At 45.2% G+C, this 71,810-nt stretch overlaps 4 protein-coding genes and 1 long non-coding RNA gene across 5 annotated transcripts in view; 2 read left to right on the top strand and 3 right to left on the bottom strand.

Moving 5' to 3' along the window:
• Positions 1-38,302: 38,302 nt before the first annotated feature.
• On the top strand, positions 38,303-39,714 carry LOC127334410 (tuliposide A-converting enzyme 2, chloroplastic). Its single transcript, XM_051360857.2, has one exon. It carries the CDS (start codon positions 38,688-38,690, stop codon positions 39,621-39,623), a length of 936 nt encoding a protein of 311 aa, XP_051216817.1. The 5' UTR covers positions 38,303-38,687; the 3' UTR covers positions 39,624-39,714.
• A 12,709-nt stretch (positions 39,715-52,423) lies between these two features.
• LOC127329043 (uncharacterized) lies at positions 52,424-54,590 on the top strand. Its single transcript, XM_051355589.1, has 9 exons — positions 52,424-52,489; positions 52,577-52,765; positions 52,898-53,252; positions 53,329-53,435; positions 53,636-53,836; positions 53,920-54,048; positions 54,124-54,236; positions 54,319-54,394; positions 54,474-54,590. Exons 1-9 carry the CDS (start codon positions 52,424-52,426, stop codon positions 54,588-54,590), a joined length of 1,353 nt encoding a protein of 450 aa, XP_051211549.1.
• A 4,065-nt stretch (positions 54,591-58,655) lies between these two features.
• LOC127329045 (uncharacterized) lies at positions 58,656-59,335 on the bottom strand. Its single transcript, XR_011746552.1, has 3 exons — positions 59,306-59,335; positions 59,111-59,194; positions 58,656-59,024 (listed from the first exon to the last, which is right to left on the bottom strand). It is a non-coding gene; the product is annotated as an uncharacterized lncRNA (long non-coding RNA).
• A 5,134-nt stretch (positions 59,336-64,469) lies between these two features.
• On the bottom strand, positions 64,470-65,664 carry LOC127334411 (tuliposide A-converting enzyme 1, chloroplastic). Its single transcript, XM_051360858.2, has one exon. The coding sequence runs from the start codon at positions 65,546-65,548 to the stop codon at positions 64,607-64,609; it is 942 nt and encodes a 313-aa protein (XP_051216818.1). The 5' UTR covers positions 65,549-65,664; the 3' UTR covers positions 64,470-64,606.
• Positions 65,665-70,828: 5,164 nt separating this feature from the next.
• LOC127334412 (uncharacterized) overlaps positions 70,829-71,810 on the bottom strand; it is a 15,878-nt gene continuing 14,896 nt past the window's right edge. The window contains exons 11-13 of the mRNA XM_051360860.2: positions 71,792-71,810; positions 71,537-71,618; positions 70,829-71,448 (exon numbers count right to left, since the gene is read on the bottom strand). The exon at positions 71,792-71,810 is cut by the window's right edge and continues 369 nt beyond it. Coding sequence (XP_051216820.1) covers positions 71,157-71,448; positions 71,537-71,618; positions 71,792-71,810 — 393 coding nt within the window. The 3' untranslated portion in view covers positions 70,829-71,156. The remainder of the gene's footprint in view (positions 71,449-71,536; positions 71,619-71,791) is intronic.

Genomic DNA, 71,810 nt, shown 5'->3' with positions numbered 1-71,810 from the left:
GCGTTTTTCGGAACCAAACCGCAAGGCTATGCTGTCAGAAATTGATCGACTAAGAGAAGTTGGTTTTATCAAGGAGCTGCACGCAGAGGCCACATGGGTAGCAAATCCAGTGCTGGTGCCGAACAAAAACACTAAGGTCCTTCGCATGTGCGTCGACTTTACGTGTCTCAATAAACATTGTCCAAATGATCACTTTCCCCTCCCGAGGATCGATCAAATTATCGACTCCACGGCTGGGTGTGAACGTCTTTCCTTCCTGGACGCATATTCTGGTTATAACCAGATCAGATTAAAAGAAGAAGATGAAGTAAAAACAGCGTTCATCACACCTTACAGCGTGTTTTGCTACAGAACAATGCCCTTTGGTCTAAAAAATGCGGGAGCAACATATCAGAGGATGATGCAGAAGTGTTTGGCGACGCAGATTGGAAAAAACGTGCAAGTATACATAGACGATGTCGTCATAACATCAAAAAAGGGGGCGACACTGATCGAGGATCTCAAGGAAACCTTTGACAACCTCGACAAATTCTGCCTCAAGCTGAATCCGACGAAGTGCTCCTTCGGCGTCCCAGCAGGAGAACTTCTTGGGTTTCTAGTTTCAGCAAGAGGGATTGAAGCAAACCCCGACAAAATACAAGCTATCGTAACAATGAGGAAGCCAACAAAGTTAAAAGAAATACAGCAACTAACTGGGCGAGTCGCAGCTTTGAGCAGATTCGTCGCCAGGCTGGGAGAAAAAGCGTTACCGTTCTACGCTTTGATAAAGCAAGGGGAGAAATTCCAGTGGAACGAAGAAGCCGATAAAGCTTTCGAGGATCTGAAACGCACAATCTCGACACCACCAATCTTGGTGGCGCCGAAGGAAAAGGAACCTCTCCTGCTGTACATTGCAGCCACACCCCAAGTGGTTAGCACGGTGCTAGTTGTCGAAAGAGAAGAAGAAGGAAAACTCCATGGAGTGCAAAGGCTGGTATATTTCATTAGTGAAGTTTTATCGCCTTCCAAACAGCGGTACCCGCAGTACCAGAAACTAGCATATGGAGTAATTGCAACGGCAAGAAAGTTGCGCCACTATTTTTCGGCACACCCGATAATAGTAGTCAATGAAGCACCTCTTTCAAATATACTGAACAATCCAGAAGCTACAGGGCGTGTCTCCCTTTGGGGAATAGAACTTTCCCCTCGGGACATCACGTATGAAAAAAGAAAGGCAATCAAGTCACAAGTTTTGCCAGATTTCATTGCAGAGTGGATGGAGCTGCAAAACACGGGACCTCCAGATTTGTCGAGAACTTGGACCATGAACTTTGATGGATCCAAGAGAGTAGAAGGAGCTGGCGCAGGAGTAATACTTATATCACCTGAAGGCGACAAGTTAAAGTACGTCCTACGGATGACGTTCCCTAACGCATCCAACAATGAAGCAGAATATGAAGCCCTCATACATGGGATGAAGATGGCGAAAGCTTGTGGTGCAACTCGACTAAAAATCTTTGGCGACTCACAATTGGTGGCTCAGCAAGTTATGAACCAATGTGATGCAGTCAATGATAGCATGATAGCATATAAGGAGGTGTACAATGAGCTCGAGAAGCTGTTTGATGGATGCGAGGTAAATCACATCAGTAGGTTGAGCAATGATGAAGCCGACGTTCTCGCAAACATCGGATCGCAGTGCCTTCCAATCCCGCCAGGTGTATTTTGGGAAGAAATAGCGGAAAGATCCACGAAGCCGAAAAAGGTGCAGAAAAAAGCAAAGGATGAAAAAACTTCGGCGCCCCTCAAGGAAGCCATGGAGGACGAAGAGGACCAAGAGCTTGTGATGATGGTGGAAGTTCCTTGGATGCAAGCGTACATATCGTATATCCTCAGGAAAGAAATACCCGACGATCCAGTTGAGGCAAGGCGAGTTATTCGACGATCCAAAGCTTTCACACTGGTCAAAGGGGAGTTATACAAGCGAAGTATTTCAGGCGCCTTGCAAAGGTGCGTCACACCTGAGGAAGGAAGAATAATCCTAAAGGATGTACACGAAGGAATATGTGGCCACCACGCGAGTAGTCGAGCTATTGCAGCCAAGGTTTTTCGGGCAGGATTTTATTGGTTGACAGCAATTGAGGATGCCAAGGAAATAGTACGAACCTGCGACGCGTGCCAAAGATTTGCCGCAAAACCTCACTCCCCGGCGGCAGAACTGATGCCAATACCATTGTCATGGCCCTTTGCCCAACGGGGACTTGATATGGTGGGCAAGTTGCACAAAGCTTCGCCAGGAGGATATGAGTACTTGCTGGTCGCTGTCGACAAATTCACCAAGTGGGTAGAAGCGAAGCCAATAAATTCACCAGATGCAGCATCGGCAATAAAGTTTGTGAAAGGCCTCGTTTTTCGGTTTGGAGTGCCTCATAGCATTGTCACAGATAACGGTACAAACTTTACGTCCAAGGAATTCAAGGAGTACTGCGCAGAAGTAGGCATTAAATTGCACTTTGCGTCAGTTGGGCACCCGCAAACTAACGGTCAAGTCGAGAAAGCCAATGGTATCATCTGCAACGGCCTCAAAAAGCGCCTGCTAGGACCGCTTGAAAAAGCTCGACATACCTGGCCAGAGGAATTGCCAAGTGTTTTGTGGAGCATCCGAACAACACCAAATACGGCGACACAAGAAACTCCGTTTTTTCTCGTCCACGGAGCCGAAGCAGTATTACCAATTGAAATAGAGCATGATTCTCCAAGAGTAACAGAGTATGACGAAGAAACATCACGAAAAGCTCGGGAGGATGATATGGACGCACTCGATGAAGCTCGAGACGAAGTACTTTCACGAGTCACCAAATACCAGCAGGACCTCAAAAACTACCACAGTCGACGGTTAAGGCCAAGATCTTTCCAGGTCGGAGATTTGGTCTTACGGTTAAATCAAAAAAGTACTGAAAAGCTCGAATCACCATGGCTAGGCCCTTACGTCGTCACGGAAGTCATCGATGGAGGAGCATACAGGATCAAGGACAAGAAGACCGGGGCTCCCGAGAAAAACCCCTGGAACGTGGCGCAGCTCAGGCGGTTCTACGCCTAGAGTCGAGATATAGTCCTCCTTGGTAAAAATACAATGTACTGAAACGCCCGCGAGTTTTCAGACGCACTCTTTTCCTTTTCGGGGCACCGAGTGGGGCCGGAAAGGTTTTTAATGAGGCGGTCTCGCGGTGCTGCAATATAATAAAGATAGTGGAGATATACTTCTTATTCCTCAATACGCTCGGGGGCTCAACGCCTTCAAGTTACAAAATACATACAATATAGATAAACTAGACTTACCGAAATATTTCGCCTTGGTACAATAATACCTCGCCAAATATAAACATCGGAAGCTAACAATTATAAATATAGTATACTCGTCAAAATATTATTGTTTTGGTCTGAAAACCTCACAAGAAAAATATAAAACTTCGACACCAAGACACTCGGGGGCTTGTAACCCATCGATGGAAAAATAAATATATCTTCTTACGACAAGAGGAAATATTTTTGAGATAGCAAAACAATATAAACTCCAGCCAGAGGCTCGGGGGCTCCAACAATATAGGCCACTTTACAATATAAACAAATTTCTTCGGAACAAAAAGAGATCAAAACAATACAGACATAATATCTCGCAATATAGTACAGCTCAATCAGGGCCTAAGATACTATCTATGGATAAACCTCTGGTTGTTTTGTGTTCAGCATAGGTCCCCTTGACGAAGAATTCTGAATCCATCCGAAGAAGTTCGTCCATCATCGACTCGCCCACAGGAGTCACCATGTCATTGATTGTGTCAATATCATTTTTTCGCCGTGATTTTTTGGCCAAGCAATCAGCAACAATCTTCGTCAGGTCCAACTTGGGATGGCAAATGTTTATCATAATCATGGTGAACCTTGCTCCAGCAGTCAATTGAGCTCGCACAAAATTATGAATGCGAGGGGCATCTCTAAATTTCTCCAGTAGTCCAGGAAGAGTTTTTGGAGTTTCATCTCGAGGAAATAAAGTCTTGTAAACCAGGGTCAAGGTTCTCGTGCAAAAATTGAGAAATTCGCGCACCTGGCAAGCGCGATCTTGGAACCTAACAATTTGCTGGGTCCGTTCAGGGGTGACCCAAAACAGACAGCCATGGTTAAGAGAAAGATTGACGAGGAGATTTGTTCTGACACTCACTCTTTCATCTTCAGCGGCAGCGTCAAGAACAGAGCCTATTAAGCGACAAGGCAAGAAATTTAAGGGGAGGCACAGTAAAACAAGAAAGAAGCAGTATGAGGTTGGAAAAACATACCTAGCATATCCGTGCTAGCTTCAGATATTAGCTCGAGCATGCTATTTTCTCGAGCAGTGGCCTTTTCAGCTTCCGACACAGCAGCATCCTTGGCAGCTATGGCCTCTTTGGCTTGTTGGAGAGCAATTTTCTCTCTTTCAGATGCTTTTCGAGATTGTTCCATCATTGCCAGAGTTTGCTTTTTCATGGATTGAAGTTGTTGTCGAAGTTCTTGCAAATCTTGCGACAAATGTCTGCTCGCAGAACCTTCGATGAGGTTATTATCGACTAGCGTTTTCTTCGAGAAGGAAGAAGCAGGCGAAGTATCGGCAGAACAAGGGTCGGCGGAGTAATTATTGAATATTAACTGGAAAAGAAAGTCTTAGGATCAATGATAGTGCAAGATAGAATTTCATTGATCTTCAGGAAATTTACATGGATATTACAGAAGAAGGTTCTCCAAAAGGACTACCAAGATAATTATCGCCAAAGCTAATATGGCGACAATAACAAAAGAAACAGAGAAATCAAAAGAAGAGGCATTCAACTAGACCTCCAGCCTTGATGAGCTAGGAGTTGCAGATGGCTTGATCCCAAGATAGGCCAGGATTTTCTTCGTGTTGGGCTTCGCTGCCTTGATCAATGACCGCCATTTTGTTTGCTCTATCTGCTCGGTGTCGCTAACTTTCATCCAGTCAACAGTTTGTTGGCTGTCAGCGACCAAGGCAACAGTGCTCTCGACAGCAATCTTCATATTCTCCTGGCGCATCTTCAGTCCAAGATCCTCCGGTGGATTGAAGTCCTTGGCAAGGGCAAGGAAAGTCTTGGGCTCCTCTTTCTTCGGGAAGAAGTAGGGGAACAGCCTTGATAATCCTGCGTCAGCATGCTCCATGCCTTCGCGAACCTCGGTCCCATGAAATTCCAGGAAAGAGAGTGCGTCAAGGAGAGGATCATTGTCGGGATCATCAAGCTCAAACTCTTGGTTTGTTTTACCTGCCGCAGAAAATATATGATTGGTCGACAGCAAGCAAGGAAAAGCAAGCCTAAGAAAGATAGAAGGGATCGACAAAGTTACCAATGAAGCGTCGATTCTGTGTGTTCAAGCGCTTGATGATTGCCTGTTCACAAGTAGCCTGGGCAGCCTTGTGCTCATTCAAAGCAGTTTCGGCGTCATCAAGTCTTTTTTGCAGATCCTCGACACCAGCAGCTTTTGCCTTGGCTTTCTCAGCCTCTGCTTTAGCTTGGCTAGCGTCAAGTTCAGCTTTCTTGCGAGCCGTTTCACTTTGCTCCAGTTTTTGAGCAAGAGTGTCTGTAACACCCCAACTTTTTGCAAGATTGTTTAATTATCCATAGTGCAAAAATTAGGGGGAACAAAAACTTTTTTCTATAGACTAATTAAGATGAATTTCCCTGATCTGTTTGTTATGATGAATTGCTTTGATCTGCTGGTAGATGAATTGTCTTGATTTGATTGTTGAGTTTTGTCTTGAGCTATCCCAAAGAAAAACACCTCTAGTGGTAAAACAAGCAACTCACCTGATAAAACACATGTGTGGCCTGGAAAATTCTTTTACCAATGCATAAACCCTATGCTTGGTGTTTTCCCATAAAGTACCTCAACACACAATCTCTAGTCTCCAGAAAAAAATAAGTGGAGCTATGGTCACTCTTGTATTACCATAACCTCCTCTCTTTAAAAATAATTGAAAAATTTACCTAAACCACAAAACCTCTTTTGTTTGGTACAATGACTCAAAATCTGAAATTCAGAGGATCTTGCCAAAAACCTTTCCTTTTTAAAATTTTCTTTGATCACCTTTGATCATGATATCACAAAATAGTTTCTAAATTTATTTTGCACAAAGTATTTACCAAATGGCTTACCCTGACTTATGTGACTTTAAAATCTTGTAAAAGCTTTTATGCTTAGTTTTGGTTTCCTAAAATAACATGGAATGATCCATATTTTTTTTATTTCCTCTATGGATCATCCTACTCCTCTAAAAATCCTTCCTCTTCCCAAGTATTTCAAGTAACCCTATGTATCTAGTTTTAAATCAAATCAAGGCCATAGACACCAAATAAAATGGTATTTGAATTTGTGATCAAATACTCATGCATGGCATTGCCTTTGCCATTAATACATCTCACATATCCATCGATCAAGATCACACCTCCATATAGTCTTGACCTTGAATTTTTTTTACCTTGTGTCTAATAAATCAATCTCCATTAGTATAGATATCCCTTCAAGAAAAATTACAAATTGGCCTAACCATTTTGTGTCTTGTTGACCTCCACTCTTAAGATCCTCATCCTTAAGAAAGTTGACAAGTGAATCCCCTTCTAACTCTAGGACCCTAATTTCTTTCCTCTCTACACCTTGGCCTACATGTCATACTTCAAATTGCATATCACCACCACCACATCTCTTTTTCCCTCACCCCTTTATTTTTTTTCCTTGACCTTTGGCTTGAACACATCCATGCCAATACATGGCACCCTCTCTCTCTCCTTACCCTTCTTGCCACCTTTCTCTCTCTCTCTTTGAGCAAACCCTAGGAAGGGAGAACACTACCCCCTCTCCTTCTCTTCTCTCTTCTTCCTTCCCAAACATGGCCGGGCCTTGGTGCCTATGCACCACCCCAACCCCTGCACCTCTTGGACCCTCCCTGGCCTTCCATCACTCCCATCCCCAAGCCCAGCAATAGCAAGCCCAAAAACCCAAACCCTAGCAGCCCCAAAAACTGACCAGGGAAGGAAAACGGAGAGAGCAGCGTCTCTGGGAGCCTCCCGCTCGACCCCTTCCATCCCGCGCGCCTCTCCCCTCCCTGCTGACGTCTACCACCTGATGTCACCCCGCCCCCACCCTCCTACGTCACCCCTGACGCCATCCCCGGCCACCCATTGGCCATCTCCACCGCCGGCTCCCCCTCCCGTTGCCTCCCCTGCCTATAAAAGGCCTCTCCAGCCCCTCCCTCTCCTCACACTCCACTCTTCCATCTCCTAGAATACACGCGGAGAACGCCACGAAGCCTCCCTGGCCGCTGCTCGACGGAGGAGAACGCCGCCCGTCCATGGTCGCCATCGGGTGGCGAGCAAGGATGCGCCAGCACCATCACTCTCCGCCCCTCTTTTTCCTCTCCACTGCCCTCCCATGGCTCTCCTGCATCTAACGCGCCCTTTTTCCCCGCCCAGAACCTCCAGCAACTGCCGGTAGACGCCGCCGTCGTCGCCTTGCCGGGAAGTGCTGCGAGGAAAACGCCGCCGGGGAAGACACTGCGGAAGAGGAGGAGCGCTGCTGGGCCGTCCCTGTGCCGCCTCGACCCACCGCCACCCGCTGGAGCTTCGCCGCCGTCCGCTGCTCGCCGCCGGTGAGTCCTCAGGCCACCTCCGTTTTCTCCCAGGGCTCTCCGCGCGTAGACGAGGAAGAACGACGACCCCGGGTCGTCCCGATCGTGGTCGTGGGGCTGCATGGCCACTTGGCCACGACAGCCCATGTGGCCTGGCCCACCCCGGGCCCTCTTCCTCCCCTTTCTTTTTCCCCCACCGCCAGCTAGAAATCCTTCCCTGGGCTGGCCCAAAACTCCACCCCCGCACGGCCCAGGCTTTCCCGCCCCTTTTAAAAATTTGAAATTTCTGTTTTTAGTTCAAAAACCAGTAGCACTAAAATGCTAATAACTTCAGTTATAAAAACTCAAATCAAATGGAACCAATTGCATTAGATCAGAAATTCAATTACCTTTCAAATGCCACTGGCCTCATATTTTTAGGATTTTTGTACGAATTTTAGTGCATTAAACATGATCACTGCATTCTGTTTAGTGTTTGTAATTTTAAAAATTGTAGGATTAATATTTTTGGATGAATCCAATTGTGTTGACCTTGTTTTGTTACTGGCCATCTAGGAAAAATACTGTTAGTCTCTGTTAATGAAATTTTGTCTCTGTTTGCAAGTGTATGTGTGTCACATGCAATGATGATTTGAAATCTCTTTGAGTTATTCAAACCCTTGTCATCACTTTGTTTTAAAAGTAGCCAACCTATGTTTTATTCTTGCCAAACAAAACCTCCCAAGATTAAACCAAGCTCTATTGTTTTGCTTAAGTTTTCAAAATGGTGTGGCATATTGTTTACTTCCTAGTATTGGGTAGTATTTGTGCAAACAAAATAAAAGAGATAAATATTTTCTACCTCTTCAAAAATGTTTGAAAATAAAAGATGAATGTTTTGAGGCCAAAAGCTTTGCACTTGTCTTCTTGATAGTGTTATCTACCAGGGGATGTTTAATTCATGCCTTGGTGATGACCATAGAGGCAATTGCTCATTTGTGAAGCTTTCATGCTTTTATCAAGTAAAATAAATGGGTTTTCTTTTATAAAGTTGTTTTGAAATATCTATAAGTCCTTAACATGATAGCCCTTAGTTGAGTGGTTAGTTTCTGATTGTTGCTTGTTTGTTTTATTAGTGCAATGTGTTGATTGTGTTCCTTTTATATTTTCCGGCGATAGATGCGAACAATTCCGGAGAAGAAGAAGTGGTTCGGATAAGGATTTTATTTATATTGATGGGATTCTTATATTGATGGAGTTGAAGAAGTCCAGGGACAAATAAGCCAAGGCAAGCCATCTTTTGATCTCTGATATGATATCTCTTTGGATGTCATCTTGTGCTATCAATAGCATCTTGGTTCTATGTGTGATGATCTCCATATTGTTGTCATCTATGCTTGGATGCAAGCATGGTACCTCCAGTAGTTTTATCTTGTCAAGGTCTTGGTAATTGGTTGGGTGTATGGTATCATGGCCATTGCTATCCAACTTGTTTTCTATATTTAGCTTGAACATGTTCCACCTCGGGACAAGATTCATACTACACCTCCTTCTAGTGTAGAGGTATCAATACCATGATTTTGGTGTATTCTAAAATTGTGATGAGTATGCCTGATTCCCTTAATGGTGTTGGTGTTGGTCAATTCTCATCCCTATCTATTGATTGGGTTAGATAGCACCACAAATCTGAAAGTATATTTCCTCTTGTGTTATCATAATACATGCTTAGCACAAGCAAGTATGATCCACACCAATACCTCTTTTTCATACCCTCAATGGCGTGATGACCCTCATCTCGGCCATAGTGTTGTATTAGTTCAACTCATGAAACTTTAGGTTGGGAACCCCTCGAGGTTTACCTTGTTGTAAATGTTTATGAAAACCTTGGGTGAGGCAACCTTACCCAAGCGTATGGTTTATGAAAGGAAAGGATCTTGACAAAGATGGTTGGAAAGAGGAAAGTGTGTGTGACTTGGGTTTTTGAGAAAAACGACACATGGTTCTCTGTATTCGCCCGGAACAATTAACCCACGCAACCACACTACTCCAACGTGGGCACGGGGCTTAGCTTCACGTTTGTTCTTCTTAGCATGAGGCACCGCACAACTATACAAGGGTACAGTTACCCCCGAGTCCGGGTTGTCGTAGTTGGAGACAATCGTATAACGGGACGCCTTCGGGGCTGACCCGTCCGGAAGACACTATGGGTCTCCTGGCTTGGCGGTGGAGCCACGCTCAAAAGGAGGTGAGCTGCCACGGTGCCGGGGAGGTACATACTCCATAGGGTAGGACCTCGTGTTAAGTCGAATGGGCGAAAGGTTATGTCCGGGTATCCGTCGTGGCATATGTTGTTATGCGGGGATGATGCCCACACGATAGGTATCCGGATAGTTGTGGGGAAAGTGTGCAAACTCTGCAGAGTTAAAACTATTCGAATAGCCGCGTCCGCGGTCATGGACGGTTGGGATGGCCGTTACCGAGCTGTGTCGAGTTTTGGTTTAGAAAATGATTTCCAAAGGAAATGTGTGTGTTGGATGTACCGGAAGGGTACGGAAAGGCTGGTGCCGACCATATGGAGATGGTCGAGGAAAATGAAACAAAATTGGGTGACCCTTCCTAGTGTTTCATGTAGAGGGACTCTTCTTCAATAAAGATATAGAGATGTCGTAGTTTATCTTTTGAAGTATCTTCTTCAACAAAGATATAGAGATGTCATAGGACTTCCCTAGTATCCCCATCAATTGAGATGGCGGTATGCTACCTCTTCTTTAACAAAGGTATAGAGATGTCATAGGACTCCCTTAGTGTCCCCATCACTCGAGATGCCGGGATGCTATATCCACAAGAGAAACTATTTCTCTTCCACATGCTATATCCACCAGAGAAACTATTTCTCTTCCACATGCTATATCCACAAGAGAAACTATTTCTCTTCCACATGCTATATCCACAAGAGAAACTATTTCTCTTCCACATGCTACATCCACGAGAGAAACTATTTTTCCTCTCTTGTCTTCTCTAGTTAGAATTTTTATCACCTTCTTGATGGTTTGCGAGTACAATTCCAAATGTACTCACGGCTTTGTCCCTGGCTATTTACTTGGCCAGACTTGAAGGAGTTCGACAGATGAAGAAGGAGTTGGCGACGTCTATGCGAGCTAGGAACGTCTTCCCGATCGGTTACTGTGTAGGGTTATGGCAGATGACTTGGGTACTGCGCTGCTGAAGTGATGATGCTACTCTGATGTTTAGTTAGGCCCTTCGAGGCTATTATGTAAGTATTGGTCATGTGACCATGTTGTAATTTTCTTATTCCGCTTTGTAATGGATGGTGTAATTTGATATCAGTTCGGTTATGTGTTCACGGCGCACTGATCATGGGATCGTGAACTGTATACATAACAGGGAATTTCGGACAGCTAGTCCGGGGTCCCCACAGTGTCGACAAGCTTGTTGGCTTCTGCAAGTTTTTCTGCCAAAACAAGCAAAGAATCATCAAAATGGCGACAAAATAGAAGCAAGGTGCTATAAACAAGGGTCAGCAAAAGTTATTACCTTCAGTCTTGCTGGCATACTCACGGTACCCAATGAATTGGGCACCGATGCGAACAAGTTCTTTGATCATAGGCTGTCAAAGAAGAACAAAGAAAGAAAATGTCGGTATGAGAAAAATATGAAGGCATGAAAAAGCAAACAGAGGACAATATAGATAATGACAAGAAAATCAAGAACTTACATCATCCAAGAGAGAATTAGAGGAGCTACCCAATTGGAGGGTAGGCTCCGGGATTGTTTCCACCCTTGTCCTTTTTGGTGAAGGGACAAGAGGGCTCGACGGAGGAGTGCGAGCATCGACATTTTGTTGAGGAGGCAAGGATTCCTCTCCTTCAACTGGCGTCTCCGAAACAATTAAAGTATGTGACGTGCTCGTTCGAACAGCCACATCAAGAGTTGGTACTTCTTCCTCATCATCACTACGATTAAAAGTCGACAGCATAAAAAAGAAGATAGACAAAAAATTTCGAGTACAAAAATAAGGGGAAATAAAGGTGACTTACGAGCTGATGAGGGATTCAAGATATGGATCATAAGTTGCCTTCTGACGTGAAGGACCAACTTCTTCGGCTTTGGAGGTGCCAGAATCTTCGGTATCATTCCTCTTCCTCTTGTTCCTTGGAGAAACAGCAGGAGGAGGAGATAGTGCCGACGCAGTGCCTTCGGAGGCAGCCTCCTTTTCAGAAGATCCCGCAGATTTTAGAGAATCCACGGGTTCATTCACAAAGGAGGGGGCATCTTGGTTGTCATCAGTGACAACGGCCTTTTCCTCGACTTCTCCACCTTCAGGAAGAGGAGGAAGCGAGACAAGATTTGGATGGTTCTGTACAAAAAAAAAACAGGGGAAGATATCAGAAAAGGAGTTACAAAAAAAGATAGCAAAGCAATAACAAATCAATCGACAAAGGTTACCTTGGGAAGTGGATTGGCAGCACTGAATGGTTTTACACGGCAAGAAGAAGGGACAGGATGTTTTTTGCTGAGAGACGAGATTTTTCGGACAAGCTTTTCTAAGTCCTTGACCTCTAAATCCGCTGACAACCGATCTGCGTCCTTGTCGCCAGCATATTTCCAGAGAGGGTATTTGCGAGCCTGAAGCGGCTGCACTCTAGTCCTAAGAAAATATGCCGTGATTTGGATACCCGACAACTCTTTGCCGCGAGTATTTTGCAACTCATGGATGCGAGTCATCAGGGTTTCTGTCGCTATTTTTTCTTCTTCGGTAGCCTCTGCGTCCCAGGAGCGGCGGCGAAGGATTTTATCGGCACCATCGAAGGGAGGGATGTTGTCTTCAGCACATCCATGGTTCTCCTCCTGAATGTACAACCACTTCTTGCGCCACCCTTGAACTGAGTCAGGGAGTTTAACGTCGAAGTAATCGACGGTGGGGCGAACAGAAATTACAACGCCGCCTATATTATAGGCGACATTGGGAGAGCCATTGCGGCGACAAAAGAAAATGCGCTTCCACAGCGCCCAGTTAGGCTGGACGCCAAGGAAGGCTTCGCAGAGGGTGATGAAAATAGAGATATGGAGGATGGAATTGGGCGTCAGGTGGTGAAGTTGCAGACCGTAAATAAAGAGCAGTCCGCGGAGAAAAGGATGAATGGGGGCGGAAAGACCGCGGATGAGGTGGTCGACAAAACTTACCCGATACCCCATTGGTGGGGTTGGGTAGCTTTCCTCGCTAGGGAAGCTCAGCGCCTTGGGCTTCTTGCTGATTCCCAGCTTCTTCAGCAGATTAATGTCCTGGGTGGAAATCTTGGACCTTTCCCACTCCGCGGTTCCCAGATCCACGGCGGCCATTGATGATTCCGGCGTGCTGTGCCTGGTCAAACGACGCGGTGGCATCAACAATGGCGCAAGAATGCAGCTTCGAGAAGATGAGCTTAGGGGATTGAGGAGCGCAGGAGGAGGTTTTGCAAAGGAGAGCAGAGGTGCGGCGTGAGCGGAAGTGCTCGAGGAGGAAGAAGGAGATCTTATATAGAGGTGCGGTGAAACGGCGGACCGTTGGATGGAAAAAATGCGTGGTAGATGATAACCACGTGGAAGTGGGGGTAAAAAAGTATTTTAACATTGGAGAAGTTACGGTACGTGCGCCAGAAAAAGCGGAGGACGTGTGTCCCCCACTTGCACGACGTGTCAAGATAGTGGATCAATTGGGCCCGCAAGGCAGCGGGAGGAGACTTCTCGCGATTTTTAACTCGCAATTGTGGCTATCGTCAGCAATAACGTCACCTTGGCAGAAGAAAAAATTCGCCTTAAACAGCTTCATAAAAGGCGACATGGAAAAGTTATGCTAAGCCTTTGATCAAATACAAGTTTTTGATCAAATGCTCAGGGGCTACTTTGAAAAAATGAAAAGATCAAGAAAGACAAAATAGAAATGGCGTGAGCCTATGATCAAATACAAATATTTGTTCATAGCCTCGGGGGCTACTCCCATCGGGAGCGCTGTTCGCGCACCCGAGAAATTATAAAACTTCGGGAGATAAAAGAAAATATAGCGGCATAAGGCGTGGAGCCTACAACCAAGTACAAGTCCTTGGCTGTAGCCTCGGGGGCTACTCCCATCGGGAACGCTGTTCGCGTGCCCGATGAAATCATGAAAAAGAAAGAAATAAAAAGAAAAAGAAAGATAGCAGACCAAAAAAGTATATTTCGAGTTATAAATAACTCTGCATATACTCCCATCGGGAGAGCAATATAAGTCATCTTTGACTCAATAAAATGTGCCATTCCAACAGCCGAATAAGCACTCGACAATATATTCTCAGAACGCCAAAGTTGCGATCAGTTTCTGAATGCCGCAAATTTGCGAAGGTAAGACCCCAGATCCGTTCTGTGTGGCATGGCGCCGTCTCTGACGTTGGTTTCTACTTTTATCCGTATCAACAGATAGGAAGAAAAATCCTAACGGACGCGTTAGGTACCCGATAAATTTTACTGGGACTCGACAGAATGGTAAGACCTTAAGCGGCACCTGTCGAAGTTTACACCAGTATCCCGAGATCATGTCCAGGGACGTGATCTTGAAGTAGGTTTTTGCGGATTGCCACTAGAGCAGTTAACTAGTACCTGATCCGTCAGATGAACTAGCCCCAACTACCATTATCCCTGTACAATATAGAAGTTTATGTGAAGAAATATAGAAATGTTGAAGTTGTCGAATAAAAATAAACAGTGGAGATTTTCCCTGACTCTACGATTCAAGCAAAATCTCGGGGGCTACTGACATAGGCATCCCAAATGGGCCTACCGAAGATAGTACCCGGGGTTTACTGAAGGCCCACTACCCGAAGAATAAGAAGATTCGGAAGCCCAAGATATTATTAAGGAAAGCTAGAGTTGTAATAGGAAGTGTTATTTGTAATCTTGCGGGATGAGTTAGAAACCTTCCCGGACTCTGTAACTTGTACAACACGAATCCCTCGGCTCCGCCTCCTATATAAGGGGGAGTCGGGGGACGAAGAAAGCATCGAATCATTGTCTCTCAAATCCTAGTTTTCATAATCGTCGAGTACTTTTTGGCTGAAACCTTCGAGATCTACTTGCCCTCTACTTCCAACTAAACCCTAGTCTACAACCCGTAGGCATTGACAAGTTAATACCTTGTCAGGTGTCAAGCGTGTCAGAAGTTTGGGAAAATTCAGACGGTACCCGCATCAGCAATGAACCCCATCATCAAGCCTTGGCCATTTCGAGGTTGGGGCATGGATATGATCGGCAAAATCAATCCTCCATCGAGCAAAGGCCACGTGTGGATTTTGTCCATTACAGATTATTTCACTAAATGGGTGGAGGCCGTCCCTATGAAGTCAGTGAAATCGGAAGATGTTATCAATTTCGTGAAAGAACATGTCATTCATAGATTCGGGATTCCCCAGACTATCACGACCGATGGAGGTTCGGTCTTCATTTCTCGCGAGTTTAGAAAGTTCTGCGAGGACATGGGAATTAAGTTGATCCGATCGTCTCCATACTATGCTCAAGCAAATGGGCAAGCTGAATCGTCCAACCAGAGCCTTATCAAGCTGATTAAGAGGAAAGTCGACGAGCACCCTTGACGTTGGCACGAGGTATTGTCAGAGGCTTTGTGGGCTTACCGCATGTCATGTCATGGAGCGATAAAAACCTCGCCATACCATCTGGTCTATGGACAAGAAGCCGTATTGCCCTGGGAAATTACGGCTGGCTCGAGACGTATCACGTTTCAGAATGATTTAACAACTGAAGAATATGCAGCCCTGATGAGTGATAGCATTGAGGATCTAACGGAACTTAGACTGTGGTCGCTTGAGAAAATTAAAGAGAACAAAGCCAAGGTAGCTCGCGCATATAATAAGAAGGTGAGACCAAAGGAGTTCCACGTTGGTGATCTGGTATGGGAAGCTGTATTGCCATTGGGGACTAAGGATGCAATGTATGGTAAGTGGTCTCCAAATTGGCATGGGTCGTACAAGGTCGACCAAGTTTTAAAGGGTAACGCATACATGCTCGAGGAGCTGAGCGGTGTAAAGTTCCTAGTGGCTGTCAATGGTCAGCATCTCAAGAAATATTTCCCAAGTATGTGGGATGACGGACAGTGAAATATGGGGGCCGATGCATGAAATCGGCCGGTAAAAAAAATAGGTGTCAGGTTACATGGGTAGGCTCTACTAAAGGAATGCCTCGAAGGCACGAAGGGCGTCAGCACGGACACGATCCACCTCGGCGATCTCGGCCTCGTCATCTTCGTCCTCGCCCATCACTAGCTGTTTGTTCAGGGCACGTATTTCTGCCAGATCAGTTTTCAGTTGAGCTTTGAGGCCTTCTGCTTCCTCTTGGGAGCGGGCAATAAGAGCTTCCTTATCGTAAATAAGCTGTTTGGTTGCCCGGACCCTCTCTTCAAGGTCCTCCAATTCCTTTCGCAAGGTCTCAAGTTCGGCGGTGCTGACAGAGGTGTCAGTTTTGGCATCTAAGGCCGCCTTTTTCTCATTGAGCCGCTGACATTTGTGTGCAATATCGGCTTTCAACGGAAGTTGGGCGTGGCGTAGATCGATTCTTTGACGAGCTAACTTCACCCTTGACCTGTAGGCAGACAGAGTCACAAATGGCCAGACTTTCACCTGCAACGCTACCGGGAGGTGGTGCTGGATTTCTTCAAGAACGCTCTTCACTTCCTCGGGGTCTTCGACCAACGTCTCGATCGGGGAGGAAAGCAGGGCTTTGAGACGCTGAAATTGACGTAGGACAGCGCTGGGTCGTGGTTCATCGCATGCCGTAGAAGGAGCTGGTTCGATGGATTCAGGGTCGAACGTTAGCAAGCCCAAGAGGCCACAACCCTGACAAACAGAAACAACATCAGTATGCAGCAGAAAGGAAGGGTAAGCCAAACGAAAGGAAGTATACCTCTCCTGAGACCAGGGGACAGCCGATGATTAGGTAATCGGCTCTTGTGTTTCTGCTGGGGGCTTGGCCAAATTGGCGACCTTGTCAACGGCACCTTTATGGATTACTGGATCCAGGTTTGCGGAGGGCATCGGTACTTCCTCGACTCCCCCACTAGAAGTGTCATCAGTCTGCAAAGGAGGTGGTTAGCCGATGCGAGCAGCAATGGATTAGCATGAAAGATGAGCCGGGGAGAGTATGGAGGGTAATTACATTTGAAGCCTCTTGGTTTGATGAAGGGGCTCGCGGTGCCTTTCGAATCCTCTTGGTGCATCGGCTCTTTGTGCGTTGACCGCCCTGCCCCGCTTTGATTGGAGCTTGGGGGGCAACAGGTTCAGGAACGGGCCTTTTCCTGGAAGCCGATGGTGGCAAATCTGGCTGGCTCTGCGTGGTGATTTTCCCAGAGTTGCCCGAGCTCGAATCCCCTCGACTGGATTGTGTTTCCTCGCTGGAGTTGTCTTCGGTGGAGGCCTATAAAAGAAGAGTTAGTAAGCACAAGCATTTTTGCAGAAGCCCATAAGGATAGATGAAATCAGTCAAGGCATGGATCAACGTACGTGCAAGCTCTCTTGATCTGGAGAAGGGCTCTGGCGCTTCAAAGTTTTCCTGGCGGCTACTTTCCTCACCGCCGTTCTCGCCTTGGTTGGGGCTCGGGGGGCAGCTGGCCCGGAAGATACTTTGCTCTTGGAAGCCGATTTTGGTGAAATTGGCTGGCTCTGCATCACAACCTTTTTCAAGGGTGGCGAGCTTTTGCAGAAGAGGACCACAGGAGCCGGTGGGAGGAATTCAAAGGGGGAGCCGTCATCATGTGTAGGTTCTGGACCATCTTGTTGCTGCAAGGAGACAGAGCAAGGTTTTAAAAATCATTGTAAGCCACTTCAAGAAAATTTGCGAGTAGTAGTACCTGTTCTATGGGGATATCATATTCGGCATCGAGTTGTTTCAGCAACGGTCCCAGAGCTCTCCTGAAGGCATGAGTTTTCCACATTGACCACCAGGTCTCAAAACCATCGGTTGACGAGGTGAAAGAGAGGTTGTTACGGACTGGGATGGCTAGAGCATCAAAGAAAGAGTAACACCTCTGACCGGTGAGGACATCGGGCAAGTCGGCTCTGCTCTCTGTTAAGTGGTGGAGGAAGAAGTGAGGAGACACCTGCCCAAGACCAAACTGCCGGGCTGCTACGACCGGCTGATAGGACTCATAACCAGGTTTGATTATTCTGTTTGATGTGCTCATGCCAACTGAAAGGAAGCAGGGACGGATCATGATGGAATACAAGTGCCGGGTGTTGGGGTCATCGGCAAAGCTATCTAGCCTGAAGGAGACTGGATTTTCAAAATTTTCAGATTCAGTGTAAGGAAAGAAGAGAGGATTGTCTAGGCCTTGGAAGAAGATGCTGAACCACTTTAATGCTTCCTTGGGGATCAGTTTACTACCTGGAAGGCTATACAAGGCTTGGCCGTAGCTAGTGCATTGGATCTGCTTCCCGTTAGCATCTGGAAAGGTGCAAGTGGCCAAAAGTGGGAAGTGTGGGATATGGTTCTGGAAATACAGCTGAGCCCATAGCTGAATAAACCACCAGGGACCTCCTGTTTTGACTGTTTGTTGGGAAGATAATCTGACAGACATTAGTTGGAGATATCGATAGACCTCTCCAAGGAACAGTTTGCCAATACCAAGCTGGGTGCCTCTGGCAAGTTCATAGGCCAATGGAAGATAATTCTTGGTCGGAGCAAGTGAAGGGCCACATAATATGAAGTGTTCCAACCAGAAATTTAGGAAGGTCGTGTGTTCTTTCTCTGTTACAGGGCCTTTGTTTTTCATGTGGCGTCGAAGGTAAGCACCCCAGTTTGTGCATTCTGTTTTGGAAGAGAGTTTGAAAGGGACCCTTGGCAGCGTAAAGGCAGAGGGGCTGGGGGATGTGACGTCTAGGCCAGCGATCATTACCACATCTAGCAGAGTTGGTGTCATGGGGCCGTGGCCAAACATGAAGCAGTTCAGAGCATCAGATCAGAAGTAGCCGATGGTTTTTAGAAGGTTTTCATGCTTCTCAAGGGGAGACAATGATAAGGACAGAGCATCGGCTATTCCTGTGGTTTCCCATTTGGATTGGTAAGTTTTGGATACTCTACTGTACCAGGAAACCCAATCTTCAGGAGGGTTAGGCCAGGCTCGTAAGCAGTCGATCCAAGAAGTTAGATCTAAGTTCTGGTTCACGAAGGGGATCCTATTGGCCTCACAAGAAATCAGATGGGCAGGACTCTCGACGGTACGGGGGCCAAGACAAAGAGACTTTGGAAGAGAAGGATGCGGCAACAGAATGTCTGATACCTAAAATTAAAGATGGAATAAGGCATTAATTCAGATGTTTGCTATTAGTTCTAACACTATGCTCGGATGACGAGGGGCAGTTAAAGATTACCTTCAGGCCAGAGACCGTTGCGTTGGCGTTGGACGATTCCGCCATCTGATTCGCTGGCGGAGATGAATCTGCGCGGTTGGGGATCTGGGATTCGCGTTGCCGCGAGTTGAATCTGTTCGATGGGCAATTGAGGATCTGAGTTTGGTCCTTTAGACAAGGGTCGCAGGTTACCGTTGAATTTGGGGAATGTCCGCTTGGACCTGTCTAAATAGGTAACTGAGTCTGGCCTTACTGGCGTTTTATGGTAAAAGACCGATGCGTTGCTATCGGCTCTTGGTGCATTGACCTACTTTGACAATCGGAAAAATCAGACATAGGAGCATTCTTCATTGATTAAAGAGGGTTTTTTTACAAGAAGAGCCGATTGCTCACAAAAGGGGGATCTGCTACCTAATGTACTACTACTAGCCCTATTCTAGTAGTCCCTAATCTAGGGGCCGGCGCCGTCGCTGCCCTCGTCGTCGCCGTCCTCGCTGCCATTGGCGCTGCTGCCGGCGATGTCCTCGTCGCTGCTGCTGAAGCCATCGGCAGGGGCTTCTTCTTCTTCCTCGTCGTCGTCGTCGTCGTCGTCCTCCGACCCGGCGCGGAAGCGCTTCGCCGGCGGGTACTCGTCGGAGGAGGTGTCGTCCTCCGCTTCATCCTCTTCGTCGGAGGAGATGTCCTCGCCCCAGGAGAAGGCGTCATCGTCGCTCTCTTCCTCCAACTCCCCGTCAACGAGGAACTGGAGGTTATCCTCCCCGTCGGTCAAGGATTTGTCATCCTCTGACCCGACGGTGAAATCCCAATCCGCCTTGTCCCAATGCAGTGGGGCGAGGGCCTCGTACGCCGCTATCGGGTCGTACTCCGGCGTCGGCTCACGGGAGGAGGAGGATTGGAAGGAGAGACCCGAGGAGGCAGAGGAGGAGTCCATGGTTGCAGAGAAGGGGAGTTTCGATTGCTAATGCAGAGCAAGAGGATGAGGAGGTGAACTGCTCGGATGAGGTTAAATAAAGGGGATATAGTGGAAGATGATTCAATGCTGTGGCAGTTTTCGAGGATGCGGTGCCAAAACTGTCAAATCGTGCAGTACGGAGAAGTTGAGAAGGCAAGGCATCATGATGGAAGGGCACTGTAGTGGTTCTGCTCTGCAACGCGTAACCCGATGAAGGAAAACATAGTGGTTTTGGAATTATTATTGCCAAAACCAGGGGGGCATGTGTTATCGCCGGATTTTAGCCAAGTAAGGAGATGGGCTTAGAGGATATGCACATAAAGTATTTCTGAATCGGCCTCGTACGAGAGTTTGGGCTAGATTGCCCGTGTATCTGTATATTATGGTAGATTACGTTTCAGTTTAGAATTAAGAGATAGAGTTTAGTCGTACACAGTTAGGTTTATTCTAAAGATAGAAAGTCTACGGACTATAAATATGTACCTAGGGTTATTGAGAAAGGAGGACGATCACGTTCACAACAAACACAATCTAGGCGCATCGCCACCCCTTGTTTCGAGGGTTTCTTCCGGGTAAGCATCATGCTGCCCAGATCGCATCTTGCGATCTAGGCAGTATCAGTTTATTCGTTGTTTTTGTGTTGCTCGTACTGAAGCCTTGTTGATGGCGAGTAATACCGTTATCATAGATGTTTTGGGGCTAACATCGATACTTTTCTGATATGTTTGCTTAGCTATGCTACCCCTAAATATCTAGCTGCCTTTGCACCTATCTTAGGTGTAAGGGCAGCATCTTGCTTGATCTTTATTTAGTAGATCTGATCTGTTATGGTTGTTCCTTGTTCTCCAAGGATTAGTTTGATATCCGCATGGTTAGGCCTTGCAAACGGGTTGAACGATCCAGTAGTGCGTAAGGTATGGTTTGCCGATCCAAGAGGGGTTGTTCCGGGAATCGACTCTGTGTTGGTTTTTAGGCCTCTTCTAGGACTAGTTTTCTGTTATCTTTCGTATCTGCCAGGCTCAACCACGTGTAGGACGTTCCAGTTATGCGGTGAAAACCCTAGACTGTCGTAGATCGATTTGGCTTGGTATTGATCAAGCAGGATCCCCATGTTATCGTAGATCCAATACGAACCATGGGTCAATCGGCTCCTTGAGCCGATTCACAGGGTAACCTGAGAGCCGATCGAGGCTCGGATTTAATGTTTACGTGTCTGCCATGCAGGAAACTAATTGAAGCAATCCATCACCTTCCTGACCAGGTATAGGTCAGGTGGCACGCCTGAAAGAACATCTCTCACATTATGTTTTGTGTGTTTGATGTCAATATATATGATACACTAATGTTTGTTTAAGTGGTACAGGGATTACATAGATATTTATTCATGTGTGTTGGATTTGATCGTGTGTCAAAAAGGATTCAGAAAAAGTTTGGCCAGGCCGGATAATCCGGGCCGGATATTGTCGAAATATCCGGCCCCCCTGTTTTTGGCTAAGTGTTTCAGGAATTTTGGCTCTGGAAGGGGGCCGGACATTTGGCCGGATAATGTCCCGGTATTGTACCAGGGCCGGATTATCCGGGCCGGATATTTTGGAAATATCCGGCCCCCGTTTCGCTAAGGAGTGGAAGAAAATCAACTACGGAAGGAGGCCGGACATTTGGCCGGACATTGTCACTCTTTTGCCCCGAAGACCGGATTATCCGGGGGCGGATTATCCGGCCCTTACTTAGGCCGGATTATCCGGCCCCGAAACTACAACGGCTCCATTTTGAGTGGGGTATAAATACCCCCCTTCTTCCTCCTTGCCTCTTTGCTCAATCATTGCACAAGAATTCTGCCAAGCCACCTCCATTAGAGCCAACTCAAAGAAAGTCAAGATTTGCAAGATCTCCTTCCTCCCCCAACCAAATCTCTTGATCTTTGGAGATTCGAAGGAGAAGACACCGATCTACATCCTCACCGAAGCGTTCTTCATTTCCCCCTCTCTTGTTTGAGGGATCTCATGCTAGTGTTCCTATTTGGTTCCCTAGTTGATTCGTGTTGATGTATTGTTGTTGATTGTTGTGTTGTAACAGATTTGGGAGCCTCCAATTTGGTTGTGGATGTGTGCCCCAAGAACCTTGTAAAGGCCCGGTTTCCGCCTCGAGGAAATCCCTTAGTGGAAGTGGGCTAGGCCTTCGTGGCGTTGCTCACCGGAGATCTGAGTGAAGCCTTCGTGGCTGTTGGTTTGGCTTTCGTAGCAACCACACTCCTCCAAACGTAGACGTACCTTCTTGCAAAGGAAGGGAACTACGGGAATCATCTCCGTGTCATCGCGTGCTCCACTCTCGGTTACCTCTATCCTATTCTCTCTCTATTGCTTAGTTATCTTGCTTAGTTGGTAGCCTTGTCATATAGGTAAATTCACTTAGTTGCATATCTAGAGAATTTACCATTTGTGTCAAGCCTAAATTGAAAAAGAACTAAAAATTGGTTAGCACCTATTCACCCCCCCCTCTAGGTGCGGCATACGATCCTTTCAATTGGTATCAGAGCCTCGGCTCTTATTTCGGGCTTAACCGCCTAAGAGTATGCCGGACGAGGAGTCCTCGGAAGGGGCCGCCAAGATGGTCTCCGTGGAAGACTTCAATTCGTTGAAGTCCTCCGTGGAAGCCCAAATGGAAAGCATGAAAAGATGATTGCCGAGCTTTTGGCTCCGGCCCTTCCCAAGGCTCCTAGTGTAGAGGTAAAGACACGGGTGTGTTACATGAGGGAGAGGCTTCGGACTTACCCTCATCTACCAAACCCGTGGAAGGTGATAACTTAAACTCTAATAAGTCTCCCATTGCATCTCCTAGGGGAACCAATGGAAGTGAGAGCTACAATCGAGTACCTCCACCTTTCCAATCACCCGACATACCGGTTCCCATGCCTCATTTGAATATTAGGGGCGACCCACCTAAGTTTTCTATTGAAAATTTCGATACTTGGCGATTTGAGTTCCGCTCTCATGTTTGTAGTGCCTCCAATGAATTATGGAGAATCATCATGGAGGGCTTCAAGCCATACAACCCCGACAAGTTGACTAGAAGAGAAGCGGTTGATAGTCAACTCAACGTCACCGCCTTGCACATGATTCAAACTAGTGTGGGGACAAAGGAATTGCATCGTGTCAGGAACTACACCACCGCCAAGGAAGCTTTGGATGGTTTGACCTCGAGTTGCATTGGAAGTGAGAGCACAAGAAGGAAAAAGTATAATGCTCTCAAGAATAAAGCCGAAGGGTTAATTATGCTCCCGTATGAAGATCATGAAGATATGTATGGAAGACTTCTCACCGTTGCCGATGCCTTCCGGCTTGTTGGTGCCACCCACATCAATGATTCTTGGATCAAGGAGAAGTACATTGAATGCATGATGCCATTTGTACCCATTGATGTCAAGACCCTTGTGGGAAGGGAATGCTATTCCTCTCTCACCTCTCAACAAGTTGTGCACGAGTTGCAAGCTCTCAAGGTGCTTGAGGAAACCTCTCATGACTCTCGCAATCGTGCTATTGGAATGGCAAAAGGTTCCAACCTTGCCTTGGTGGTCAACTCCGTTGAAGAAGTGGTTCCTCAAGAATCTTATAGAGCATCTTGGAGTATGACCTATCCAGGAAGATTTGCAATGCCACTACCATGACCACATGGCCTTCCATGCAAAGTCGTTTTGGATTGATCCCTCCAAGGCCAAGGAAGACAACATCAAGAGGAACAACAAAAGTGGGTTCACTAGCTTTGGCCCAAAGACAAGATCATGCTACAATTGTGATGACAAGCGCCACTTCATTGCCGAATGCCCCTATGAAAATAGAGAGCTTCATAATGGGAGGCTCATTCCCAAGGACAAGAGCAAAGATTCAAAGGGCAAATATTCAAAGCCCCTCAACAAGAAGTTCTACAACAACAAGACCAAGAAGGGCAAGAGGCCCTCAAGAGTTGTGCTAGTAACAAGGGAAGAATATTCTACCGATGAAGTTGAAAGTTCTAGTGGTGATGAAGATGAAGAAAGCTCAAAGGAATTGGCCGCCATCGCCACCACCAACACCCCCTCTTCATCTCTCTTTGAATCTCCCAATGAGAACCCTCATATCAAGAATGCACATTGCTTCATGGCAAGGTCCTCCTTGGACACACCTATTGTGCTATCAACTCAAGAAGAGTATACCTCCGGAGATGATGATGTTGATGATGAAGAAGATGCAACCTCTAATGGATTGGTCGCTCTTGCCTCCCTCTCCACTAACTCTTCATCACCAAGTGAATCCCCCAATGAGGTCATTCATGTGGAGGAAGAAAGTTGCCTTATGGCTAAATCCTTCCGAGGTATCATCCCCTAACCCCTCTATGCCTAACTTATCTAGTGATCTAGGGGTTGATGATGATAGTCTAAAAGTGAAACAAGAAATGCTAGAGTTTGATGATTTCATTCTTAACCTACAAGGTAACACTAAGAAGCATGTTTCTAGCCTCATGGTTCGTATAGCTCAACAAGGTGATTTGCTTGAGAAAAAGGGTCAAATAGAGAGAGAAGACTCTCTTGAAATCCATGCTCTTAAAAATGCTCTTGAGGAAAGTCAAGAAACTATAGCCTCTCTTGAGGAGAGGCTAGAAACTCTTGAAGAGCCTCAAGATAAAATTAACAAGCTCACAAAAGCTAGAGATCTTGCTAGGGCTAAGTCTAAAGTGCTTAAAAAGGAAAAGGCCCAATTTGAGGTTGATCATGAGAAACTTGTGAAAGGTCTAGATGAACTAGACAAAGCTCACAAAGCTTTGAAGAGTGAATACACTCTCTTATCCAAGTCTTATGAGCAACTTCAAATTAGGCTTGCCTCATATGATGTGCCTAGCTCCTCTACTCCTTCATGTGATCATGCAAATGTTATTGAGGAAAATGCTAGGTTGAAAGATGAACTTGCTAGGACCTCCTCTCCCCAAAGTAAACTTTCGTTGGATGATCTTTTGAGTAAGCAAAGATCAAACAATGGGAAGGAGGGACTTGGTTTTAATTCCAAGGCTAAAAAGGCAAGCAAGAAAAAGACCAAGCCCGCACATGAGAAAGCTAATGGTGAACCCCGAAAGGGCAACACCATTAATGATGATGGTGCGGGAATAGATAATCCTCACTATGTTCTCTTTAAAGATTATTATGGTGATGTTTATGCTAAGTATGTTGGTCCATATGATGGTTATGTTGCTTGGTCTATTTGGGTCCCAAAGACCCTTGTTGCTAACAAAAGAGGACCCATTGAAAAATGGGTACCTAAATCCAAGAATTGATCTCATGTAGGACTATGCCGCCGGAGGTTCAAAATGGGTACTTGATAGTGGATGTACAAGTCATATGACCGGCGGCAAGAACCTCGTCAAGGAGTTGAGGCCTAACATAAATGATATCACCGTCTCCTTTGGCGATAATTCTACATCCGAGGTATTGGGTTTTGGCAAGGTTGTGGTTGCACACAACATTACTCTTGTGGATGTCATGCTTGTCAAAACCCTTGGTTACAATTTGCTTTCCGTTTCCGCCCTTGGCAAGATGGGTTTCGCCGTCTTTATTGATAATGATATTGTGGTCCTCTTGTGGAGCAAGACTCTAAAAGTCGCATTCGTTGGGTATCGCGAACACAACTTGTATGTGGTGGACTTTTCGGGGACCACCACGTCAAGTGCGATGTGCCTATTCGGAAAGGCGGACGTGGGTTGGTTGTGGCATCGCCGCCTAGCCCATGTCAACATGAGAACTTTGCAAAGTCTTCACAAGGGGAACCATATTGTGGGACTAATGGAAAATGTGTCTTTTGCCAAAGATCGTGTTTGTAGGGCTTGTGTTGAAGGCAAAATGCATGACTCTCCGCATCCAAGCAAGACCATCATCTCTTCCAAGAGGATCTTGGAGCTCCTTCATGTGGATCTCTTTGGTCCCGTTACTCATGCAAGTCTTGGTGCGAAGAAACATTGCTTGGTGATTGTCGATGACTACTCAAGATACACTTGGGTCTACTTTCTCAAGACAAAAGATGAGACTCAACAAATATTCATTGACTTTGCTACCGAGGTGCAACGCCAACACAACCTCCTCATTATGGCAATAAGAAGTGACAACGGCTCCGAGTTCAAGAACTACACACTCAATGATTTTCTTAGTGATGAGGGGATTCGTCATCAATATTCCGCTGCTTACACCCCTCAACAAAATGGTGTTGCGGAGAGGAAGAACCGGACTCTTATGGATATGGCAAGGTCTATGATGGCGGAGTATAAATCCCGCTATAACTTTTGGGCCGAAGCCATCTCCACCGCATGTCACTCCTCCAACCGGCTCTATCTCCGCAAGGGCTTGAACAAGACTCCTTATGAAATACTCACCGGCAACAAGCCCAACATCTCATACTTCAAGGTGTTCGGTTGTAAGTGTTTCTACAAAATCAAAGGAGTTCGTTTGTCTAAATTTGCTCCTAAAGCTTTGGAGGGTATATTTGTTGGTTACGGTGCCGAATCTCACACTTATAGAATCTTTGATGTATCCTCAGGGATTATCATTGAATCTTGTAGTGTGAAGTTCGAAGAAAATGATGGCTCCCAAGTGGGGCAAGTTGATGTTTGTGCAGGTGATGAAATACCTCAAGATGCCATAGTAAGAATGGGTGTGGGATTTTTCCGCCCCATTGAGGGACACGGTGTGGCGTCTCGGGAAGAACTATGCTCTACCACGGTGGAGCCCTCATCTTCTCAACCTCAACAAACCCCATCAAGTGAAGCAAATGATGCACCAACCCAAGAACAAGAACAAAACCCTCCCCCTTGTGTGCAAGATCAAGGACAAGATCAAGGACAAGACCAAGAACAAGATCAACCACGGATTCATGATGGATCCGATGAGTATCCTTTCAACATTCAAGATCAAGCACATGAGGATGAGCAACCTCAAGTAATTGAGGAAGCTCAAGTTGAAGGTCAAGACGGGGACCCAAATGGTCAAGATGATCAAGTGACACCTCCAAGGCCAAGAAGAACCAAGGAGGAGATCGAGGCCCGTCGTTTAGCAAGAAGAGATAGGACCCTTGAAATTCGTGGACACACTCATGATAAGGTCCTCGGTGATGTTCGAGCAAAAGTCTCCACAAGAAGGCAATTGGCTAACTTTAGCAATCATCATGCCTATATCTCCGTAGTGGAACCCAAGAAAGTATTTGAAGCTCTTGAAGATTCGGATTGGGTGGAAGCTATGCATGAGGAACTCAACAACTTCAAGCGCAACAAAGTGTGGACCTTAGTAGAGAAGCCAAAGGAGTGCCGCAATGTTATAGGCACTAAATGGATATTCAAGAACAAGCAAGATGAGTTTGGAAATATTGTGAGGAACAAGGCAAGATTGGTGGCTCAAGGTTTCTCTCAAGTTGAAGGAATTGACTTTGGAGAGACCTATGCTCCCGTGGCTCGTCTTGAGTCCATCCGTATCCTTCTTGCTTATGCATCGCATCATAACTTTAAGCTTCAACAAATGGATGTGAAAAGTGCTTTTCTTAATGGTCCTTTGCATGAAGAGGTGTATGTTAAGCAACCCCGGGGTTCGAGGATCTCAACTTTCCTAACCATGTCTACAAGCTTGATAAAGCACTTTATGGTCTCAAGCAAGCTCCTAGAGCTTGGTATGAGCACCTTAAGGAATTGTTGGTAGACCGTGGGTTTGATGTTGGGCTAATCGACCCCACTCTTTTTACTAAGAGGGTCAATGGGGAGCTTTTCGTTTGCCAATTATATGTTGATGATATTATTTTTGGCTCTACTAACAAAGCTTTCAATGATGAATTCTCAAAGCTTATGACCGATAGGTTCGAGATGTCTATGATGGGAGAGATGAAGTTTTTCCTTGGTTTTGAGATCAAGCAATTGAGAGAAGGAACCTTCATCAACCAAGCAAAATATCTCCAAGACATGCTCAAGAGGTTCAAGATGACCGAGTTGAAGGGTGTGGCCACTCCTATGGTTACCAAATGTCATCTTGCTCTTGATCCCAATGGTAAAGAAGTGGATCAAAAGGTATATCGCTCCATGATTGGATCCTTGCTTTACCTTTGCGCATCTAGACCGGACATAGTGTTGAGTGTTGGTGTGTGTGCAAGGTATCAAGCTTCTCCTAAGGAGAGCCACATGATGGCTCTCAAAAGAATCTTTCGATATTTAGTTGATACCCCAAGATATGGTATTTGGTACCCCAAAGGCTCAAGTTTTATTCTCAATGGATATACCGATGCGGATTGGGCGGGTGACAAGGATGATAGGAAATCAACTTCCGGGGCTTGCCAATTCCTTGGTAGGTCCTTGGTGTGTTGGTCTTCTAAGAAGCAAAATTGCATATCTCTCTCCACCGCCGAAGCCGAATATGTTGCCGCCGCAAGTGGATGCACTCAATTGTTATGGATGAGGCAAACTTTAAAGGAATACGGTGTCATTTGTGACAAAGTGCCTCTATTATGTGACAATGAAAGTGCTATCAAGATTGCCTATAATCCGGTGCAACATTCAAGAACGAAGCATATTGAGATCCGGAATCATTTCATTAGGGATCATGTTGCCCGGGGTGATATTGAGCTTATCTTTGTTCCTACCAAGGATCAACTTGCCGATATATTCACAAAGCCTCTTGATGAAGCAAGGTTCACTTATTTGAGGAATGAGCTAAATATCATTGATTCAAGGAGTATAGCTTGACCATCTTGCAAACACACCTTCGTCTCAAAACTTTATTTGGTTTAGATGTGGGCATGGAAATAGGGGAGTGCGGTTTAAATTATTGAGCTATTCCTCCCCATAATGCCAACATTAAAGATTTCATTCTCGTTATATCATATTTTGATATGTGAGCTTAAATGATGAGTATTGGTTTGGACCCAAGATATATCTTCGCGGTGCCATACCATAACACTCATATATGGTGGCCTAGGCCACCACACTCTTCTTTGTGAAGAGTTGGAGTTGTTTGGTTTTTCATTGGATTTTATTGACATCTCCATGTTCTTATGGGAAATCACTCTAGTTTGGCCTTATTTGCTCATATCTTGCAAACTTGAGTGACCATGTACCATTAACAGTTTGTATCTTCTAAAACCTAAGCCTACTCTCCCCTATAAGCCATTTCCATCTTGCTCATTTGTCATGTTTGGTAAAAAACTTGGAGTTTGAGGTTTTTCGGTCGGATGATCTAGGGTGCTCCATCTTATTGGTAAATTTGTACCTTATATGTGACGTGATACTTTATTACATCATATATGGGACTTGCAAATAACCAACGAAAGATGGGCTGGATTTCCGGTGATTCTGGAATTTTCCAGAACCCCGGATAATCCGGCCCAGCCACCCGGAATATCCGGCCCGGCCGGATTATCCGCCCTAAGCTAGGGCCGGATTATCCGGCCTGGGCAGATCTTGAAAGGGTTGAGTCGAGGGCGCAGGGGGCAAAACGGTTCAGACCTTCCCCCCACGCGCCTCTCTCCTCTTTCTCCTCTCAAGGCCGCCGGATCTCCTCCTCCTCGCCGGAGACGCTCCATCCGCCCCCTCTCGGAGTTCTTGGGTGGATCGGGTGCACCTCCTCCCTAGCTACCTTCTCCACCAAGCGGTTTCCACAATGGATGTGGGTATGATTCACAATCTCTAACCCTAGATGTTGTGTTTTATATGTGCTATTTTCTTGGTGGAATTGGTGTCTAGTTGTTCCAAATCATGAGTAGTGTACTCCTCTTGCATGCTATGAGGCCGATCTAGTCTTAGACATGTTTTTGATTGGAAATCTGCACATCTCGCAGGGCCGGATTATCCGCCCCCCGAGCAGGCCGGATTATCCGGCCGGGCCGGATTATCCGCCCCCAGGGGCACCGGATTATCCGGCCTGGAGCTTCATCGCCGCTGCAGTTTTGCTTCAATCTATCATGTTTAGACTTGTACCAACTTATAGCATGCTTCTCGAGTATTTTACTATATCTTACATGACTTATGAGCATTACCTTCTCTTTGCTACCCGCCTTTGCTTCTCACAGGTGGTGCTTCTCGGGGTGGTCGGAGACGCCAGAGGCATGATCGATCTAGTGACGAGTTTGCACCCAATGCTCCTCGCAAGTCGGTCACTTCAAGAAGGAAGAACAAGGAAGTGAGGGAGAACTACAAGGCCATGGATCCAGTGTCTTATTCCGCTCTCCGCTTGAAGAACTGGTATGAAGATTTGCCAAGAGATGAAGAGATAGAGGGCAGGAGATATTGGTGCATGGAGCAAATGTACATCTACAAGGACATCTATGAGCCAATGAAGAATCTGAGACCCATGCAAGCCATTGATGTGGACATTCTAGCTGAAAACGATCACTTTGAAGATGCTATCTGGGTTGTTGGAAGAATGGGCTTGAAAGATATCATGAAGATTCAATGTGACTATAGCCCAGAGTTGGTGAAGCAATTCTTTGCCACTTTGGCAATCAAGACTGATGAGGAACGCACTATGGAATGGATGTCTGGCTCCACACACTGCAGTGCCACTCTGCACCGCTTTGCCAGTATTCTTGGAGTCTCTATTGATGAGGGTCGTCGTCTTCATGGACCACAACAGGCAGATAAGAATGCTCTTGCAAATCTCTATACCTCAGAGGGAAGGATTGGTTTTACAAAGGGGCTGCTTCTCATATACGATCGGTTTAGCCGGTTCTTTCGGGCAACCATTTGCCCAAGTGGTGGTAACAATGATGCTATCCGGGGAGTTCTTGTAGATCTTATGCACCTCAGCTATAAGTGTGCTCGTGATGGTGATGAAGTGAGGGACTACACTCTTGATATCATGGACTTTATCTTCCATGAGATCCGTGATGCCATGGTCTCCCGGACCACCATACCTTATGCACCCTACATCCAGCTTCTCATCAACAACTCTGTGTCTGTGAGTGAAGATTTGAGTGGGTATCCGTTGGTGAAGCACCATGTCAAGAAGGCCTACAAGCTCAAGCCAGTCTCTTCTGCTGTTCCTGCACCTGACTCTTTCATGGGTGATGCTCGTTCTAGTGGTATTGCTCCTGGTCGTCATCCCGATGTCCCGGCTATGAGGAAGCAAGTGACCCGGCTTAGTTGGTTTCAGCGTCACATCCTTTGCATGAACATTGAGATCCATAAGGAGAACTATGCAGCTAGCCGTGAGCGTTACGAGATTAAGCATACTCGGGCGGTTATTCTACACAAGCTCGGTGGTGATCAAGGTCCCCCACCTCAGCCTCCAGCTCACCCGGGTTACACTAGATGGCACTGCACGGGTTCCATGGAGTGATCTTGATGATTGCCTTCAAAGGTCCAACACCTCCCGTCGCTCTCCGGATGCTCCTGACACTGATGAAGAGGAAGAAGAAGAAGAAGAGGTGCAAGAGTCCGATGATGATTATGCCTCCGAGTGATTCCCATGGGACGTGTAGCATCGCGCTTGTCCCCTTTTTGGCGTCTCGATGCCAAAGGGGGAGAAGTGTTCTATTAGGATTCTCGGGGATTTGCATGGTTTGGGCACAAGCATAGGCGTTTATCATTCTTATATTGCTTGTGTTCCCGCTTATTTGAACTATTTGGTTTATTTGTGTGCCGTTCAAAACTATGTGCTATGTGGTGTGAGACATTGTTATGGTTTTCGGATTTCTATTTGTTGAGATCAAGGATATTTCATTATGTGTGATGCCATATCTCCGTATTATATATCTACACATGGGTATGACTTCCTTCATCCTATCTCAACTTCATATGTGTCAATGTCTTTTGTTAGAGCTCATGTTGGATATCTCTTGTGTTGAGGCACCATACTTCTATGTGTTGTGTATTTGTATTCAAATGCAAATTACTTATATGCACACATGTAGGGGGAGTGCCTCTATGTTTTGCCATCATGCTTGTCTCTATAATGATTCTTTTGCAAATCCGTATATTGTCATCAAACACCAAAAAGGGGGAGATTGAAAGAACATCTCTCACATTATGTTTTGTGTGTTTGATGTCAATATATATGATACACTAATGTTTGTTTAAGTGGTACAGGGATTACATAGATATTTATTCATGTGTGTTGGATTTGATCGTGTGTCAAAAAGGATTCAGAAAAAGTTTGGCCAGGCCGGATAATCCGGGCCGGATATTGTCGAAATATCCGGCCCCCCTGTTTTTGGCTAAGTGTTTCAGGAATTTTGGCTCAGGAAGGGGGTCGGACATTTGGCCGGATAATGTCCCGTATTGTACCGGGGCCGGATTATCCGGGCCGGATATTTTGGAAATATCCGGCCCCCCCGTTTTTCGCTAAGGACTGGAAGAAAATCAACTACGGAAGGAGGCCGGACATTTGGCCGGACATTGTCACTCTTTTGCCCCGAAGACCGGATTATCCGGGGGCGGATTATCCGGCCCTTACTTAGGCCGGATTATCCGGCCCCCGGAAACCGCAACGGCTCCATTTTGAGTGGGGTATAAATACCCCCCTTCTTCCTCCTTGCCTCTTTGCTCAATCATTGCACAAGAATTCTGCCAAGCCACCTCCATTAGAGCCAACTCAAAGAAAGTCAAGATTTGCAAGATCTCCTTCCTCCCCCAACCAAATCTCTTGATCTTTGGAGATTCGAAGGAGAAGACACCGATCTACATCCTCACCGAAGCGTTCTTCATTTCCCCCTCTCTTGTTTGAGGGATCTCATGCTAGTGTTCCTATTTGGTTCCCTAGTTGATTCGTGTTGATGTATTGTTGTTGATTGTTGTGTTGTAACAGATTTGGGAGCCTCCAATTTGGTTGTGGATGTGTGCCCCAAGAACCTTGTAAAGGCCCGGTTTCCGCCTCGAGGAAATCCCTTAGTGGAAGTGGGCTAGGCCTTCGTGGCGTTGCTCACCGGAGATCTGAGTGAAGCCTTCGTGGCTGTTGGTTTGGCTTTCGTAGCAACCACACTCCTCCAAACGTAGACGTACCTTCTTGCAAAGGAAGGGAACTACGGGAATCATCTCCGTGTCATCGCGTGCTCCACTCTCGGTTACCTCTATCCTATTCTCTCTCTATTGCTTAGTTATCTTGCTTAGTTGGTAGCCTTGTCATATAGGTAAATTCACTTAGTTGCATATCTAGAGAATTTACCATTTGTGTCAAGCCTAAATTGAAAAAGAACTAAAAATTGGTTAGCACCTATTCACCCCCCCCCCCCCCCCTCTAGGTGCGGCATACGATCCTTTCAACGCCCTCGCAACAGCCAGGACGTGTGCCGGAGTTTTGCGGGCCGTCGCCCGAGGGACCAGGGCCCACCAGCAGCTCTGGGAGCCTCCCGGCTCTTCGTGTTGCTCGTCGCTGCTCGCCGGTGGGTTTTGGCAGGCAACAATACCTAAATTCTTGCCTAATTGAAAATTGCAATACGGCTCATATATATTAAGTGTTTATTCAAAAACAATGCAGTAATGCATTTATCCTTTCAATAGTCCTAATGAAATTCAAATTGTCAAATACATGCATGGTATCACATAATTTAAATTTGAATTAAAATAGAATTATAAAACAGAATTATAAAACAGAATTATAAAACAGAATTGAAAACAGAAAATAAAAACAGAAAAAGAAAAGAGAGAAAAGGGCTCACCTGGCTTACCTGGCCGCATTAGCCCAACAACCAAGCCTAGCCACTAGCCCAACAGCATCCCACCAGACCAACCCAAACCAACCCACATACCGTTTCATCTCGCTTTAAGAATCACGCGAGAAGACGTTGTCTTCGTCTTCCTCGCATGGATGCCACCGCCACGACGTGCACGGTTTCGCCGGCCACCTCCTCGTCGAGGATAAGGGCGCGCAGACACCAGAGACCAAGCCTGAGGTGCATACAAGATTTGTTGCGTCCACCTTATCCTTTATCGCCAATATTCGTGCCTGAATCGTGCACCGACATCGTCGTGCATCCCGGCCAGTCGACGCCGTAGAGCCGACGCTCCACGCCTCGCCATGAGCTATAAATAGTCCAGGAAGATCTCCTTGAACTCCTTGTTCTGCGAAGCCACTCCATTCTCTCTCAATCCCACTCTATTCACCGCAAACCGTCATGCTCTGTCGTCGACGTCGGAGAAGAAGCCGACGATGGGAGCTACCCAGCATCCGTAAGGAGGTCCAGGAGATGCGCCTTGTCGAGTAGAACATCTAGGAGGAAGATAGCATCCAGGGGAGCATCGGGTGAGGCCAATTTGACGATTCCCTTTCGCAGCTCATCTCCGGTATAGAAGGAATTGAGCTAGTCTCCGTCAACGATTGTCGTCGCCGACCACCTCATCAGACTCAGGGTATGAATACGCACCTGTAGCCCTTTTAATTGCAACAATTGGCCAACCGTAGCTCCATTTCGATGCTTGGTCGGAGTTGCGCCGCCGCAGACATGATCTCCAGCGATGCTCCGGTGAGCTACTCGAAAAACCAACACCACCGTGGAACTCAACGTGTCCAGGGGAGTATGTAGATGTTCGTTTCGCGTCCGGGGAGGCCGTAAATCGGCGGCGCCACCCTTAGTTGACCGCCGGCGTCTAACCGTCGGCGAGGTCAAACGCCCGGTCAACCTTGACCATTTGTTGCTTGCGTGGCAGCCAACGTGGCACAGGCCCCACGGGTCAGTGACTAGAGCTAGGGTCTGCCACGGTACCAAACATTTTTTCTATTTATTTTAAATTACAAAAAAATGCTGAAACTATGCAGAAATTTATAAAAGTCATTTTAACTTAGAAAAATACAAATAAGATATCAAAATGTTCCCAAAAATAAAATCTATCCAATAAAAATATAATATGGAATTTTTATTTTTAATAAACATTTAATTATTTCAAAATCATCAAATAAGCCTTTTCTTTTAATTATAAATTCAATTAAAATTCAATAATTAGGAAAAACTTCTAAATTAAGTAAAAAACCATTAAGTAAATAAAGAAAACACTAAAATAATTTTCTTTATTTATTATCTTATTAAATCCTTAGTAGAGGGATTTAAACCCTGAATAATAAGTATCTTAATTATTAATTCTTTAAAAATAATAAAATGCCAAGTCCAATATTATTTTCAATTCAAAGTTATTAATCACTTCAACTCCATAATCAAATTATTACTTTAAGAGTTGTATCACAAATATGAAACCCTAGTTCTATTATGAATAAAGTTGTAACCTCATAATTATATGTGGAAACCTAAAACCCTAATTCATTTAGAAACCCTAGCTCCACTATTTTATGTGAACCTTAAATTGCTTACAAACCTAAACCCTAGATTATAACATGTGATCATATTACTTTCTTTTCAATCATAGAACCATAATAGCAACTAATTACTTGCCTTGTCCACATAAAATGTAGGAACCCTATCACTAAGAATTTAGTATTCCATGTATGCATATCCATCAAACCTACATGATCAAATAGGGTCAAGCAAGTGTAAACCCTAATTCCTATTACCAAGGCCATCATCCTTAATTGACCACCTTGAGTATCAAACCAATTTGTTCAACCCTAATAGTAACCATGATTGGTGTTTGCCCTTACATACCATACTCCACTAAACCCTACTAGTGTTAGATACTTATGAACCATCCTATTTAGGAACCAACTATTCTTTACTTAGTAAATCCAATAGTAAACCCTAGACAACCTCAACTCTAATTGAGATACTTCTTATTACTTAAGAAGTATGTTCTTCAAAAGTTATTCTTTTGAAGTAAATAAAGAGTCATCATCAACCTTGCCTAATAGAACCTATAAACCCTAGCTATCTATCACCAGTAAGATATAACCAACCTTGATAGCAACCATTTATAATTAATTGCTTAAGATGGTTATGCTTATGTAAAACCATATAAGCCCTAGTTGCCGGTGAATCCAACCTTGTTGTGATCCATCTAATCCTTACCCCAGAAACTAATTGGAACCATAGTAAAACATAGAACACAAACCTAATTATCATACTTGTTCTTAATCAAAGAACATGTTCTTAAAAAGTTATTCTTTTGAAGTATATGATAAGTAATCATTAACCATGCCATATAGTACTAAAACCAATAACTATTCATTACATGTTGGGATTATACCAAATGCTATTGTTGTGTAATAGTAATGTTGTTGTTATGATTTATTGCACTACTTGTTTATGATACCAAGTAATCAACCCTTAATAAGAACCTTGTTTGTGAATCACTATAAAAGTGCAACACACCCTAAACCAATCATAACAACTTACTAATCCTAAATCATCGGGGTTAGGTCACGCTTAGAGCGGTTGCATCTCATACTTATGCATTATAGCATATTTGACAATCTTTTAAACATCGTCCTTACCGGACGATGATGCTATTTCAGAATTTGGAGTTATAGCGTATCGAAGACCTTGTCTGCATAATCTTGCAGTCAAGAAAGGCAAGTTCATCGCTTGTTCATGTCATTTGAGTATTTTTATCAAATTACTTGCAAAGTACTATACTTATCACTCTTGCATAAGAAACAAAAGACTAATGACTATGTGGTTGGCAATGGAACCATGGTATGAGTCCGGTGGAGGTTCCATTGCAATGGGTTTATATTCACATAGGATTAACAACAAATGTCGTTCAGTGGTTCTTGCGCCGTAATAATCGTGTTTACCATAAGATCTGGCGTGGGACGGAGTAGTCAGCTGTTCTTTTTCCTCTCGCATATCAACGGGTACAACCGTAGGTGGCCAGCTGGGATATGCTTAGGCAGGGAGGAAGCCTCAGAGGACAAAGCTCATTGCTTCTACTACGGGTTGTACCTATGATGGTTTGTAACGGGTCGGCCCAGGGATTGATCATATGAGTCAATCGAGGCCAGTGGATTACAAAAGAGTGGTTATGCGGGGTCACGGAAAGGCCCAGGGATTGGCTATGACTTATACCTGGCTCCACACCAAGGAACTGTAGACGAGAATCATGACTTGGTTGGTAACAAGGATAAGATCTCTTATGGTAAAGTAACACACCTCAGAGTGTATCAAATTATGCCTTGTCACTTCCTGTTCCGGGTTTGGAACTGCGAACGCTGCTGGAAAGGAACTCCATTAAGTTCTAGCAACCGGTGAAGGCTGGCGGACATAGCTCTTCAGAATAAAAGCAACCTTTTGAAGAAATGTTTACAAAAACTTGCATTGCCTATGACTTTTTGGTCCATGGCTGTAGCTAGTGCATTAAACACCTATTTCCTATAATAAACTTGTTGAGTACGCTCGTACTCATCCCACCTTAAATCCCCTGCTTAGATATGGAGGCATCGAGGACGATCTACGATGCAACTTGAAGGCTAAGGAGTCAACAACTACTTCAAGGGACAGGACCCTGTCAGAAGAATCTAATACCACATCCAACAAGGAGAAAACCTAGATTAGCAATAGAAGGGAACTAGCTCCTTAAACCTAGTTCCTAATTAGGTAGAATCTAATCATAGCCTCTATAGCTAGTCAAATCCTCTATAAGTAGAGTTCGTGATAAGATTAGATGAAGAGTCGTTCTTCTGGAGTTTATTTGTAGGTTTACCTCATTGTAAAGGCTGTGCTGATCTTTTGTAAAGAGTCTGTATGTAACTCTATAGACATGCGTTGGACCCGCATATATTTCTGTTGTACCACTCTAATAGATGTAATATTATTGGAACAGTATTTCATTGGTGTTATGACAACGACTTGCATGCTACATGATGCAGTGGTATGCTGGGTCACCACAAGAAGTCCTTCTTCAGCGGATGAGCTGCATGGTACAAAGTAGAAACCACCACCAGCAGCAGGGCTAGTTGACCTGATAAGAGAAGATGTTGCTGCGGTGAGTCTGCCTGGGGTTTTTATCCGAGACTTTCTAGCCTGCATGTATATATATCAGCAAGCTTTTAATTTCTCACTTTTTTTTTGATATATCTGCCATTTTTCATGGCTTGTACTGTACTAATTTCCCCCGCCCCTCTATGGCTCTATCAATGCAAAACAGCTCAAAAAAAAAAAACCCAGCAGCAAAGAAAAACCGGCTGGCATTTACAATGCCGAGGTCAACACCGGCGTCTCGGCCCGGCCGGCGAGATAAATACAGGAATAAATGCTAATAATACTTTGTATGCGACAGAGACATGCATATTTAGCTCGACGAAATATTGTTCTTGTTCCTTTGTCCCCGGTTCGTCGGGAGATTGACGTATACCCTCGTCGTGGAATGCCACGCACGCAGGCCCTGCATGCTCGAGAGCTTGGTGATCACACAAGCTAGCAGACAAATACTATCATCTGATAAGTCTAGAGAGGAAAGCAGATAAGAAATCGCAGGATCTGCCTTCCAAGGCAAGCAATTTCGAGTTTAGAACTTCAGCTGTAAGTAACAGACCGAGTAGCGTGGAGCCAAGCAACTGACGTAGTTCAACCTTAACCAGCGCACACATACTGGACTCCCAAATTCTCGTATTGCAGCTTCTCTGAAGAGTCCAAATCTAACAGTTCAGCCGGCCATCTAGAATCCGAGTACTCGCCATCAGCCATCTGCACCACCGCCACACGAATGCTGCCGATAGATCATACTCGTACATGTCATGTGGATTCGCCGAGAAATATACCACGTCGCCAGTTGCTAGTCGGCACATCAAACGAGCACAAATACTGACAACAGGCATCGGCTCCATCGACCAAACAGTACGTAATACGTAGCGAGCATGGCGTCGAACACCGCAGCCGACGACAACGAGGTGGCGCACGAGTTCGGGCTCGTCCGTGTCTACAAGAGCGGCCGCGTCGTGCGCCCCTTCGTGGCTCCGCCCGCCGCGCCCGGCCTCGACCCCGCCACCGGCGTCGACTCCAAGGACGTCCACCTCGGCGACTACTCCGCCCGCCTCTACCTGCCCCCGTCCGCCGCCACGGCCGCTGCCAAGCTCCCCGTCATCGTCTACGTCCACGGGGGCGGCTTCGTGGCGGAGTCCGTCGCGTCCCCGAACGGCCACCGCTTCCTCAACAGCCTCGCCGCGGCCTGCCCCGCCCTGGCCGTCTCCGTCGAGTACCGCCTCGCGCCGGAGCACCCGCTCCCGGCGGCCTACGACGACTGCGCCGCCGCGCTCAGGTGGGTGCTCTCGGGCGCCGACCCCTGGGTCGCCGCGCACGGCGACCTGGGCCGCGTCTTCGTCGCCGGGGACAGCGCCGGCGCCAACGCATGCCACTACCTCGCCATCCAGCCCGACGCCGCGCGGCTCAAGGGCGCCGTGCTGATCCACCCCTGGTTCTGGGGCTCCGAAGCCGTCGGCGAGGAGACGCGCCACCCGCTGGCGCGCGCCATGGGCGGCCGGCTCTGGATGTTCGCGTGCCCCGGCTCGACCGGCGTCGACGACCCGCGGATGAACCCGCTGGCGCCCGGCGCGCCGGGGCTCGAGACGCTGGCGTGCGAGAAGGTCATGGTGTGCACGGCGGAGGGCGACCACCTCAGGTGGCGCGGCCGCGCGTACGCCGAGGCGGTGGCCGCGGCGAGGGGCGGCGACGGGCAGGGTGTCGAGCTGATGGAGACGGAGGGGGAGGGCCACGTCTTCCACCTCGTCAAGCCCGACTGCGACAAGGCCAAGGAGATGTTCGACAGAATCGTCGCCTTCGTCACCGCGCCGTGACGCGCGTGGCCGCTTATCAGGCCGGCAGCTTTTGTGTGTCGCCAACTGTTGAAATAAACGTACTCGTACTCTGATGATGGAATAACTTAAATGATCTGGTGGTAAAATGCAAGGACGAAACGGAATTTTATCAAATGTCTGAAGAATGATGCGGGTAATGTACTTGATGACTAGGGACAAATCCTGAATTTGGCCTCTAACTATTTCCAAACATCTTTTCACATCAGAAGTACCCGATCCAAGTCAAGCTGTTATAGACAAAGTAACAAAGTAAGTCCATGTGTTTCAACGCCTGTGCTCCGGTGTCCCCCCCTGGCGAACGACGTTGGGGTGAAAAACACATTGACGGTCAAGATTACCCGATACCCCTTCGGCGTTGTGTATAGCGGGGCGCGCGGATGCATTTGTACGGTATTCTGTACGTATACGGTTTGCGACGTGGCCAGCAACGTGGCAAGGAAGAGGAGGCGTCGGTGACGTGTAGTCAGACGTGGCTAGGGAGCGTAATCGTCGGGGAATATAAAAGCCTTCCGTCTGGCACGCCCGCTGCCATTTCCCCCCGTTCCCCATCTTCTCCCTCTCGCTCACTCCGCCAAAAAACCCGCCTCCCTCTCCCTCACTCCGCCCGCCGGTAGATTAGGTATTAGATCGTCGGCGATCCAGTAGATCCGTACGCGATGGATGCTGGGGGAGCTGCGGCGGAGGATGTGAAGACGGTGGCGGTGGTGGAAGTTGATCCATCGGCGCAGGCGGTTGGAGGGGAAAGCGGTGCTGGAGGGTCGGCGGTCGCTGCGAGGACCACCGCCGTGGAGTCCTCCATCATCGGGTCGGTGGTCGTCGGCACTGTGGTGGCGGCAACGGCCGATGTGGATGCGGGCGGAGATGCTGCCGCAGCCGTGAAGGTGGCGTCGGATCTTGTGGAGGAGGCTTCATCCTCCGCGGCGGTGAAGACGGTGGCGGATCTGGTGGCTACGCCGGCTGCCGGCGACGTCAGTGAGGTGCAGGCGGACATGCAGATGGAGGTAAGTTCTCTGTCCCTTGTTTTTGCTTTCGATTAAGCGGGTCTACACATGCATGGGGGGAGTGCCTTGGAGATGAGAATGAACTAGGAAGAACGATTGATTTTTGTATGTTTTTTAAATGCTGGACATCGATGGATCTTGGGCGTAGTCATTTTGCTGTAGAGATATCTTGCTATGCCGGTTAATATGTAAGAAAGAAATAGTTCGTACCTATGATCGGATTTTTGTTGCAACAGAGATTTTTGTAGGTTTATATTGGGTTGTGAATGCAATAAATAACCTAGCCCGTTGTATTGATTCGTGATTGATGGTGGATATGAATTGCAATATGGGTTGTAAGTGAGAAAAAAACCAGTATTGTTGATTTGTTTCCTGATTTATGCTAGTTATGAGTTGCAATGTGGGTTACAAGTAACATTTGGTGACATAAGAATTAACTTAAATTTTAGTAGACTCACAATTATTGAGACAGAAATATTAAATTGATCTATTCAATGCTTTGTCAACTCCTATCTAGATTAAGATATCATTAACTACATTTTAAAGCTTGATATTCATATGTTGCCTGGTACAAATAGCTTGAAATTAGAAAAATTAGTGATAGATAACTTGCTTGTATGAGCATACATGTTTGCAAAGTTATCATTGACAAAGTGATGCAACTCTGTAGCAAATTTTAGCACTGATGGGCCACTACCAATAAGAACAAAATGAATTTTGTTCTTCCTTTCTTATTTGACAAGGGAAATTTTAGCACTGATGGGGCACTACCAATTAGCAAAATGAAGCTTGTTGACTTATTGCAGTTGTGATGCATTGCTTAACAGAGCAGACAATATAATTCCCTTGTCAATGATAACTTTGCATGATCATGTAGTTTGGAGTATAATGTAACTTTGCATGATCAGGTAGTTCTGATGCATTGTTTAACAGAGCAGACAATATAATTCCCTTGTCAATGATAACTTTGCATGATCAGGCAGACAATATAATTCCCTTGTCAAAGCATGATCAGGCTAGGTGCTAGCATAATGTAACTATAAATATAATTCCCTTATATGCATGATCAGGTAGTTTGGAGTATACATAAGATATAATGAAAGAATAATTAAGATGATCTATTTGGTATGCATAGTATTTGGATGTTATTTTCCTTAAGGTGATTACTGTGGTGACTTATCTTATTTCTATGCAGGCTGGTGAAGGTTCCAGGAAGCGGAAGCGCGAGGAGGAGCAGCATGTGCCTCCTCCAATCCAGGAGCTAGAGCCTGTCCCTCCTCCAATCCAGGAGGAGGAAGAACCTGTGCCTGCTCCACCAGTGCCTGCTCCACCTGTCCCTGCTCCACCAGTGCCTGCTGCACCTGTGCCTGCTCCACCAGTGCCTGCTCCACCTGTCCCTGCTCCATATGAGGAGTTGCAGGATTCAGATGGCTCCCTGGAGGTGAGCTATACAAGTTGTTCTGTACCATTGCATGTATTTCATTGTGTTTGGTTTGTATCTTTAATCATAACTTGTACATTTTGTTGTTGTGCAGTATGACTCCCAGGATTCAGCCGAGTCCGTGGACAGCAGGAACATTGGATCCTTCAAGACCAAGCTGCTGCGAAGGCTGGATCTTTGGGGCCTTCCCTTTCAAGAAGAGGGGGAAGTACTTCTGTCCATGGCACAAGGTGAAGCCCAGGGATGGGAAGATTAATAGCCTGAGGCAGCACTGCGAGGAGCTAGCCCAGACTGGCACCTCCAAGCAGATTAGGGCAGAGCATCATGGGCTTCTCTTGGTGCTTGCTATGGAGGATGCTTGAAGCCTAGCTCCTGTGGATGGTGGTTGCTCTGGTTGCTTTTGTAGATATGCTTTTGGTTTATGATGTTGGAACTACTGCTGCGTGTTGTGTTGAACAATGTTTGGTTTGCTTTTGAACTGAGTTGTCAGACCATCTACTATAGTGATGGTCTTAATTACTGAATCTGTGTGGATCTATGTTGTGTGTTGAATTATTATGTAGGTTATGATGCTTAGCTCTGTGTTTCATTTGGAATGATGGTGGTTGCATGTTGCATTAATTTGTGAATGGAAGCACAGCTCAAGTTTAGCACAAGTTTGAAACATAAACAAAAAAAACGTAATCCATAATTGAAAACAAAAATATGCATGTCTTTCATTAACATGATGAGGGCGTTTCCTGAATCCTAGTGTATTAGTAGTGACAAATTTGCATATAGATGGTTAGGTAACATGGCTGTGGATTTACTGATATGGTAGCACACTATGAGTAATGCAAATTTAAATTTAATCCAAGTTAAATATTACAACAAATCATCGAAATATTGGAGCACATCAGCAACAAATCATCCAAATATTAGAGCAGATCAGCAACAGTCCTTGCCTGTAAATATAGTAGAGCAAAGGGAAGTGTTTGGACGGAGGGGTTTTCGGACGAAAAGAGGGGGAATGTCCAAAAAATGACCAAACCACCATGGAATGGGGCATGATTTGGCACACTTGTGAAGCTTGTGATGTGAAACCTTGGTTGCCAAGGTTTTTCAAATTTAGTCGTTGGTGCCATGGTGGCCCCATGGTAGGGGTGTGTCGAGAGAGGGGTTTTCGGACGAAAAGAGGGGGAAATTCATGAAAAATGACCAAACCACCATGGAATGGGCCAAGATTTGGCACACTTGTGAACCTTGTGATGTGAAACCTTGGTTGCTCAGTGTTTTCCCATTTTGGAGTTGGCTCCATGGTGGCCCCATGGTGTAGATGTGTCGAGACAGGGGTTTCCGGACGAAAAGAGGGGGAAATTCATGAAAAATGACCAAACCACCATGGAATTGGCCAAGATTTGGCACACTTGTGAACCTTGTGATGTGAAACCTTGGTTGCTCAGTGTTTTCCCATTTTGGAGTTGGCACCATGGTGGCCCCATGGTGTAGATGTGTCGAGACAGGGGTTTTCGGACGAAAAGAGGGGGAAATTCATGAAAAATGACCAAACCACCATGGAATTGGCCAAGATTTGGCACACTTGTGAACCTTGTGATGTGAAACCTTGGTTGCTCAGTGTTTTCCCATTTTGGAGTTGGCTCCATGGTGGCCCCATGGTGTAGATGTGTCGAGACAGGGGTTTCCGGACGAAAAGAGGGGGAAATTGATGAAAAATGACCAAACCACCATGGATTGGGCCAAGATTTGGCACACTTGTGAACCTTGTGATGTGAAACCTTGGTTGCTCAGTGTTTTCCCATTTTGGAGTTGGCACCATGGTGGCCCCATGGTGTAGATGTGTCGAGACAGGGGTTTTCGGACGAAAAGAGGGGGAAATTCATGAAAAATGACCAAACCACCATGGAATTGGCCAAGATTTGGCACACTTGTGAACCTTGTGATGTGAAACCTTGGTTGCTCAGTGTTTTCCCATTTTGGAGTTGGCACCATGGTGGCCCCATGGTGTAGATGTATCGAGACAGGGGTTTTCGGACGAAAAGAGGGGGAAATTCATGAAAAATGACCAAACCACCATGGAATTGGCCAAGATTTGGCACACTTGTGAACCTTGTGATGTGAAACCCTGGTTGCTCAGTGTTTTCCCATTTTGGAGTTGGCACCATGGTGGCCCCATGGTGTAGATGTGTCGAGACAGGGGTTTTCGGACGAAAAGAGGGGGAAATTGATGAAAAATGACCAAACCACCATGGAATTGGCCAAGATTTGGCACACTTGTGAACCTTGTGATGTGAAACCTTGGTTGCTCAGTGTTTTCCCATTTTGGAGTTGGCTCCATGGTGGCCCCATGGTGTAGATGTGTCGAGACAGGGGTTTCCGGACGAAAAGAGGGGGAAATTGATGAAAAATGACCAAACCACCATGGATTGGGCCAAGATTTGGCACACTTGTGAACCTTGTGATGTGAAACCTTGGTTGCTCAGTGTTTTCCCATTTTGGAGTTGGCACCATGGTGGCCCCATGGTGTAGATGTGTCGAGACAGGGGTTTTCGGACGAAAAGAGGGGGAAATTCATGAAAAATGACCAAACCACCATGGAATTGGCCAAGATTTGGCACACTTGTGAACCTTGTGATGTGAAACCTTGGTTGCTCAGTGTTTTCCCATTTTGGAGTTGGCACCATGGTGGCCCCATGGTGTAGATGTGTCGAGACAGGGGTTTTCCGGACGAAAAGAGGGGAAATTCATGAAAAATGACCAAACCACCATGGAATTGGCCAAGATTTGGCACACTTGTGAACCTTGTGATGTGAAACCTTGGTTGCTCAGTGTTTTCCCATTTTGGAGTTGGCACCATGGTGGCCCCATGGTGTAGATGTGTCGAGACAGGGGTTTCCGGACGAAAAGAGGGGGAAATTGATGAAAAATGACCAAACCACCATGGAATTGGCCAAGATTTGGCACATTTGTGAACCTTGTGATGTGAAACCTTGGTTGCTCAGTGTTTTCCCATTTTGGAGTTGGCACCATGGTGGCCCCATGGTGTAGATGTGTCGAGACAGGGGTTTTCGGACGAAAAGAGGGGGAAATTCATGAAAAATGACCAAACCACCATGGAATTGGCCAAGATTTGGCACACTTGTGAACCTTGTGATGTGAAACCTTGGTTGCTCAGTGTTTTCCCATTTTGGAGTTGGCACCATGGTGGCCCCATGGTGTAGATGTGTCGAGACAGGGGGGTTTTGGACGAAAAGAGGGGGAAATTCATGAAAAATGACCAAACCACCATGGAATTGGCCAAGATTTGGCACACTTGTGAACCTTGTGATGTGAAACCTTGGTTGCTCAGTGTTTTCCCATTTTGGAGTTGGCACCATGGTGGCCCCATGGTGTAGATGTGTCGAGACAGGGGTTTTCGGACGAAAAGAGGGGGAAATTCATGAAAAATGACCAAACCACCATGGAATTGGCCAAGATTTGGCACACTTGTGAACCTTGTGATGTGAAACCTTGGTTGCTCAGTGTTTTCCCATTTTGGAGTTGGCACCATGGTGGCCCCATGGTGTAGATGTGTCGAGACAGGGGTTTTCGGACGAAAAGAGGGGGAAATTGATGAAAAATGACCAAACCACCATGGAATTGGCCAAGATTTGGCACACTTGTGAACCTTGTGATGTGAAACCTTGGTTGCTCAGTGTTTTCCCATTTTGGAGTTGGCTCCATGGTGGCCCCATGGTGTAGATGTGTCGAGACAGGGGTTTCCGGACGAAAAGAGGGGGAAATTGATGAAAAATGACCAAACCACCATGGATTTGGCCAAGATTTGGCACACTTGTGAACCTTGTGATGTGAAACCTTGGTTGCTCAGTCTTTTCCCATTTTGGAGTTGGCACCATGGTGGCCCCATGGTGTAGATGTGTCGAGACAGGGGTTTTCGGACGAAAAGAGGGGGAAATTGATGAAAAATGACCAAACCACCATGGATTGGGCCAAGATTTGGCACACTTGTGAACCTTGTGATGTGAAACCTTGGTTGCTCAGTGTTTTCCCATTTTGGAGTTGGCACCATGGTGGCCCCGTGGTGTAGATGTGTCGAGACAGGGGTTTTCGGACGAAAAGAGGGGGAAATTGATGAAAAATGACCAAACCACCATGGAATTGGCCAAGATTTGGCACACTTGTGAACCTTGTGATGTGAAACCTTGGTTGCTCAGTGTTTTCCCATTTTGGAGTTGGCTCCATGGTGGCCCCATGGTGTAGATGTGTCGAGACAGGGGTTTCCGGACGAAAAGAGGGGGAAATTGATGAAAAATGACCAAACCACCATGGATTGGGCCAAGATTTGGCACACTTGTGAACCTTGTGATGTGAAACCTTGGTTGCTCAGTGTTTTCCCATTTTGGAGTTGGCACCATGGTGGCCCCATGGTGTAGATGTGTCGAGACAGGGGTTTTCGGACGAAAAGAGGGGGAAATTCATGAAAAATGACCAAACCACCATGGAATTGGCCAAGATTTGGCACACTTGTGAACCTTGTGATGTGAAACCTTGGTTGCTCAGTGTTTTCCCATTTTGGAGTTGGCACCATGGTGGCCCCATGGTGTAGATGTGTCGAGACAGGGGTTTTCGGACGAAAAGAGGGGGAAATTGATGAAAAATGACCAAACCACCATGGAATTGGCCAAGATTTGGCACACTTGTGAACCTTGTGATGTGAAACCTTGGTTGCTCAGTGTTTTCCCATTTTGGAGTTGGCTCCATGGTGGCCCCATGGTGTAGATGTGTCGAGACAGGGGTTTCCGGACGAAAAGAGGGGGAAATTGATGAAAAATGACCAAACCACCATGGATTGGGCCAAGATTTGGCACATTTGTGAACCTTGTGATGTGAAACCTTGGTTGCTCAGTGTTTTCCCATTTTGGAGTTGGCACCATGGTGGCCCCATGGTGTAGATGTGTCGAGACAGGGGTTTTCGGACGAAAAGAGGGGGAAATTGATGAAAAATGACCAAACCACCATGGATTGGGCCAAGATTTGGCACATTTGTGAACCTTGTGATGTGAAACCTTGGTTGCTCAGTGTTTTCCCATTTTGGAGTTGTCACCATGGTGGCCCCATGGTGTAGATGTGTCGAGACAGGGGTTTTCGGACGAAAAGAGGGGGAAATTCATGAAAAATGACCAAACCACCATGGAATTGGCCAAGATTTGGCACACTTGTGAACCTTGTGATGTGAAACCTTGGTTGCTCAGTGTTTTCCCATTTTGGAGTTGGCACCATGGTGGCCCCATGGTGTAGATGTGTCGAGACAGGGGTTTTCGGACGAAAAGAGGGGGAAATTGATGAAAAATGACCAAACCACCATGGAATTGGCCAAGATTTGGCACACTTGTGAACCTTGTGATGTGAAACCTTGGTTGCTCAGTGTTTTCCCATTTTGGAGTTGGCTCCATGGTGGCCCCATGGTGTAGATGTGTCGAGACAGGGGTTTCCGGACGAAAAGAGGGGGAAATTCATGAAAAATGACCAAACCACCATGGAATTGGCCAAGATTTGGCACACTTGTGAACCTTGTGATGTGAAACCTTGGTTTCTCAGTGTTTTCCCATTTTGGAGTTGGCACCATGGTGGCCCCATGGTGTAGATGTGTCGAGACATGGGTTTTCGGACGAAAAGAGGGGGAAATTCATGAAAAATGACCAAACCACCATGGAATTGGCCAAGATTTGGCACACTTGTGAACCTTGTGATGTGAAACCTTGGTTGCTCAGTGTTTTCCCATTTTTGAGTTGGCTCCATGGTGGCCCCATGGTGTAGATGTGTCGAGACAGGGGTTTCCGGACGAAAAGAGGGGGAAATTGATGAAAAATGACCAAACCACCATGGATTGGGCCAAGATTTGGCACACTTGTGAACCTTGTGATGTGAAACCTTGGTTGCTCAGTGTTTTCCCATTTTGGAGTTGGCACCATGGTGGCCCCATGGTGTAGATATGTCGAGACAGGGGTTTTCGGACGAAAAGAGGGGGAAATTCATGAAAAATGACCAAACCACCATGGAATTGGCCAAGATTTGGCACACTTGTGAACCTTGTGATGTGAAACCTTGGTTTCTCAATGTTTTCCCATTTTGGAGTTGGCACCATGGTGGCCCCATGGTGTAGATGTGTCGAGACAGGGGTTTTCGGACGAAAAGAGGTGGGAAATTCATGAAAAATGACCAAACCACCATGGAATTGGCCAAGATTTGGCACACTTGTGAACCTTGTGATGTGAAACCTTGGTTGCTCAGTGTTTTCCCATTTTGGAGTTGGCACCATGGTGGCCCCATGGTGTAGATGTGTCGAGACGAGGGTTTCGGACGAAAAGAGGGGGAAATTGATGAAAAATGACCAAACCACCATGGAATTGGCCAAGATTTGGCACACTTGTGAACCTTGTGATGTGAAACCTTGGTTGCTCAGTGTTTTCCCATTTTGGAGTTGGCTCCATGGTGGCCCCATGGTGTAGATGTGTCGAGACAGGGGTTTCCGGACGAAAAGAGGGGGAAATTGATGAAAAATGACCAAACCACCATGGATTGGGCCAAGATTTGGCACACTTGTGAACCTTGTGATGTGAAACCTTGGTTGCTCAGTGTTTTCCCATTTTGGAGTTGGCACCATGGTGGCCCCATGGTGTAGATGTGTCGAGACAGGGGTTTCCGGACGAAAAGAGGGGGAAATTGATGAAAAATGACCAAACCACCATGGATTGGGCCAAGATTTGGCACACTTGTGAACCTTGTGATGTGAAACCTTGGTTGCTCAGTGTTTTCCCATTTTGGAGTTGGCACCATGGTGGCCCCGTGGTGTAGATGTGTCGAGACAGGGGTTTTCGGACGAAAAGAGGGGGAAATTGATGAAAAATGACCAAACCACCATGGAATTGGCCAAGATTTGGCACACTTGTGAACCTTGTGATGTGAAACCTTGGTTGCTCAGTGTTTTCCCATTTTGGAGTTGGCTCCATGGTGGCCCCATGGTGTAGATGTGTCGAGACAGGGGTTTCCGGACGAAAAGAGGGGGAAATTGATGAAAAATGACCAAACCACCATGGATTGGGCCAAGATTTGGCACACTTGTGAACCTTGTGATGTGAAACCTTGGTTGCTCAGTGTTTTCCCATTGTGGAGTTGGCACCATGGTGGCCCCATGGTGTAGATGTGTCGAGACAGGGGTTTTCGGACGAAAAGAGGGGGAAATTCATGAAAAATGACCAAACCACCATGGAATTGGCCAAGATTTGGCACACTTGTGAACCTTGTGATGTGAAACCTTGGTTGCTCAGTGTTTTCCCATTTTGGAGTTGGCACCATGGTGGCCCCATGGTGTAGATGTGTCGAGACAGGGGTTTCCGGACGAAAAGAGGGGGAAATTGATGAAAAATGACCAAACCACCATGGAATTGGCCAAGAGTTGGCACACTTGTGAACCTTGTGATGTGAAACCTTGGTTGCTCAGTGTTTTCCCATTCTGGAGTTGGCTCCATGGTGGCCCCATGGTGTAGATGTGTCGAGACAGGGGTTTTCGGACGAAAAGAGGGGGAAATTCATGAAAAATGACCAAACCACCATGGAATGGGCCAAGATTTGGCACACTTGTGAACCTTGTGATGTGAAACCTTGGTTGCTCAGTGTTTTCCCATTTTGGAGTTGGCTCCATGGTGGGCCCATGGTGTAGATGTGTCGAGACAGGGGTTTTAGGACGAAAAGAGGGGGAAATTCATGAAAAATGACCAAACCACCATGGAATTGGCCAAGATTTGGCACACTTGTGAACCTTGTGATGTGAAACCTTGGTTGCTCAGTGTTTTCCCATTCTGGAGTTGGCTCCATGGTGGCCCCATGGTGTAGATGTGTCGAGACAGGGGTTTCCGGACGAAAAGAGGGGGAAATTCATGAAAAATGACCAAACCACCATGGAATTGGCCAAGATTTGGCACACTTGTGAACCTTGTGATGTGAAACTTGTGATGTGAACTATTGTTTGCACAAAATTTAAGGGATGCAGCAAAAAAAATTCATAATATTTTTCATAATTTGTATGAAACAATAAAATTGTAACTTTCTTCATACATGATAGATCTTAGTTTACAGACATAGATGTAATGTGCATGAAGTACAATTTGGAAATTATTATTTGTAACAACCAGAATGGAATTTGAAACTTTGCATTGAAAATAATAATTACAAATATGGGACGTAAATTGCATTATTATGAGTTGGGACAACTTAATGGGCTTTCGGCCCATTTAATGATTAATGAATGCGTTGACTGGTACATTACGTGCGAGTAGTGCGGGGTGATTGGGTAGAAATAGTGCAGGTCGTGGACTCGTTGACCTAGTTCTCAACCTCCATCTTCCCACGTCCGCCGCCCCCCACCTGAACCACCGTCCGCCGCCCCCGAGCCGAACCACCGTCCGGCACCCCGCACATCACCGACCGTCGGACGCACATCTCTGTGGCGGCCACCGTCGTATGTGCATCGAGAACAAGATCTCTCCCGCGGCGACCGTGGATCTCTGCTGCGGCCTTCATCGTCTCTGCCGCGTACATCCTCGTATCTAGGGCGGCCACCGTCTCTGCCTCGACAAACGCAGGTATGCCGCGGCCACCATCATCTGTGACGCGACCATACTCTCTCTCACGGTCGCATCCTCCTCCCTCAACCCTAATTTCCTCACCACATGCGGTATAGATAGTCCTCATCACATGCAACACAAAGGAACGATCCCGTTAGTCATGTATCTCCAGGAAAACATATGTTTGTCTATGTAACTGAGTCATTAATTGATTTGTATATACCCATCCTCAGCTACTTACGACTTGATTCATATTGCTAGCTTGCACTTCATATATGTTAGCAGACGGAATACATAATTGTTATCACATGAAGTTCATACATGTTAGCAGACGAAGTACAGATGTGTTTTCACAGGAAGTTCATATCTGATATGACATGAAGTTCAACTCTGTTATCACGTGAATTTAACAGCTGCTGTCACATGATGTTGAAATCTGTTATGACGTAATTAAACCCCAGGGTATAGTGTATTAGTTTCATGTGATGCAGTTGTACAATTTTATTTCCTACCTCCTTTTAATTTCATGTTGTTCAATTGGTCTGCAGGATGCAAGACCCGGATGGGGAGATTTTCTGTGACATAATTAGGTGGCAGAAAGTCGTAGCAGCAATGACCGACGAGCAACGAGACAAATTACGCACTTGTGCTGTTGGCCGATGCATGATCCAAATTCCATCTAGAAAGATACGGCCACTATTGGTCAAATACATGCTGCAGGTTTATGATGCGGAAAAGGGTAGGTTCATCATTGAACCAAGGGTGGGAGAAATATCGGCAACAAATGAGGATGTGGAATGCTTGCTAGGATTAGAGGATGAAGGCTTGTCGTCTGCAGATATTTTGGAAGAGGAAGGAGAAGAATGGAAAACAAACATACCTGATAGATTTCTTAGTAAAAAAACTGGTAATTTAGTCATGAAAGATATGATTGATGAAATCATTACGTCAAAAGCCACAAATGACGACTTCCTTCGAAGAGCTGTCTTAATTCTTATAGGGACTGTCTTAGCTCCTACTTCGACATATACGGTTTACAAGCCGTTCTATGCATTTGTGGAAACAATGTACAAGTTACACAACTTGAATTGGAACCAATTCACGCTTGCATATGTCATGGAGCAGATCAGCACTTGCCGGAGAGGAATATATGTTAGGCAGTGGCCGAAAGGCAATGTCGCGGTTTTAGAGGTACATGTCCTTTAATTTTTTTTTGTTGTATTTGTTGCAACATACACTAACTGTCCTTTGTATTTTTTTTACATGTAGTACTTGTATTGGGAGAAAGTGCAACCTCTTGATGAGATAGCACTTTATGCTCGCATGTCTTCACGCCCACTTATGATCAACTGGACAGAAGCTGCTGTAGCCTTGAGAGATAGCTATGATCAAGATAATGGCCGGGGCAAAGGTATCCTTAAGGTAAGCATACATATACCGGCCATTTCAATTATTATAGTTGTTTTGCATATAACTATGTACTGTCAAATATCGTACTGACATATTAAATTTGTTAATTTTAGATTGAAGATAACATCACAGAGGAATATAGGCGACAGTATGGGAAGAAAACAAATGGAAACAAAAACATGGGTGCAGAAATAAAAAAAACCGGGTACTGGAAGGAGCAATGGAAAGGGCAATGGAAGGAGCACTGGGAAGGCTAGTACCTCGAGAAAACCTGGCCCGTCGTGGGAAATAAAGATGGAAACCACCATGAAGAGGATGATGCAGGATTTTAAGAGGGAGATAATGGAAGACCTACCTGAGAGATGCGCCAAGGTGATTAGGCCGAAATAATTATGAACAACAAAGTTCACCATGTATTTAATTATTATTGACATCCTAAAATTTGTTTCCTTCTTGCAGGATGTTGTCAAATTATTAAACAAATCAGGTGTTAGGTACAAGCCATTCGCGGAAACACTTTCAGATCAGTACTGTTATGACGAAGGCTGCGGATCTTACCTCAACGGAGTACCTGAACGGAAAGAATTTGTTTACGACAAAAAAAGTGACACCCGGAGTGTGTCATTACCTAAAGAAGATGTTGACAAGGTTAGTTTGAAAACAAATAATGCAGACTACCATGCTTCCACTATTGTGAATATACAATCTTACAATATACAATGTCTGTAATATTTTGGATATTTCACCTGCGTCACGTGCTTGTATGTTTCCTTTCCGTAGGTGTCGAAAGAGGACAATAAAGAAGAGGATTACATAACACCTGCAAGGACCAAGTGTGACTTCTTAGGGGATGGCACGCCAGACAATCCATGGCAACTTGCTGAAGATTTTAAGGAGGCCTCTTCATCGGAGGTGCCATCAAATATTTTTGAACCTGCCCTCAAAAATATGAACAAAGAAGACGAACACAAAGAGGCTGCCTCAGAAGGATCAAAAAGCGTCAACAGTGCAACCGGCAAGAATGAAGATGTAAATGGAAAGAGGAAGCGAAAGCTCCCTCTTAAACTGCAGTATCCTTATATCATTGAGAATCGAACGAAACGACAACCTCGAAAAAAGCCAACTCCCGCAATAGGTACGCAACGGAAGATATGTACTTAAATTTTTGATTACTAATGTGATACTAAACACAATGCATTTTTTGTGTACAGCTACTCCGTCCAGCAATGATGTTGAAATTCCGCAAGACTCTACTGCCTTAACAGCGGAACACATTGCAGCAGCAGAGATTTTTGTTCAACTCTGTTGCAAGAGTGAGGTAAATGGGAAAAAAATTATCTACAAAAATGATATCGGCGTCACGTTGACATCACAACGGCTTAAAGTGGTTCTAGACCATAAATGGTGTACAGATGATGTAAGTATATTGCTGACGATTGAACTGTGCACATACTTTGAATGTATGAATTATGCTCAAGTATGTTTGTGTGTTAACTACACCAAACCTTTGTTTTTCAGGTTATCGATGCTTACATTGGAGATTTGTCTCGTCGTGTTGGGGATGATCGGTACTTATGTGCAGCGTGGAGGTCATCATTCCTGCTAGAAGCACATCGCAAGGGCCACAAAACAAAAAAAAATAATAAGAACGATGATCACCTAGCTGTAAGAACTGGAAGCATTCAACGAGTTATCGACGAATATTTTAGGCGGGACAAGGTAAAGTATTCCATCAATATGACAAAATTTAGTAGTAATACTAATTTACATTGCATGTACTGACAATTTTTCCTGTGACACAGGCATATTTTCCAGTTAACATATCGAACAATCACTGGACTACCGTCATCATGCACACACCGAAGCAAGAATTCCAAGTTCTTGACTCATTATTTCCATTAAGTGTGACCATAGACACTGTCAGGGCTCTGGTACTGTTTCTTCTACTACATATTGTCTTCAAATTGCATGCGTACACAAACATCTAATTATCTATATTTGTATAGAGACAACAAATTTCTGCTGACATCCAAGAGTACAACAAATCTACATCTGGATTTTTCCCTGATGTGATATCTTGGAATATAAAATCATACGATATGCCGCAGCAAAAAGATGGGTCAGTACATGCAAACTAGAACTAAATACATATTACACTACTATTACATGTACTAACTCAATGAACCGAATTAATTGTGCAGCAATTCATGTGGCTTATTTGTTCTTCAATGCATGGAACATTGGGATGGAGATAAATGGAATAAAGAAATATCACAGGTACTGATATTCTACATGGTGACCAAACACCTTTGTTCCGTGGTACATAAAATGAATAACCGATGCCTATTGTTTGCAGGAGATGATAAACGGATCAAGGAACCTAATTAACGCACAGATAGTTCTAGCAACTTCAAATCTGTTAGAGACGGTGAAAATGAAGGTTATCCGGATCTCCAAGAGATTTACTAAGTAGATCAAGCAGCAGTGATCATAGGTTGGGTTTTAGTCCCGTAGAAGGTTTCCCAGCTTGTGTCAATCTCGGCTTCTGTGAATCTATATGTATGACATTTAAGTACGGTTGGCAAGTACTGTGATTGTGTGATTTTAAGTATTCATCTATATACTAAGCTACTACTGTGATTGATCTACTACTGTGATTGATCTATATATTAAGCTACTACTGTGAAACAAAAAAGTATGTTACCAAAATTTCAACAGCACTTATATGACAAATATGCATCAACCATAGTAGCATCGACAGACCATCTGTAATGAAGCCAGGCCTTGCGCCCCAGTACCCTCTCCGATGGATCCATTATAACACATTGGCAAACAATGTAGCTACTCAACCATGCATTTCATAACACAACAGTTATTTCATACAACAACACTAAGTACTTGGTCCACACAGGAGATCTCTCCACACATTGATACAACATACATAGTACTTGGTTCAGAAACACAAATCTCAGAGATAGAACATCTACTACCTTTATTACATCAACATAGTGGCATGCTTCACTCCCAACTTGCACAAATCTCTTGTATGGCCTTCATCTTCTTCTGGTTTCTATCTCTAATATTGAAGAGATCTGCAACGTAATACTCCAGCTTCTTCTTCTCCTCCTTTAGAGTGGCAATCTGCAGCTCTGCCTTCTCCCTCATAACCTTCTCAAGTTCAGCAGCAGATTTTGCAACCATTGCTTCTTGCTCACTACTCAGGCTACCAAGTTGTTTATGCAGTTCAAGGTTTTTCTTTTCCAGCTCCCTCTTCTCAAGCACTAGCTGGTAATTGGCAGTAGCATACTCTACATTACCAGAGATTCTGGTATCCTTTTCCTCCTCAAATGAATGCCACAACTGGAGCAATGCATGTTTCAGAGATTGTGGCCACTCCTGATCCACCCAAAATACTGTCTCACAAATATTTTCCTGAAAATTATTTTTATTCCAAAATTTAGTACAAGTGTTGATGAAACAATGTGGATCAAAACTATGGTGCTAAATATGACACAAGGTTTTCTATTGCTACATCCATCCACAACACAAGAACTGTCACAACATTTTCTCAATGCACAAGGATTTCTAAATGCACAAGATATTGAAGAGATGTTCCTACCTTGCATCCACAGCCCAAGAACCTCCGACCCGTGTTCGTCCCCTCGAATGCCACATACTTGTGGCACGGCAAGTGATGGTGGCAGCGCTCCGGCCCAGCATGAACACCGGCGTAATCCGGATCATACATGGTCTCTGGGACCTAAATCACAAGATTAAATGCAACCAATTCGAATACAACAGAGTAAATCAAGTAATTCCCAAATTTTACCAAACCCTAACCCTACCTCAACACGTACCCGAGACGTTGGGCTCAGATCGGCCCCATGTGCGAACTCAGAGAGCAGACTGTCTTGGCTGCTGCTCTCACCGTCGTTCCACGACGGCATGGCGGCGGCGTTGCTGCGGCGGCGGACGTGCGACGGCGGCGGACGGGAGAAGGGGAGAAAAGAACAGACCGACCAAACGCACGGGCCGGCCTGGTCGTTTTGACCTGGGCGTTAACTATGGACCCCACCTGCGTTCCTGCGGCGGCGGACGTGCCACGTCAGGTTGACTATGGACCCCACCTGTCAATTTGATGCTTAACCCGCTAAACCGAGCTCATTTCGCGAAGTGGTGGGTATCTGTCACGCTGTTAGATCAAACTGGTGGTTTTCTGTCAAAAATATGAAAGGCGGAGGTTTTTTCAAACCCTAGCCGCAATTGTCGTGGCTTTTTGTAATTATCTCCTTTAAAACCCATGTCACCATTCCAACTCCACCTTCATATAACAGATCTTTAAATAACATAACTTTAAAACCACGGTCTGCGAACAATTTGTATGCATCAAAATTGTGAAATATCATCAGCATCAATTAATGTAGTAATAGCACCATCAAAATATCAGTATCATCAAAAAATTTCAAATACAGCACATAATGAGCAATGACTACAGCTTCATATAGCCAATGACTACATAACACATATCGGCATGCCAACTAAAGCTTTATAATGTCGTGCCAAGTTCGTCCATCAAAATAAGTCATTCATCATCCTGACCTCCAAACATATGCGCAACATGCCTGCAATTAACAAAACAGATGATAAAGTAAATAACTAAAGTTTAAAAGGATGCATAAATAATTCATCGCCAGCAAAAATTTATACTCACCTAGGATTCAGGTCACACTTCAAGCTACGTTTGGTGTGTCCAGCCTTTTTGCATCTGCTACATCGAATCCCCCTACCCCGCTCGTCATACGATAATGGCCTTCCATTCATTGTCACGGGTCCTTGTCCATCATCTCTACGCTTTCGTTTCTTAGGCGCACCTCGAGCAGCAACTTGAGCAGGGTCACCCAATTCATTTACATTAGTATTCACCGAGTTTGTGGGACGGTTGGGTACATTATCATACTCCATCTTGTTTGAAATAATGTCAGCATAAAATGCCTTGGTCCGCTCAAACAACAGTGGATCTTTGTATGCAACTTGCAATGCTTCAGCTTGTAACACATTCAACTCCGTAAATCTTTGTCGCTCCTCCGCTACGGGAAAACCCCAATCATGTAGATCGCTCGTGCGCCTCGCTGGCAAGCCACCCCTAGCTTGTTTAGAGAATCGCAGAAGAACTAAACAACCCGGTATTTCATCCAAATCCAGCACATCAAGTACATGCAGAATATGCTTGCAAGGAAGTCCCCTCCGGATCATCCTTCGACAGCTGCACTCTACTAATTTATCCGAGTTGGCCGGTTTATAGTCAACATAAAACTTTGCATGCTTTCTCTTTTTCTAAGCAACAACAAACTGCATCTCACCTTCTGTTCCCTTATACTGATCTATAACCTCAATGCCTTCTATTTTATATATCTCTTGCTGCAATATATAAAAGTTTGCCGGAGTGAATACCTTTGCAGCAGCTCTCTCAATTCTCCTCAAATTGGTTACTGGTACAGGTGATGTCTGTGAACTAATGCAGTCATCTTTTGCCTCCGTCTCTCTAATGCGCACTATAGCATTCTCGTAGTGCAAAATCAAATCCACTAGTGTCATACCGTAGTCTAGGTGTAGGTGAAGACATGAGTTAAGACTTTCACTTCGTTGATTGCTTTTCATACCAAGCCAGAACCCCTCAGATAGGTACGCCGCTGCCCATAATCTCCTCTTCTTGTACATTCTTTTCAGCCACGTTTGTGTTTTCTTCGTCTGCCATTTCTGGATAAAAGCGTGCCATCTTTCCTCGAATATATCCGGTGTGGTCGTGTAATACAACAGAGCCCGAAACTCACTCAACGACTTGAAACTTAGGTGCCGAGCCATGTTCTTTTCAATGTGCCATGAACAAATACGGTGCGACTGCTCGGGAAACACACTTCGAATAGCTCTAATCATCGCACTATCAGCATCGGTGATTATTGACTTGGGTTTCTGCTGCAACATAGCTTTCAAAAATGTCTTCAGTAACCATACATACGTGCGTTCCTTCTCATCTGATAAGATGGCACACGCAAAAACTGTCGTCCTCCGGTGATTGTTAATTCCAACAAACGGAACAAATGGCATACCATATCGGTTCATCTTATATGTACTATCGAACACAAGTACGTCTCCATAATCGTTGTAATCCTGCCGGGACTGAGCATCACACCAGAACAAGCTTTTCAAACGACCTTTACTATCAACGTCGTACTCAAAAAAAAAATCAGCAAACTTCTTCCTCCGGTTCTCCATCATGGCAATGGTTGAGCTAGCATCACCACCTGCAAGTAACTTTCTCTTCTCCCTGCAGCACATGTTGTACAAGTCCTTCCTCGTAAACCCAACAGTGGTGTACCGACCATACTTGCTGAGGAAGGTATCCATGATCACATGCTTCCTAACCCCAGCTTTGCCAATGCTAATATCTCCGCTTCGGAAATCTTTTATCCTCCTATGTGACCATAAAAATGGGCTCTCGCTCGTTCTGCACACTTATGGTGTGCTTGTAAACAAATTTTGCAACTCGCCAAACCCCCGAACCTCTATCAAGCTTCACATCCAACTCCGCTTTACAATTGCAACGTGACAAAGGTCTCAACCTACGAGTGCGGTTGTCCATAGTCAGAAACTTGCTGTTACGTTTTCCTTCCCGAGAACACACAAACCGCCTTCTGCGAACTATTTTGTTAGCACCCTTAGTCTCTTTGAACTTGAACTTTCTTACACTGAATCCCTCTTGTCGAGCATATCCATTATAAAAAGTATAAGCAGCTGCCTCAGACACAAAGGTCTTCTCCATTACTTCCCAGTAAAACTTTCTCTTATCTTCTGTATCACTCTCATCTTCATCCTCTGATCCATTCTTTTTCTTACCAACTGATTTCACCTGCATGCACAATTGGATAACATTTAAAACAATTTTTTAAACGCCATGGCCGCGAGTCATACAACGAATAAATTCATAAATCTTACATGTCTTCTTCTAACAGGTTCTTCTATAGTCTCCAAGTCTGAATCACCGTAATAGTCGTAAGAAGAATTATCGCCAACTAAGACCTGACCAAACAAGAAATATTAACGGCCATGTCAGCACTATATAAAATGCATTGTTGAGTTATTAAATATAAATTAAACATACATATCACCTAATAAAATTAAAATGCATACCTCATCAACAAAACCACAGTCCAATCTCTCATCATCAGTTGGCTCCTCCACAACATCACTCTGAATCTAATGCATTTTAAACCATGTCAACATCAATTCACATTATCAGACATTCCATATTTTTATGCAATCACACAATTATTACTACAAACTCACATTATCAGTGTCAATATCTTCTTCTTGCTCTATATTATCATCTTCTACATCAACACCATCTGCATCCATCTATTAGCAAAAATATGCACATTCAGTATTTAACTACTTACATGCAAGTACTAAATAAAACTAGTACTTCCGTTTCACTCACACTTTCATCGACATCATCGTCTCCAGAACTTTGTTCATCTTCAGGAGGTGCATTATAGTTGGCAGACGAAATATTGAATTCCTCTTCATCTGTATTTCCGCTTTCGTACTCCATTGAACTTGCACTCAAATCTGAAACGTCCATCGCCTGTTCAAAGTAACAACCAAAATAAGTACATCTCAAAAAAAGGAGCTCGAAACCCAAACCCTAACATCAACCAAATCATGAACATGCAATTACTTCTTACAATCAGTTACCTACCACGAACCAACAATTATCCACCAAACCCTAACGCCGCCTGTAGCAGCAGGAACAACCCGCGTGCGATCCTTGCCCAGCCTCCTCGTCGCCGGATCCACCTCCCGCCTCCACGTCCGACCTTGCACAGCCTCGTCGTCGCAGGATCCGCTTCCCGCCTCCACGTCCGACCTTGCCCCAGACTCCTCGTCGCCGGATCCGCCTCCCGCCTCCACGTCCGACCTTGCCCAGACTCCTCGTCGCAGTGCGCTACGCCTTGCCGCCCCAACATCATCCTCCCTGCCGTCTCCCTCCCGATGGACAGAACCTTCCAAACCCTAACGAGGACGAGCTATGGCGCACACGAACGAAACCGCTACGCCTTGCCATTCCCAACGTCGTCGTCCCTGCCGTCTCCCTCCCGATAGAACCTTCCAAACCCTAAGGAGAACCAGCAATGGCGCACACGCAAGGATTCAAATATTTTCCCCGTAACCACCGCCTATCGCCGGCATCAACTACACTTGATCGACGTAATTTTCGGGTCCAACTCCGATTCTAATGACGTGGGGCCGGCGGAAACCGTCTTCACCTAAGATACGTACAATACCTGCGTGGCTTCCGATCATCTATGTGGAAAATGACGTGGAGTATAATTATACGCGACTAATACGGCCCCACCGTCTCCAACGGGTATCCCACCTGAACGTCGTTCACCAGGGGGGGGACACCGGAGCACACCCCGTGTTTCAAATGAGATGAATGAGAAGCTGATGATGGCACCGTTTACTAGGGAAGAGGTTAAAAAAGCTCTTTTTAATATTGGTGATCTCAAGGCCAGGACCGGCCCTGAGATGTGGGGGGGGCCCGGTGCAAGAGAAAAAAATAGAGCCTGCCCCTATACACAGAGTTTTAGAGATTTTTTTTTTCAGTAGCAATATATATCAAACAAAATTATTTATAATATTCAATAGACATTTGAACAACACAATTTTCTCTAAATTTTCTGTAGACACGTCACATATGCAATCCCATCTAAATTGCGTCAATACAACTCTCTTATTTCCCCCTTTTTTTTTAACCTGGTATGCACTTTGACATCTCAGACTTGCGGAAGCACATACACTAGTACAAGATTTATATATAAAATTAAATTGTTGAAAGAAAAGCACCTGAACCATGAATTAAACTGCCGTGCTTCTGGCCGCTTGCCGCCGGTTGCCCTTGGTTAGACTGTCGTGGTAGTTCATGGCTGCCAAATGCCACTGCGGGCAATCAGATTGTCGCCACCCACTGCCCCCTGTCATCCTGGTTGCCGCTGCCCCCAATCATCCACTACTCTTCTTCCACCTTTTACCTTTCTGAAATGAAGCCCTACGAGGAATCAAGGAGAACAAATCCAGGGCCCGAAAGAATCCAAATATCCAATCTAATTAAATCAGATGAACAATAGCAGACTAACCTAATATGAGGGGATCCCTTGCAGATGGAGGAGGAACTTGTTGGAAATCTTGACTGGAGAGTGCCACCCATCGTCAACTGTGATTGGGGAATGGGGTAGAACGAGGAGGCGAGAAGACGCCGCGAATCGAGCGAGGTGGATTGGCAGTACTCTGGCATTTTTCTTTTTGCGATTAGGGATAGCGGCATACGTGGGTTTGCTGATTATTTTTCTAAGCTAATGGGCCTTCATGTAAATTACCTGGGTGAGGGCCCCTAGCAGCCGGGGGCCCCGTGCGGCCGCACTGGCTGCACTGCCTCAGGGCCGGCCCTGCTCAAGGCCCCGGGACCAAATGGATTGCATGCTGTTTTTTACAAGAGGTTTTGGCATATCATTAGTGAGGATTTGATAGATGAAGTCCTCCTTGCGGTGAACTCCAAGGATATCCGAGAGGGTTGGAATAATACCACAATTGTGCTAATTCCAAAAGTGGAGTGTCCAGATTTTATTACACAATTTCGTCCCATAAGCCTATGTAATGTCGTCTATAAGGTGATTTCTAAGCTGATTGCTCATAGATTGAAGTTCCTTCTTCCAGATATTATTTCTATCACACAAAGTGCATTTGTTCCGGGACATCTGATTACGGATAATGTGTTGGTAGCATATGAAAGCTATCATGCAATAAAAAACAAGAAGACTGGGAAATTTGGTACATGTGCGGTGAAGCTCGATATGCACAAGGCCTATGATAGAGTGGAATGGACTTTTCTTTGAAGAATTTTGCTTCGGCTAGGTTTTGATTCTGGCTGGGTTGATCTTATTATGGCTTGTGTCTCTTCGGTAAGGTACCAAGTTCGACTTGATAATAATTTATCAGATTACATATATCCATCAAGGGGGCTCCGCCAAGGTGATCCACTCTCACCATATTTATTTCTCTTTTGCGCGGAAGGTCTACCAAGTCTTCTCAAATTTGAACAAAGTATGGGTAATATTATGGGAGTGAAAGTTAGTAGAGAGGCCCCGCTGTCTCACATCTTCTTTTTGCAGATGACTCTCTAATTCTTGTGAGAGCGGATGTCTCGAATGCTACAGGACTGAAGAGGGCTCTGGATGATTATTGTGTTGCATCGGGGAAATTAGTAAGTGAAGCTAAGTCAAGCATTTATTTTAGTCCTTGCACAAGTGTGGATACAAAAGGGGAGGTGTGTACTGTTTTGTATATTATGACTGAGGCGATTACAGAGAAGTACCTTGGTCTGCCACCTCTTGTTGGTGTGGATAGGTCAGATTGTTTTCAACATCTTATTGATCGAGTCTTGAAGCTGCTTAGTGGTTGGAAAGAGAAAAATATGTCCTTCGGAGGTAAGGAGGCATTGTTAAAAGCTGTGATTCAAGCCATTCCTGCATATGCCATGTATGTTTTCAAACTACCCAAACAGATCATCAAAGGGGTAATAACTGCAATGTCCCAGTTCTGGTGGGGAGATGAGGATCAACAAAAACATATGCATTGGTTTGCGTGGTGGAAGATGTGTGTGCCAAAAAAAAACCAAAGAGGTATGGGTTTTAGAGATTTGCATTGTTTCAATCTAGTTATTCTTGCAAAGCAAGCTTGGAGGCTCCTGTCAGATCCAAACTCTCTTTGTGCTTCGGTCTTAAGAGCTAAATACTTTCCCGATGGTGATATGCTAAATTGTAATCTGAAAAGGGGGAGCTCATACACTTGGCAAAGCATTTGGGCTGGAATCCAAACCTTCAAGAGAGGACATATGTGGAGGGTGGGGGATGGTTCCCACATTAATATTTGGAGTGATCCTTGGGTCCCTGGTAGCCTGAATAGGATGATTGCAACTCGAAGAAGGAACATAGTGCTTTCCAAAGTCTCAGATCTTATTGATGCTGAATCGGAGACATGGGATGAGGAGATATTGGGTGAACTGTTTTGGCCTATTGATGTCCAGAGAATTCTGAATATTCCGCTTGCTAGAAGCAGTATGGAGGATTTTGTATCTTGGCACTATACAAAAACTGGGGTGTTTTCGGTGAGGTCCTGTTACCATCTTGAATGGGAGCATCAACATGGAAATAAATTGAGAAGAACTAGTGGATATGGTACTTCTTCAAATCTTCCTGTGTGGAAAACGGTATGGTCTCTCATTGTCCCTGCAAAAATCAAGATTCATCTCTGGAGATCTTTTCTTGAGGCTATTCCTTGCAACGGGGTTTTGGCAAATAGACACATGATTCCTAGCTCTCAGTGTACCTTATGCCAAACGGATTGTGAAAGTATCCGCCATGCTTTCTTCCTATGTTCAAGAGTTACTGAAATTTGGCACAAACTCGGCCTTTGTGATTTCATATCTCATGTGTGTTCTATGGAGAGGAATGGAGGGGAGGCCCTGGAAGCGATGCTTCGGGATAAGCAGGCCACTGTACCCGACGTACCAGAATTGATGAGGAATGATCTGATCGCCATGGCTGTTTGGTATACCTGGTGGGAACGTAGACAGGTATCTCATGGTGAGGCTATCCAAGCACATCCAAGCTGAAGAGACATAGAACTAATTATGTCGAGGAATTCTAAAATGGGTTGGAAGTAAGATTTTTTTTCGGTTGCAAGTGTGTTGCAATGGAGAGAGAAATCATGCACTATGAAAATTATTCACGTAGTACAAAATAATGGGATAATGCCAATCGATAATTAAGCTAATTCTCAGTCGGCAGAGAATTAGAGGTGCCCTAATTATTATGTAATAATGCATGTGAAGCAACTATTCTACCTAGAGAATTCCATATTGCCTGCTATCCTTGTAAAAAGCAGTAGGACACAAAATCCCGTAATAAGACATAAAGGCATGAACAGATTATGTCATCACCTAAGCTGGACTTGTTGTTCTAATTCAGAATGACCAAATGCTTAATATTTACTCTCTTCCATTCCAAGGGGTCTTTTTAGTCCATAGAAATCTCAAACTCAGAGTATTGAAGTCATGTAGAAATATTTCCTATTTATACAGTTTGGGAGGAAAGTGATTAAAGTTCTGAAGATCTGGTAATGCTACTGTGTGCACTCTGGAGCTGAAACTAGTAAAGGATCAGTTCCACTGAATGTGAAAATGGGTGACGAGGAGTTCCTTAATTCGAAAAGGCTTCTGACTAACAGGCCGCGCGCATTCCAAATCGTCAATTTTATTTATTCGATAATAATCCCAGAATGGTGCACAAAGTCTCTTGCCGTGACTAAATTCACCGAGCTGCAATGGGGGCTGATAACGCGGCAACGCAGGGAGGCCGGTGGCGCATGCCGCCATCACGCTGCGTTAACGAAGGCGACGATCCTGTCGATCATCTCCTTGGTTTTGTCGCAGTCGGGCTTGAAGAGGTAGAAGACGTGCCCCTCCCCCTCCGTCTCCAGCAGCTCCACCTCCAGCCCGCCGGCGCCCCTCGCCGCGGTCACCGCCTCCGAGTACGCGCGGCCACGCCACCTGAGGAAATCACCCTCCGCCGTGCACACCATGACCCTCTCGCACGCCAGACCGTCCAGCCCCGGCGCGTCTTGAGCCATGGGGTTCATCCGCGGGTCGTCGGCGCCGGTGGTGCCGGGGCACGCGAACAGCCACAGCCCCGCGCCCATGGCGCGGCCCGCGGGGTCGCGCGGCTCCTCGCCGACGGCCTCGGAGCCCCAGAACCACGGGTGGATCAGCACGGCGCCCCTGAGGCGCGCGGCGTCCGGCTGGATGGCGAGGTGGTGGCAGGCGTTGCCCCCCGCGCTGTCGCCCGCCACGAAGACGCGGGCCAGGTCGCCGTGCGCGGCCACCCAGGGGTCGGCCCCCGAGAGGACCCAGGCCAGGGCGGCGCGGCAGTCGTCGTAGGCCGCCGGGAGCGGGTGCTCCGGGGCGAGGCGGTAGTCGACGGAGACGCCGAGGGCCGGGCAGGCGGAGGCGAGGTCGTTGAGGAAGCGGTGGTAGTTGGGCGACCTGGCGGACTCGGCCACGAAGCCGCCGCCGTGGATGTAGACGATGACGGGGAGCTTGGCGCCGGAGGTCGTGACGGAGGGCGGCAGGTAGAGGCGGGCGGAGTAGACGCCGAGGTCGACGTCCTTGGATTGGACGCCGGTGGTGGCGTCGAGGCCGGGCGCGACGGGCGGGGCCACGATGGGGCGATCGATGCGGCCGCTCTTGTAGACTCGGAGCAGCGGGCCGAACTCGCGGACTACCTCGTCGTCGACGGTGGGCGCGGCGCTGGAGGCCATGGTCGCAACTGCTTGGGTCGATGGGCGCTGTGTGGGCGAGCTGAGCTGAGCTGAGAGCCGGTTGTTGCTTTACCTCTACAGCTCTAGTCTTGTTATCTTTGTTGGAGTGTCACTGACTAGGTACTGGCCAGGTGCATTTCTTGTCGTTGCGATTGGCGTGACGTGAAATGATGTTGTGTGGTTGAGCCGAGTTACGTGCGTGATTTTCGTCGCCGCTTCTAGATGCCAGGATGTTCGCGAGCAGTGGAATGGTGGATACCGACAGGGGCGTCCGCCGGTCACTTTGGCTTGCTTCTTGCGTCCAATATAAATACTGTACATTATATCTATCTCCATTGTTGATTTTTCTCTCGACGAGATCTATAAAGGAAGAGTCCTTCAGCTATGCTTTTTTTTTTTTTTTACTTTGAAATTATGAGCCCCTCGCCGCATTGGACTAAAGCTACCATGTGGTAACTTGTCGCTAAATAGACATTGAACGTGCATTTCTAAGTGAAAACAAAAGTCTAAATTTATATCAGATTTGTTTAAATTTGGATGTATCTAGACATTACATAGTCTAGAACTCTAGATACATTTCAATTTAGATAAATCTTGGACATCTGTTAAGAGGTAGTAGTATTTGTTCTCTTGTTGATACGTAGCCAATGATGCAAACAGAGTACCAAGAGGATATTGATGCTGCCAAGAGTCACAGCAGCACCATACCGATGATAATGAAGTGCAGATTCCCCCAGAGACACTTATTCACATAATGCAGAGAGTTGGGGTTGCACTTGGTATTGATGCTGACTTGATTACAGAGGAGAAGCTTAAGGCTAATCCTAAGGGCAAGAGTACCAGGGACTCTTCTAATGATAGTTGAAGACATGGGGAACAAGGGGGGTTGCTGCTCCCTGTGCAGAGTTGCTTTTGGTGTTTCTAGTTCTTTTGGCCATGTATTAAATGATCAGTGTGTGTCCTTCTGGTGCCCTTTTTGGTACTTGTCATATCAGTGGATGCAATGTGGGTCTTATGTAAAGCTCTCCTTAAGCTATGACAGTTTCAGTATTATTGGCAGTGGAGTTGGTCTCCTTTGCTTGTCAGTCAAAACTTTTATTGTCTTATAAATGTGTAGTGCACAAGTGAGAAAATGGAGGATATTATGCTGGAATGTCAGGGGCCTTAATTCTGATAATCATCAAAGGGTCCTAAGATCTAAATTGAAGAAATTCAATGTTCTATGCTTTGTGTACAAGAAACCAAGTGTGATAATATTGATCATAAATTCCTTAGGAAATTTTGTCCCAAACGTTTTGACACTTTTGCTTCTTCACCCTCTGTGGGTGCATCAGGAGGGATCTTGGTAGTCTGGAATTCTTCTGTTTTTACTGGTGAACTGGTATAAATTCAGAGATTTTATGTGGTCATAAAATTTACCTCTGTTCACAACAATGAGAGCTAGAATTTAGTACCAGTCTATGGGCCTTGTCAGGGAGCTCTAAGGGACAATTTTGTAACCTGGTCGTATAATGTTCAAATTCCAGTTGGAAGTAATTGGTTGCTTATTGGTGATTTCAATTTCATAAGATCAGAAGAAAATAGAAACAAGCATGGGGGAGATGTGAATGATATGTTCCTTTTTAATGAGATTATTGGGCACTTGTGTCTGCTTGAACTACCTTTAAAAGGCAGGAGGTTTACATGGTCAAATATGCAAGCCCAGCCTTTGTTGGAGCAACTTGACTGGTTTTTCACAAGTGCTGAATGGGTTTCTTCTTTTCCAAATACTACTGTCATGCCACTTGCTAATACAGCTTCATGTACCATGTGTAATTAATATTGACACTGTTATTCCTAAGGCATCTATATTTAGATTTGAGAACTTTTAGGTGGATCAGCCAGGGTTCATGGATTATGTAAAACAAGCTTGGAAAGTTAGTTCTAACAAACAGTACACATATGCTATAATTGCTGCAAAATTTAAGTCACTCAGATATGCTTTGAAACATTAGCACATGAATTTGTCCCAGTTAAAGTTTCTAATCCAGAACTGTAATAAAGCCATCCTGATTTTGGACAGTCTTGAAGAGCAGAGGCCTCTCTTTATAACAGAATTTAATTTCAGGAAAATTATCAAATTGCACTTGGAGAAACACTTGCATATTGAATGTAATTATTGGAGGAAGAGATGTACTGTTAGATGGGTAAAAGTTGGGGAGGATAATACTAAGTTCTTTCATGCAATGGCTACACAGAGAAATAGAAGAAACACAATTTCTATGATCAAAGCATCTGATGGAAGGATTGTAAATGATCATGCTGAAATGGCAACTTTGTTGTGGTCAAGTTACAGAGATAGAATGGGACACTCTGAGGGTATAGATATGAAGTTTGATCTGCCCAGATTAATAAATAGAGTGCATGGTTTGGAAGAGATTTCTCAGCCTTTTTTGCAATAGGACTAGATGGTTTCACTGGTCTTTTCCTGAAAAGTTGACCACAACAAAGCTGACCTGGTTCTTAAGAAAATGCCACCTGATAAGTCACCAGGGCCAGATGGTTTCACTGGTCTTTTCGTGAAAATATGTTCGCCAATAGTAAAGCAAGATTTATGTAAGCTTATACATGATTTTAGCTACAAAATATTAATGAGTCTTTCATTACTCTTGTCCCCAAAGTGCATAGTCCTGAGAGTGTAAATGATTTTAGGCCCATCTCTCTTACAAATGCATGTCTCAAATTCTTGACAAAACTGGTGGCAAACAAGTTTCAACAGAGAATTTTATCCTGTGTGCATAAGAATCAATATGGATTTATCAAAAGCAGAACTATCCAGGATTGTGTTGCATGGACTTTTGAGTACCTGTACCAGTGTCATGCCTCCAAAAAACCCTTAGTGATCATGAAGCTTGATTTTGCTAAAGCTTTTGGTACCATTGAGCATGAGGCAATCATTCAAGTGATGTTACATATGGGCTTTGATAGCAAAACCATCAAGTGGGTAAAAAATATTCTCTCTTCTGGAACTTCTAAAATTCTGTTGAATGATGTTCCAGGAAAACAATTTTCATGTACGAGAGGTGTGGGGCAGGGGGGTCCTCTTTCACCAATCTTGTATGTGCTTGGGTCTGAATTATTGCAATTAGTGATCAATGATGCTCTTAGAGAAGGTTTGTTGTCCTTGCCTATTGAGGTGGGGGACCCTGCTTATCCAGTGGTACTTTGCTCATTCTTCCAGCTGATATGAATCAAGTGCTTGCCTTGAAGGAGATTTTGCACAAATTATCTGTCTCTACTGGTTTGAAAGTTAATTATCATAAATCTAGCATGGTTCCAATTAATGTGTACAGCAAGACCAAAGATACAACATTTGACTCCTATTGTCACCAGATTGGAAATAAAACTTACAAGTATTTCTAGCTTTTTATCCCAGGGTGCTAGATTGCAGTTGGTGGACTCTGCTTTGTCCTCCATGTCTACATTCTTTTTGTGTTCCATCCAAATTCCCCCTGGCATATTAAATCAGTTGAATAGAATTTTTAGGCAGTGTCTTTGGAGGGACAATATTGATACACCAAAAAAATCATTGGCAACTTGGGAAATGATTTGCAAGCCTAAAAATAAAGGAGGGGTTGGTATTGTTAACTTTCAAAAACATAATGAGGCTTTGTTGTTGAAATTTCTGGATAAGTTTTATAATAATGCAGATACCCCCTGGGTCAACCTTATATGGAGAACTTATTATCAGGCTTCTGTTCCTCAAGCTGCGAATCTTTGTGGTTCTTTTTGGTGGAAAGATGTGTGTAAGTATTTGGATAAGTACAGGCAGGTGGCCACAGTTTTGCCAGGTAAAGGAGACTCTTTTTTGTTCTGGCTGGATAGTTGCAAATTTGAAAAGTCCACAACTCCTCTTAATGAAAGGTATCCAAGAATTTTTTCTTATGCTCCGGATGATAAGCTTACTGCTGAGGAGGTGTATGCAACAGATGATATTACCCAGCTTTTCCATTTATCATTGTCTTCACAAGCCTATGAGGAATTGCAAGAGTTGAGCTCTAATATGAGACGCAATCCTTTGTCTGTGGGAAATGATTCTTGGGTCTATGTATGGGGAAGCACATATACTGCATCTAAGTATTACAAGCACATACATGAGCATATTCAAGTGACTGGTCTCTATAGATGGATCTGGAAGTCTTCTTGCATAATGAAGCACAAGTTTTTTGCATGGTTTTTGATTAGTGATCGTCTGAACACTAAGGATATGCTGAAGAGAAGACATTGGAAGGTCACAGATGATACTCATTGTGAGTTGTGCTTTTCTAGAGCATATGAGGGCAGAATGCATTTGTTTTTTTGAGTGTAATTTCAGTCAGAGGATTTGGACATATTTGCAGATTGATTGACTGCAGGGGCAAGATATTCAAACAGCTGCTACAAGAGCAAGGGTGGAGTTTGCTAAGCCTTTTTTCATGGAGGTAGTGATATTAGCTTGCTAGAATATATTGTTTCAAAAAAAAAAGCTTGCTAGAATATATGGAAGCAACGAAATGAGAAAAAAATTCAGTATCAGAGGCCATCTTTTCAAGGGTGGAAGAAGGATTTTGTGCATGATATATCCATGCTTGTGCATAGGATTAAGAGGAAACATTTGGAAGAGTTAGTTGCCTGGATAGGCAGTCTGATTTAGCTTTGCACTTCTTTTTTAGTTTTTGTACAGTTAGGCCTAACCCCTTTGTCATCTTTTTGTATATTCTCTGACTTGGTTTTAATAAATCACTGTGGGGTTTTTTCCCCACAGTTTCAAGGTTCAAAAAAAAAACAGGATATTCTATTAGAACTACAATCTGCCTATTGTCTCCAACGTATCACTCCTGCCTAACTGTCTCCCTTGCTATGTCATCCTCGCCCTCCCTTGTGGTGCGGTACCCCCGACCTGCAGTCGACGGCCGGAGATGCCATGGCACTGCCTCCTCCAAGGTTTCCCCCAGGCTGTTAGAATATTTAATTTTTAGAATATTTTAGGACCAGTTAGACTAAGCTGGATACGTGAGAACATGTACAATTTGACATTATTAATATGCGTGTAGTATGTGTTAGAAAATTGGTCCACATTAAAAAATGGGTTAGCTAATTTTTATATGGTATAACACTTTATAAGTTGACATGAAAATAATGTGCATCTTTATGAGCTAAGTTATTTTAGATGATTCATTGTTTAGTTCCAGCTTCGTATGAGACTGGTCTTATTTCATTGACATTGTACAAGATAGACGGATCAACTGACAGTGAACCCAGTGCGGCTAAACAGTTTCATGCAGATCGCCCAGAAAAGTGAGGCATTATCAACATAGTAGTATATGATTCAACCGAGTATCAACCATCGTTCTTGAAAACATGAACGATGAGACATTATACACGTTAATAATGGATTATCTGCAGATTCTTATACCCGCCCACGTGAGTTGCTAATCTTTCCAGCCATTAGTCATTTGTGCTTATAACACATCGTCTGAAAGCACTCGTTACGGGATGCCATCTCTGTGGTCCAACAGAAGAGGCCTGGAATTGATATATTACCACAACTGTGTCTCTCATGCAAACAGCTAACCACTCCAAAACCTTCCTAACAAAAACTCTTTCGAGTAGGCTGGTCAGTTGATTGCCCCGTACTCCTGGTCAAGTACAGATCAGTTCTAGCTTCAATGTAAGGTTGCTTAACCATGAAGTCTCTTTCCCACTGGAACAGGCCAGACTTCTCAACGTCACCAAGTGACAGAACTGGAACACCTGCCGGCAACCCTGCGCTGAAGGTATTAGAAAATATAATCAAGAGGCTTCGGCAGGCCTGCTCTACTTCCATGCGCTCTATTGCAGTGTGCTGCAAAGCAGGATCCCTCCAAGGTTGATAATAGTGCCTGAGATAGGAAGAACACTATTAGAGTATGCACGCTGAACAAATGCGGTCATAACAATAGCATACACAAATAAGAATTGTTCACACACCATCTCCATGCAGGATTAGATTCAGCAGGACAATGTATCTTCGAGCAAAGCCTTTCAATTTGTCCACGACTATCAACCAGATCTGCATCAAAAAATGCTTATGATAGTAAATAAGTGGAGGCGTCACTGTTCCAGCAATAACATGACAAGAGAATACAGCACTCTGTATCACAATGATATATCCTAACTAACCCAGCAAATAATTTAGAGATATATAGATATTATTGCAACAGAATGCAATAATTCAAAGTTTACCTTGTTTACTGCATCTGTC

Source organism: Lolium perenne, chromosome 6, assembly GCF_019359855.2.
Source record: "Lolium perenne isolate Kyuss_39 chromosome 6, Kyuss_2.0, whole genome shotgun sequence".
NCBI lineage: Eukaryota > Viridiplantae > Streptophyta > Magnoliopsida > Poales > Poaceae > Lolium > Lolium perenne.
Note: the sequence above shows the minus strand (reverse complement) of the source record. Positions and strands in the feature narration are given on the sequence as shown.

Excerpts from the sequence above, each read along its gene's own strand:
- LOC127334410 (XM_051360857.2), top strand. The coding sequence starts at position 38,688 with ATGGCGTCGAACACCGCAGCCGACGACAACGAGGTGGCGCACGAGTTC.
- LOC127334411 (XM_051360858.2), bottom strand. The coding sequence starts at position 65,548 with ATGGCCTCCAGCGCCGCGCCCACCGTCGACGACGAGGTAGTCCGCGAG.
- LOC127329043 (XM_051355589.1), top strand. The coding sequence starts at position 52,424 with ATGAAGAGGATGATGCAGGATTTTAAGAGGGAGATAATGGAAGACCTA. Across the intron at positions 53,253-53,328 it reads AAAGCCAACTCCCGCAATAG|CTACTCCGTCCAGCAATGAT; the intron begins GTACGCAACGGA and ends TTTTGTGTACAG. Across the intron at positions 54,237-54,318 it reads ATGCCGCAGCAAAAAGATGG|CAATTCATGTGGCTTATTTG; the intron begins GTCAGTACATGC and ends TTAATTGTGCAG.